The sequence below is a fragment of the Panicum hallii genome, chromosome 1 (assembly GCF_002211085.1).
Source record: "Panicum hallii strain FIL2 chromosome 1, PHallii_v3.1, whole genome shotgun sequence".
NCBI lineage: Eukaryota > Viridiplantae > Streptophyta > Magnoliopsida > Poales > Poaceae > Panicum > Panicum hallii.
Window position 1 is genome coordinate 50,678,093 of NC_038042.1, and position 65,081 is coordinate 50,743,173.

The 65,081-nt window shown below is 48.0% G+C and overlaps 11 protein-coding genes and 1 non-coding gene across 20 annotated transcripts; 4 read left to right on the forward strand and 8 right to left on the reverse strand.

The window, feature by feature from the left end:
- The first annotated feature begins 8,171 nt into the window (after positions 1–8,171).
- LOC112898230 lies at positions 8,172–11,024 on the forward strand. Its single transcript, XM_025966598.1, has 4 exons — positions 8,172–8,466; positions 8,554–8,702; positions 9,593–9,706; positions 9,782–11,024. Exons 3-4 carry the CDS (start codon positions 9,633–9,635, stop codon positions 11,022–11,024), a joined length of 1,317 nt encoding a protein of 438 aa, XP_025822383.1. The 5' UTR covers positions 8,172–8,466; positions 8,554–8,702; positions 9,593–9,632.
- Positions 11,025–15,982: 4,958 nt separating this feature from the next.
- Positions 15,983–19,725, forward strand: LOC112879644. 7 transcript variants are annotated; one of them, XM_025943992.1, is made up of 13 exons: positions 15,983–16,132; positions 16,521–16,598; positions 16,823–17,088; positions 17,160–17,234; positions 17,318–17,376; positions 17,455–17,590; positions 17,702–17,798; positions 17,890–17,956; positions 18,109–18,207; positions 18,368–18,457; positions 18,638–18,792; positions 18,949–19,050; positions 19,139–19,725. In XM_025943992.1, the coding sequence occupies exons 3-13, from the start codon at positions 16,836–16,838 to the stop codon at positions 19,269–19,271; spliced, it is 1,266 nt and encodes a 421-aa protein (XP_025799777.1). In that variant the 5' UTR covers positions 15,983–16,132; positions 16,521–16,598; positions 16,823–16,835; the 3' UTR covers positions 19,272–19,725. The 7 variants fall into 7 exon arrangements, with proteins under 7 accessions (XP_025799777.1, XP_025799786.1, XP_025799816.1 ...); XM_025944001.1 differs by having other exon boundaries at positions 15,992–16,132; positions 16,510–16,598; XM_025944031.1 differs by lacking the exon at positions 15,983–16,132 and adding an exon at positions 16,170–16,296.
- Positions 19,726–20,318: 593 nt separating this feature from the next.
- On the reverse strand, positions 20,319–23,404 carry LOC112879681 (alcohol dehydrogenase-like 6). Its single transcript, XM_025944046.1, has 10 exons — positions 23,186–23,404; positions 22,937–23,073; positions 22,720–22,766; positions 22,300–22,622; positions 22,078–22,160; positions 21,918–21,993; positions 21,783–21,844; positions 21,372–21,467; positions 21,077–21,238; positions 20,319–20,748 (listed from the first exon to the last, which is right to left on the reverse strand). Exons 1-10 carry the CDS (start codon positions 23,235–23,237, stop codon positions 20,632–20,634), a joined length of 1,155 nt encoding a protein of 384 aa, XP_025799831.1. The 5' UTR covers positions 23,238–23,404; the 3' UTR covers positions 20,319–20,631.
- Positions 23,405–24,011: 607 nt separating this feature from the next.
- On the reverse strand, positions 24,012–28,943 carry LOC112879635. The gene is made up of 10 exons (XM_025943981.1): positions 28,744–28,943; positions 27,771–28,005; positions 27,494–27,580; positions 27,224–27,393; positions 26,733–26,875; positions 26,470–26,647; positions 25,768–26,365; positions 25,407–25,519; positions 25,085–25,328; positions 24,012–24,616 (listed from the first exon to the last, which is right to left on the reverse strand). Exons 1-10 carry the CDS (start codon positions 28,941–28,943, stop codon positions 24,389–24,391), a joined length of 2,196 nt encoding a protein of 731 aa, XP_025799766.1. The 3' UTR covers positions 24,012–24,388.
- A 3,006-nt stretch (positions 28,944–31,949) lies between these two features.
- On the forward strand, positions 31,950–34,345 carry LOC112889500 (mitochondrial intermembrane space import and assembly protein 40 homolog). 2 transcript variants are annotated; one of them, XM_025956193.1, is made up of 4 exons: positions 31,950–32,491; positions 33,155–33,189; positions 33,291–33,416; positions 33,829–34,345. In XM_025956193.1, exons 1-4 carry the CDS (start codon positions 32,479–32,481, stop codon positions 34,012–34,014), a joined length of 360 nt encoding a protein of 119 aa, XP_025811978.1. In that variant the 5' UTR covers positions 31,950–32,478; the 3' UTR covers positions 34,015–34,345. The 2 variants fall into 2 exon arrangements, with proteins under 2 accessions (XP_025811978.1, XP_025811969.1); XM_025956184.1 differs by having other exon boundaries at positions 31,950–32,215.
- Positions 34,346–34,594: 249 nt separating this feature from the next.
- On the forward strand, positions 34,595–37,014 carry LOC112889487. Of its 2 annotated transcripts, none has more exons than XM_025956163.1 (6): positions 34,595–34,775; positions 34,899–34,969; positions 35,852–35,900; positions 35,979–36,085; positions 36,294–36,373; positions 36,465–37,014. In XM_025956163.1, exons 1-6 carry the CDS (start codon positions 34,727–34,729, stop codon positions 36,757–36,759), a joined length of 651 nt encoding a protein of 216 aa, XP_025811948.1. In that variant the 5' UTR covers positions 34,595–34,726; the 3' UTR covers positions 36,760–37,014. The 2 variants fall into 2 exon arrangements, with proteins under 2 accessions (XP_025811948.1, XP_025811957.1); XM_025956172.1 differs by having other exon boundaries at positions 34,633–34,775; positions 35,815–35,900.
- A 162-nt stretch (positions 37,015–37,176) lies between these two features.
- LOC112889479 lies at positions 37,177–40,171 on the reverse strand. Its single transcript, XM_025956151.1, has 6 exons — positions 40,060–40,171; positions 39,805–39,964; positions 39,066–39,441; positions 38,705–38,848; positions 38,434–38,612; positions 37,177–37,594 (listed from the first exon to the last, which is right to left on the reverse strand). Exons 1-6 carry the CDS (start codon positions 40,103–40,105, stop codon positions 37,489–37,491), a joined length of 1,011 nt encoding a protein of 336 aa, XP_025811936.1. The 5' UTR covers positions 40,106–40,171; the 3' UTR covers positions 37,177–37,488.
- A 1,067-nt stretch (positions 40,172–41,238) lies between these two features.
- On the reverse strand, positions 41,239–41,312 carry TRNAT-AGU. The gene has a single exon. It is a non-coding gene; the product is annotated as a tRNA-Thr (tRNA).
- Positions 41,313–41,856: 544 nt separating this feature from the next.
- Positions 41,857–44,078, reverse strand: LOC112874672 (uncharacterized protein At1g65710-like). The gene is made up of 2 exons (XM_025938141.1): positions 43,004–44,078; positions 41,857–42,913 (listed from the first exon to the last, which is right to left on the reverse strand). The coding sequence occupies exons 1-2, from the start codon at positions 43,985–43,987 to the stop codon at positions 42,005–42,007; spliced, it is 1,893 nt and encodes a 630-aa protein (XP_025793926.1). The 5' UTR covers positions 43,988–44,078; the 3' UTR covers positions 41,857–42,004.
- A 3,513-nt stretch (positions 44,079–47,591) lies between these two features.
- LOC112886113 (ferredoxin-thioredoxin reductase, variable chain) lies at positions 47,592–48,594 on the reverse strand. Its single transcript, XM_025951931.1, has one exon. The coding sequence runs from the start codon at positions 48,446–48,448 to the stop codon at positions 47,993–47,995; it is 456 nt and encodes a 151-aa protein (XP_025807716.1). The 5' UTR covers positions 48,449–48,594; the 3' UTR covers positions 47,592–47,992.
- A 731-nt stretch (positions 48,595–49,325) lies between these two features.
- LOC112887797 (vacuolar-sorting protein BRO1-like) lies at positions 49,326–52,477 on the reverse strand. Its single transcript, XM_025954074.1, has 2 exons — positions 51,844–52,477; positions 49,326–50,029 (listed from the first exon to the last, which is right to left on the reverse strand). The coding sequence occupies exons 1-2, from the start codon at positions 52,444–52,446 to the stop codon at positions 49,586–49,588; spliced, it is 1,047 nt and encodes a 348-aa protein (XP_025809859.1). The 5' UTR covers positions 52,447–52,477; the 3' UTR covers positions 49,326–49,585.
- A 4,469-nt stretch (positions 52,478–56,946) lies between these two features.
- LOC112887790 (ethylene-responsive transcription factor ERF054-like) lies at positions 56,947–59,208 on the reverse strand. The gene has a single exon (XM_025954064.1). It carries the CDS (start codon positions 59,021–59,023, stop codon positions 57,647–57,649), a length of 1,377 nt encoding a protein of 458 aa, XP_025809849.1. The 5' UTR covers positions 59,024–59,208; the 3' UTR covers positions 56,947–57,646.
- Between the last annotated feature and the right edge of the window lie 5,873 nt (positions 59,209–65,081).

Below are 65,081 nucleotides of genomic sequence, written 5' to 3' on the forward strand. Positions count from 1 at the left end.
TGCATCAATGAGTAGGTCATCACATGAAGTAGAAGCATTGACCTTTTCATGAGCAAATTTCTCAAGACTTGGGTCAATAACTTCATAGGCAAATTCAAGCTCTTGATACTTGTGAACCAACTCTCTATACTCTTGTTTGAGCTTTTTGTGGCTCTCTTCAACTTGCTTAGCAAGTATAAGTGACTCATTGTGTTTTTTGAGCAAGTCATTGTACTTACCGCATGAGTGCTCTCAAGAATTTTGACTTTGCCCTTTTCTCTCTTGATGACGGATGTATACTCATTAATGAGGTTAGTGAATTCATTAGGATCAAGCTCTTCATCACTATCATCTTCACTATCTACCTCACATACCTTAGTGTTACCTTTTGCCATGAGGCACATAGGAGGCGGAGGTTGAGATGGTTCTTCATTGGTGAAGGCGATGGTGACAATGTCTTCTTCATCACTTGAGTCTTCGCTTGATGAGATATCGGTCACCCACTCTTGTTTTTCCATCAAGAAACTTTTCTTGGTGTGCCCTTTCTTCTTTGGAAAGAGCTTGGTCTTCTTGTCATGGGTCTTCTTCTTCCCAAATCTCCTATTTTTGTTCATCCTCTCCTCTTCTTCTTCATCGCTCGAATCATGGCGATGCTTACTCTTGTTGTCCTTGTTTCTTTTGTCCGGCTTGGAGCAATTTGGACGGATGTGACCTTTTTCGGCACAATTGTAGCAAATCTTGTTCTTGACGTCCATTGGCCGGAACATTCCCTTTTTGGAATCAAAGTTGAAACCCTTCTTATTGATCTTCTCATTCAAGCGTGTGAACTTTCTCATCATGAGAGCAAGTTCTCCATCATATTCAACATCGGATGAGCTTTCATGACAATCATCTTCTTCATTGCTTGAGCTTGAATCTTGCTTGATCATCTTGAGCTTGCAGGATTTGTTTGTTTTGGTCTTTAAAGCACTTGATTTGCTTGAAGTTGGCTCTTCGGACATACCAAGAATGCTCATTTCATGAGCGCGAATTTCCCCCACAAGTTCTCCTACTTCCATTATGTCAAGATCCTCCTTTTGAAGCATAGCATTGATGATATTATACTTGGGCTTCGGGAGGAGCATTAGGATCTTGCGATTGATAGATGCACTGTCAATTTTGGATATTTCAAGTGCATTAATGTCCTTAACAATGACATTCAAGCGAGAATACATATCATTACAATTTTCATGAGCTAGCATTTTAAAGGAATCATACTTAGCTCTAAACAAGTGATATTTTTGCTCACGAACTTTGGTGGAACCTTCATGAATTTCAATGAGCTCCTTCCAAATATCACTTGCTAGGTCCATGCCATTTACTCTAGCAAAGACCTCCTCACTAATAGCTTCGAAAATTGCATTTCTAGCTTTAGCATTCCATTTTAATTGTTCGGGGGTGGGAGTTCCGATGAACCCGACTTTAGTTGCCGACCACACTTCGGGGGCAATCGCATCAAGGTATGCGGCCATGCGAACTTTCCAATAGGCAAAGTTCTTGCCCTCAAAGTGAGGCGGTGAACCACCCATCTTGGCCATAGCTCTAGGCGGTGAAGCCTAATGATCGAAATGAGCAACGAGGCTCTAATACCAATTGAAAAGATCGATGGACCAAGAGGGGGGGTGAATTGGGCCTTTTTCAAATTCTAAAATAAGATAAAGCAATCTTAACCTATGCAAAACTAGAAAGGCACCAATTCACCAACCGGGTAACTAAACTACCTACGCAAGCTAGGAAAGATAAAAAGAGATAAAGCCTAGCAAGGTAGAGCAAAGAATGATCCCTTTATCAAGCACATGAAAATATTGCAAGAAAGATAATGCTTGAATAAGTAAAGTGGACAAGAGACAACCGGATTTTTTCCGTGGTATCGATATGTTGGCACACACCCCTAATCCATGTTGTGACACTCACAAAGAGTATTGTCACCTCCCAAGTCACCAAGACGAGGGCGCTCACTAAGAGTCTCCGTTCACCATCCCGGTGTGGTGGAGATCAAGCCACGTACAATCTTCTTCTCCGGGCTCCCACAATTCTTGGCAAGCTCCGCGAGAATCACCTCGATCACCAAGATCGCCTAGGTGATGCCAATCACCAAGAGTAACAAGCTAAGGCCTTTCACTTGAGCAAGAACCGATCACCAAGAACGGATGCACAAAAGCTTCTCTCTACTCAAGTCCTTAATCTTGCTTCTTGAATGATTGAATGAACAAGTGTGTGAAATGATGAAGCTCAAAGTGGCTCTTGACTATAGTATGAGTGTTTGGATGTTGCCTGGTGTCAAGAGTAGCAGAATGGCCCATTGGAGGGGTATATATAGGCAGCTCACACGAATAGAGCCGTTGGAGAAAAAGCTGCCAGAAAACTGCGTAGCGCCGGTTAATCCGACGTCGCTCCAATAGTCATCGTCGGTTTAACCGGTGAATGTAAACTACCCCTTCTGAAAACTAGCCGTTACAGCTTGGGCAGTTTAACCGTCGTAGCATCGGTTTAACCGGTGAGTGTAGTCATCAATTGATCAACTGAAAAACCGAGTCTCTGGACAACTGCACCGACGTCCAATTTCAAATATCGTCGGTTTAACCGGTGTATTGACTTGTCCAGACTCTGGTGACCTCGTTTAACCGACGTATAGAAAAGTTGAGGCGTCGGTTAAACCGGTGTTAAGGATTTTCCTGATTTTGTCTTTTCTGACTTAAGTCTTGAATGTAGTCCAAATATTTTTGAGATATAAGTTGAGAACCACTTATTTGAGCTTCTAGAAACCTGAGTGACCATTGTGTGCATCCATTTTCAAATGACCATGTCCATGCTCAAGTTACTAAGCCTAAACCCCTCTTAATAGTGCGATCACTACAAAACTATAAAACCTATACTAACCTAAGTGTCCTTCTCAACCTTATGACACTTAGGACTAGAAAGATCCTTAGTCTTGACATATTATTGAGTTGAATACCGAGATCGCCTTTTTGAATAAAGTGAATTAGGGGCCTCTTTTGACATATAACCAAATGAGCGATAATGATCTATAAAGCTGCACAAACTCATTAGTCACAATAATGGTTGTCATTAATCACCGAAATATACCTTGAGGGTCTAGATGCTTACAACCTTCAGCTGGATCCAGACCAAAAGTCTCAGGCAGAGTGTCCAGACACTCAAATCGGTCAAATCAAATGTGACAATTAAGAAGAAGTGTTCTCGTTCAATTGGGAGAAGTACTCAGGATAGAAATATCTTCTCATATTGCTTTCTTTATGCAAGCAAGGTGGTGAAATGGCGAGAACTTGTAGTACATGGTTTCACACAGAGAGTGAGCAACATACTTGCATGGTATGTGTGAAAATTATATTCCCATATTCAATCGTTGTCAGATCAAATGAATTTGATAGATTCAGATATACAATGGATTTTGTTTTCTGAATCGAAATTGAAGTCAAGTCATGGGGACTTGAAAAGTTTGAGTTGATGTGGTACAACTAACCAAGTGAGTATCTTTCATACAAGGAATACTCGAATTATTATGATTGCATATGTGTTTCTATAAAGAAATTTTGAAATTAATTTTATCATCTCAACACACAAACAAGCAAGCAATCATTTTAAGATGGATTTTGAGATGAAATTTTGGTAAAACAAAACTCTACTTAAGTCTACAACTTAAGCAGGAACATCAGTTTACCAATATAGAATTGATATTGTACACCAATATGTAAATAATATTGGAAGATTATATCCATCGACACTTGTAGTCGGTAAGATGGATCATTTTTCATATGGACCGTGGGATGACATCCTTAGTGCCATCAAAGCGCTTATGTGTCCTACAAACTGCAAAAGGTCTAATAGTGCATTTGTAGATATTTTGCTATAGCTCAAGATAGCGCAACTCAATAACACTGAATAGGTGGGAGTCAAGAAGGATATCCATAGGTATCAAATGGTAGCGAAAGGTTTTGATTTATTATAAATCATGATGTGACAAGTGGGATACCAAGATACGGGCTAACTAATCCTCATATTGCCAGACTATTAATTGATGCTATCGTAGTAAAAATTTTATTGGAGTTATGAAAATAAATTGTAATGGTAACTTTACCTATCATTCTTAAGTATTACATGAATATACATAATTTCACTGAATGATTAATTGTGATTCCTTCAAATCACTTATTTTATCTACAAGGATAATACGACTTGTATTGCTTAGATGATAAAAAGTTATACAAAAGCAGTATTACTAAATATATTGCTCAACATCTTGCAAAATTAAATTATATGATAATTTTGTGAATTTCGCTCACAAAGGTATTACCAACAACTATATTCTAGAAATATAATTCTAAAATCGGTATACAAGTACTTTGATTTTTGCAAGGCTTATGGGGAGACTCTCCTTAAGTTATAACCTATTCAAACATCATATTGTACTCTTTTTCCCTATATGAGTTTTTTCTCAGAACGGTTTCTCATAAAGGTTTTAGTGAGGCAATATCAATACAATAATATATGTCATATCTCCTATTTTTCCCATCAGGGTTTCTAAAGGTGATATTCAAGACATATTGGATGTCATATCTTCTATTTTCCCTATAAGGATTTTTAAGAGGTATCAAAGATATTATTTCTCCTCATATTTTCCCATTGGATTTTGGGGAGGTTATCCGATTATGATCCACAAATCATGACTATTGATCTCCAAACTTTCTTATGATTTTCTCCTTTCAAGGTTTTCTCATATAAGTTTGCGGTGAGATAATAATCTGTCGGTACATATAGACAGGGGTACCGCCTGGTAGGGTGTCCAGGCCTTTAGCGTATCACCATATGAGATTTCTCCCCAGCCTCTTGGGTGACGTGGCATATGGCCCAGGCCTGACGGCTGGGACCATGGTCTCTGGGCCCTCCCCGAGCTCTAACCAACTGAGGTCCAGGACCTCCGCATGCCACGGAAGGCAATCCGCATGCCACGGAAGGCAAGGGAGCTCTCGGGTAGCCCACGCGGACCCGGACTCCCCAGGGAGATCCGGGGCCGCCACGTGTGATGGCCGGACCATCACGGGCCAGACCGCTCCAACCGGCCTCGGGGGCCCGGACCTCCCTCCCCCCGGGGAGGGGTCCGGTGCCGCCACGTGCCGCCCCTGCGGAGGGAGCGGAGCTGGCCCTGCCACGTGCCTGTGGCAGGAGGCCCTTCGCGGGTCTCCAGCCCACCTACCAGCATTTAATGCGGTAGTTGGGCCGGGCGTGCCCAAGTCAAAAAGTGTGGCCTGCCCCTGACACGCGGGGCAGGTAGGCTGACACCACGGTAAGCCCGCCTGTTTCCGAGGCGGCGCGTCGTATCACTGTTACAGTGCACCAGCGGCGTGCAGTCCCGTCGCAGCGCCGCGCGCGGCGTAATGATGGGCTGTAACAGGAGAGCCGAGTCGTGCGATGCAACAGTGCGCACGGAGGCAACGGAGCGGCGGGTCAGCGCTGCTCCTTCGCCTGACAGGTTCCCACCCAACAGTGGCAGCACAGCACCACTGTTGGGTAACACTGACAGCGGTCACTGTGTCTACAGGACGGCACACGACCGTATCCGGGTTGTGGATACGCACGAAATCTTCCCAACCGAGAAGGCTGCGACAGGGGGCTAGAGAAGGAGATCTCCATATCACTTAGAGTAGGACCCTGTTAGCCGGACCCACCTGTCGGGGTCCCGTACAGTGTAAACACCCCCCTTGAACTATAAAAGGGAGAGTGTACTCGTTAAAGAATAGGTCAGACAAGTTCCAGGTTGCACACACACAAGCTGAGGCTGCTTTCCATTCGGGCTCACGCAGCCAATACGACACCAAAGTGGACGTAGGGTATTACGCTCCGGCGGTCCGAACCACTCTAAATCTTCATGTCCTTCCTGCGTTCATCTGTCCACCGATCGAGCGCTCCTAAGTCTCCTCCAAACCCATCCTTAACTAGGATTAGGCGGGTGCTTTCCGCCACCCGGCTGGAGAATTCCTCCGACATAATCTATATATCCTATATCATTTTCTCCTATTTTCCCACTGGGATTTAAAGGAGTTTTAATAGCATATCAATATACAATTTGGTTTCTCCTCAGAATTTTCCCACAGGGTTGTTGGAGGAGTTTTTACCGTACAATAATGAAGGTTGATTGAATAAAGATTACATGAAGCATACAAGGAGCTAATTGATCAAGGGGGAGTGTTAGAATTAAATTTATTAGTAATCAATTAGTTTGCACATCTTTACAGAGAGACATCTCTTAGTAGATAGATATCTTTCACGAAAGGTTCTGGACCTTTCGCGAAGGGGTCTGAACCCCCAAGCTTCGTATCTTTTGGACACACCTTTTTACCATATATAAATATGCAATTACACTTTCATCCAATCAACCCTTTTCCTGTTCACTTTATTCTACTCTCTATCGAAACTTTAGGTGGTGGAAGGCAGGATCGGTTCCTGTCCTCCGGAGGCGATAAGATGAGTGGACTCGAGAAAAAGAAAAAGAGGAAGAAAATATCGGCAATGCAAAAGGATCCTAGGCAAGTCGCTCCATTAAAGCATGAGCAAAGCAGCAACAGTAGTAGCCTATTACTAGGTGTAGTACTTCCTGCAAAACTCTGCGTTAACAGCGTGGCATTTATCGCAATAAAAAAAAGGTTCTGCACTTGTGCGGGAGGCCAGGAGCATTGATGGAGGAGCAAGGACACGCACCGGTGGAGGTCAGATCAGCTGATGGAGTACGACGGCGCTCGACGCCTGGCAACGGATGGGGATGGGCGTCAGGCTCTGCGCTCCGGGAGCGGGGAACAGCGGCAACAGCCAACCCGAAAGAAGCCACGCCTTTTCAGGGCGGGCCGTGGGGGCTACCCGTGACACTGTGCGTGCTGCGCTGCGCTGTGTCTGTGTGGGCTCGCGGATCGGTCGCGCCGCGCGGCGCCACCGTCCAGATCCTGCCCGAGATCTGTCTCGTCCCTCCGGTAACCCGTCCCTCCCCAACGACCAAACATGCCTCTACAACCGCAGTGTACGCTAGAGCATGTGCCTCTACCGTAGCAGGATACATTCAGGCTGAAACTTTGTGCAGAATTGTTCATGCAGTTTGAAGGACTGCTGCAGCTGATCCTCCGAGACTGGCGGCGACCTGAAAACCCAGCTCGTTCGGTTCTTTTTTTTCTAGGACGGGAATAGGGTTCAGGAAAGGAACGTTCTATTTTCAGGACGTACAGGTAAGGTGATGAAGCAGAGGTGGGTTAGCGTACGTGACAGCGATGTGCCCGAGCGGGCAGATGTACGTGGTCCGGTCGGTACGCGAACCGATACAGCCACGCAGCCAGTCGACCGTCCTGCAAGTCTGCACCAGCTAGGCGCGTAGCGTAACCAGCTTACCAGCCCGTCCTTCTCGCAGTCGCTCTCTCGTTTGTCATCTTCAGACATCGGACTGTTCTACCTGAGCTCACGTTCTCGAAAAAGAAAGGGAGAAGATGCTTCTTCCCAGCAACTTGACAAATGCTCGTGTCTGGTTTTTTATCTTTTCCTTTTTGTTCATCGTGTTCGTGTCTCGGCGTTTGCCTGGCTCCTGCGGCTCCACACTTCCACCGTTCATACTCGTCGATCCGATCGGCCAGTACAAACACACGGGCATGGCGCGGATCCGCCGCGGATGTGCGTCGTACTTCTTGGCCAAATGACGATGGGCCCTCCACTCATTTGGGCTGCTCCGCACACCCTGTTGAGTTCAGGCCCACTTACACATTGTCATGTGAAGTAAATTGGGCCTAATAACAAACACCGACCTCTCTCAAAAAACAAATACTGACTGGTTATCCTCAAAAAAAAAAAGAAAGAAGATACAGACTGGCTGTGAGCATTAGGCTTTACGAGAAACAACGGGTGACCTAACCGATCTGTCTGAATCGACCCGTGCCATTATTACCTTAAATAATGACACTAGCCTATGGTTTATTACTCAACAAATATCCGATTTGTCCAATAATAACCCATATCAGAGATTTGCCATAGAGAATAGCTAGACTGTACTAAATAATAAGTCTCGAATGAGCGTTGCTAGGTCTACGCATTATTACAAGCCAAGCTCAATTAAAAACACTACTAAGCACTCGTATCATGAGAAAGAACCAACCATAGGTCCCCGTAGCCTCTATTCACGATTTTTAACCCTGCGCAGATTTGTATCACTTTACCCATAGTTACCCCGACCAACTTGCCACCGCATTTCCTAGATGCGACTCATGATCGAGTACTACTACTGCTATCTAATACTACTACTGCTGCTTGCTTGTCTGAAACCCAACGAGCAGGCCAACAGACACGCACACCCCTCTGCTCTGTTTACTTTTTCCCTCCTCTGCAACCTGCAGCGCTCAAGGAACCTGTACCAAATCCATGGCGATGGCTTGGGTTCTTCAGCGATTACTACCCGAGGTTTGGTCTACACAATCTCTAGTTGTTACTCATCATTTTCCCCCTTCGATTTCTCTATCTATGGTGATTAACATCTCTACTTAGCAGCTCGTGCAGGTTGGATCGCCGCCGGCGACTTTGCCCGGCCATGGTGCCGCGGCCAGCAGTCTGTGGTGCTGCACAGGACCCAGTGGGTGCTGCAGACGCAAGCCGTACTGCATCCCAGGCTCCAGCAACAACTTGACCAGTCCCTGACAGTAAGTGCTCTTTCATCCTCCTTCTTATTCAGTCTACTGTGCATTAATTCTATAGATACTACTTGAGCGCTGTACGACTTGAGCGCTGTACGTGTGAGAATTACTTGTGGTTTAAAGGGTTAGTATGTGTATTTGCAACTGATGGCCGGATACTAACTCATGCTCTGCGACACACTAGCACAACTACCTTATTAGCAAAATTCATTACTTAACTTATTTTTGACATGCTCTGCTATTACTAATGACCATTAAGCAAGGAGGTAAAATCTTAGGTAGATGTTCTGATATGCTAATAATACTGAAACAATGTTGCTTGCTTGTAAACTTCACCATAAGCCTGCTGATATCTAACTGAAATTCTTAACAATGTATGCGACGCTGATGGCAACCGTAGCGCAGCGTTTGTCTTGCATCATTGGTTTGTCTCTGTTGTGTTCCGATTCAGTCGAAACGGGGTTTCCAGGGTGCCGTCGCTCTCGTCATGCGCCTTTGCCTGCGTCGCACCACCTCCCAAGCACGCTGGTTCTACGGTCTTACTCGTAACCGGGTGTTTCCGGAGTTAACGTGGACCAGTCACCAGGGTCAATATCATGATCATTAAACTTTACTAGATTGCAAGAAATAAGGGTGTTTGTGTCCCAGAAAGGAGCCATTGATTTGTCCAAGAATGTTTAGCGCCAGGAGCCGTTTCTCATGTTGTGATGATTCTTCCCATAACATAGAATGTCGACAGTTTCAAGGGAAGATATGTGCACAAAATTGTTTCGACAGACCCAAAGTTTGAGGAAGGATTTGATGTTGGAAGGAAGGTTCTGTATTATAAGAACCCCATAATCAGCTGATGAGCGCCGAGCATACTATACACTTTCACCAGCATGTCTTCTTTTCAGCGCACACGCCAGCACGTCGCATAGTCGGGCAGGCTGATCGATGGCCAAGCAACGGCGGCAGGCCGGCTGCGACGTTCGTCGTCTGATGCACGGACCAGACCGCGACCCAGAGAGGTACAAGCATTCCGGTTCCACTACAATGTCGTCGGCACTTGGGCACTTACCTGCCATGCGTGCGCGTTCTCGTAGGAGGGACTGGACCAAGCTTCCACCGGACATTGCGGCGGAGATCGCCGGCCGGCTGCTCGGCGTCGACATGACGGAGTACATCCGCTTCCGCTCGGTGTGCAAGCCGTGGCGGCAGTCCACGGAGGACCCGCGCAGCCTGCACAGCCGCTTCATCCCCCACAACTGGGTCGTGCTCATCAACTACCTGGATTGCTTTCGCTGCAACTACGGCGAGGACGCGCGCAAGTTCCGGCTGCTCAACGTCGCCACGGGCGCCTCGCTCACCCACGTTGAGTTCCCGGAGCTCTCCGGCCACCACGCCATGGGCTACGCCGAGGGCCTGCTTGTCCTGTGGAACAAGGCGACCTCCGGCATCCGCCTCCTCAACCCGCTCACGCACGCGGTAACCGACCTCCCGGACTTCTCCTCCGTCGTGGCCGAGGCGTCCCCGGCAGCGCTGGACGGCGCGTACCACTTCAGGGGTTTCGGCGTCATCGACGGTGGCCCCGGCGCGGCGGGGGCCTCCCCGCCCACGATTGTGTTTTTCTTGGACGGGGAGGTCCCGATGATCGTCTGCATCCGGCTCGGGGAACCGCGCTGGGCTCTCGTCAACACGAGCGAGCTTGACGGCGGCACGGGCCACATCTCTTTCAGCTCCACGCTCTCGCTGCGCGGGCGCTTCTACATGGCGACGTCCACCGGCGACGTTCTTACCGTGGAGCTCGACCCGGAGCCCCGGCTAGTGTACGTGATCAGGCAGACAACCGCCGCCCCGAAGCCCACGACGACCACCGCGCCTCGGGCCACGAGGCCCTTCTTCGAGTTCTTCCTTTCCCCATCTAGCAACGACCACGCCGGGATGGTCATGGTGCGCGCCAGCAGGGACCGTGGACAGGTCGAGGTGTTCCAGGTGGACGTCGACGCAGGAAAGCTCGTTCCAACCAGCACCGTGGGCGCTGACCGCGCGGTGTTCATCGGTTCAACTCGGGCGCTGTCCATCTCCACCAGGCTGTTTCCTTCTATCGCTGCCAATGCGGTGTACTTCTGCATCGGAAGTATATCGATGGACCTTCTGTTTTACATTGTCCACCTCGACAATGGATGGGGTGAACCGGCGCGCCTGCCGTACTCCGACCAGGGGCAGGCGGTAGGGCCTTTCGTAGACCCGTGCAACCTCGACGTCTATCTGGCTTGCTGCATAGATGTTGTGCAGGTCCTAAAATGTAAACTTCCGTGTACAAGGATGAATAACATTAAGCCTTAATAAGGTACTCTATACGTTTCAAATTATAGACTATTTTTTACTTTTCTAGATATACTAGGCAAATATACCCGTGCAATGCTACGAACAAAGTTGGTATAAGTATCAGATACGAATAGTTTCTTTTCATTCGTTAATTTGTAGGAATTTATGTAATGGAGTCGTGGACGGAGGGCTAGTTCGACTTGCATACGGGATGAACTAAGATCCATTTGTCAATGACACGAGGCGGACCAACCAAAAATTTAAGTGGAAACGTTACGTGCTTTAGAAATAGATATATATAGGTGAACATTGCATTTACCTCATCCCAATATTTCATTTTCCCTTGCAAACAATAGTGAACAGCCAGGGGAAATGATACCTTTTCACCTTTTTATTATTTTTTATTGCTTGCCAATGATTTGGTAGAAATATATAGGTTGCTTTTTATTTTCCATCTTGAGGTGTGTATGCTTTGTCAGTTCAGTAATGTTGGAGAGCATTCAACAATTTCAAAACTAGTGGTTGTCATGGTTTGTTCTTTGCTTCATGCATGCAGGAGGCCTGGGGTTCTTCCTGATAAATGACTGCGGCTGGGAGTTGTGTGGTGATATGGATGCAGAGTTGGAAGAGAAGGATGTGATGGTTTTCATATCCACTACATGTTGGCTAGTTCAATTATTGGGATGATACATCTTATGGTTTTCCTGAGAATTATATCTTGTATCAATCTGGAAATCGATTGCAATTGATGAAACTGAACCTGATGTTATCAACATCATGAAACTACAGTTCCATTTTCCTGACTGAAAAAGTCACGGAATATTGTGCACAACTGATCCTGTATTTTTGCAATACTACTGTGGTTCTCCTTAAATTGTTGTATACATAAGTGGATGGCCAAATGGACATATTTCTAACCACTTTTCCTTCATGACTATGGAGTTATCCTAAAAGTGAACAGTTTTGATGTATGGACATGTTATTACCTGTGCTAATACTGTGTCAGTTCTAAAGCTATCGAAAATTCTGGGGACAATTGCTCATGCTGTTTTGGTATTTTACTCCCGAGCGCCGTGAGACATGGGTGCCTCAGTTCATGAAGCAGAGGGTCAATCACTCGGCAACCTCTCTGCAATGGAGCATAACATGCTGAAGTACGGAGAATGTGACTCATGCTTTGCAAATCAGTTGCCCTGTACTGCAAACGCAAATGATAATTTAAGTTTAATTTAATCTTTGTCATATTGACTGTCGTGCAAAATTATTGTCATGAAGATTGAATGGTAAGCAACGAGACCGGACAATGAAAAGAGATGGGCAGAAAATCAATTAAAAGAGTTTATGAAATAAGAAGAGAGTGTCCATCGTGTCTGCTTGCTTAACACCACAGCTTGTTATAGATACAAAGGCCCCGATTGATACGTGAAGAGGTTCGTTGGTTGAAGCAGGTTGAGGTGGCGGACAAGTTCTGCTTGACTGTCTGAGGCAACAGCTACCTTCAGAAACGCACGAGCATCCCTTAGAGTCTGTCTGGGTCTTTCTTATTCAGTAGATGAGAATCCCTCGGCGGATGATCTTTCGGATTGTATTATGAACTTGGTTACCGAGATTATCTAGGTTCATAGTTAATTGAATTTTTTGCTTCAACAAGAAAAAAAAAAAGAGAAACGCACAACGGCACAAGCATCTGGTCCTGTCTTGCAGTTACAGCGCCAAGGCTGCCGTTCCGATCCGATGCAGTCCTGACCCACCATGTATACGCAGGTGCGGCTTGATGGCGACGGCCTGGTGGATCACCAGCAGGCGAGAGCGCACAGCCCCGGAAGGCGTCCATTTCGTCCGTCCACGCGCTGGCGATGAGCATCGTCCACGCGCTGGAGAAGTGGGACGGATACGACTGCGGCGGCAGGGTCACCGGCATCGACAAGGCCGCGCTCGCCCACGGCTTCCGGCCGTACGACCGCTGTGCTGCTGCGCTAGCTGACGACGGAGCTGTGGGCAACATGAACCTCGCGCTGGGCCGCCGGCCGCGGCGGACACGGGCAAGGCGCTCCTCTGGAGCGGGCTGCGGGCCGAGTCGAGACGAGAGGAGATATTGGGTGGAAGTAGGCAGGCACACGGCGGCTTTGGGAGGTGCAGCACGAAGGGGGCGGCGGTAGTGGAGATCCGAAGAGGAACGGGGGAGCCGAGGATTGTACGGGGAAGTAGCAGGGATTCATTCTCCGCGCCATGGCTGCCGCCGTCACCGGCGCCGGACGGGAAGGGGAGGGTGCCCGGAGGATTGGAGGGGTGTTTTGCGTAAAATCCAAATTAAGGGGGCTTTATGTAATATGTATGGTTTTTTTTGAAATAGTCGGATCGCGATTAATAGGCGCGATCCGAGTTAGGGGGCCTTCTGTAAATATTTGGATCGAGATTAATAATCATGATCTGAATCGGAGAGGTATTTTGTATAGTGTTCTAACCCGCTTCCTCCGCTATGGCGGCTCTGTTCCGCCGCCCGTGAGCGCCGATTCCGGCGGCGGTGGTGTCCACGAAGGACCCGCGCAGCCTGCACAGCCGTTTCCTCCCCCGCTACATCATGGGCTTCGGCGTCATCGACGGCGGCGGCGGCGCCGCGCCCACAATTGTGGCCTCCTTGTACGGGCCGGCGGTCCCGATGGTCGCCTGCGCGTCAGGCATCGGGGAACCGCGCTGGGCTCTCGTCGACACGAGCGAGCTCGACGGCCGCGGGGACAGCAGCATCTCTTTCGGCTCCGTGCTCTCGCTGCGCGGGCGCTTCTGTGTGGTGACGTCCGGAGGGGACGTTCTGGGCGTGGAGTTCCACCCGGTGCCCCGGCTGGTGTACGTGGCCAGGCAGAGGCAGACGACAACCGCCGCGCTTCCAGATAACGCACCTCCCTCCTCCTTCGACTTCTTTCTCGCCCCATCCAGCGGCGACCACCACCGTGCCGGTGCCGCCCCTCATGGTGCGCGCCAGAAGAGACCGTCGGGATGTCGAGGTGCTCGAGCCTCGAGGTGGACGTGGACCTGGTTCCTGCGAGCACCGTCGGCGTCACTCGGCACTGGCCGCGCGGTGCTCATCGGGTCAACCCGGGCGCTGTCCGTCTCCGCCGGGCTGTTCCCGTCCGTCGCCGCCGACGCAGTGTACTTCTGCACCGGAAGCAGGTCGATGAGCCTGCTGCTGTTTCGCGTCCTCCGCAATCCGTATGAACAAGTCGGCGGCGAGCACGCGGTGAGGTGTGGGCGTGTGGCGCACGGGGGGGAGTTCTCCGGCCCACTAGGCTGCACGCGCGCGTGCACGATCGGCCCAGATCAAGCGGGCCTGTTTACCTTCTGGCCCAGTTAAATGCAACGAGCTGCGGCACCCTGCGCCCGCCGGCAGGCCCGAGCAGACAAAAACGGCTCCGTTCCGGCCGCTCCAAACGCCGCTATCGGGCCGGCGGCTGGACGAGTAGGAACGGACCAGGGCCACCACGCCACGTGGGGCGCTGCGGCCGCTCCGGCGGTGGTGGCTACGGTGGAGGCCCGGCGATACGGTTCCCCTCCCATGGTTCCTGGGTGACGTCGACTGCACAACAGAGACTCCATCAGCAATCCTTTTTATTTCGACTTCTTTCCAGTTCAATCCAACAAACTTCTGCATCTGCATCCGCGGGACGTGCAGTGCAGTCGTAATCTCGGTGTCGCTCGCGTGCAGGCAACTCCTGTTGCGTTCCGGGCAGGCAACGTACGTGTACTCTCGTGTGGCCGCCGCTTTGATTGATGCTGGCATGCTGCTACTATACCTGCACACGTAGTAGTGCACGTTGGTTACTTGTCTTCGTTGCTCATTTATGCTGACAGCTACCCCCTTTTTCTTGACACGTTGGCATTACGCAGGCAGGAGGATCGCGATCCGAGTCTAGCGTTCGCTAAAAGAAAAGAAAAAGATCTCGCCGGGGCCTTGCAACAATGGCCAGCTACGTTCCTCTTCGAACCAAAACTCTGATCTGACGTGATCGATGCCGACAGGGAGCTAGTATATGTTACTACTTACCATATGGCCAAGTGCCCAAGTCAAGGTCAGAGCAGAAGCAGCTTCCACAGCTGATCATTCTGCTCTCACGTCCGATCCTAATCCCATACCGTGCCAGTTAATTCAGGCAGCAAATCTGATGCGGAATTTTTGCCGGCCGAATTGGTTAGTGGGGCGAGCGCCACTCCCACCTAACCGGGGATGGACTCCGCTGTCGCGAAAGCGATTTGCGGGGCATTCTGAGCCGGTGGACGTGCCGCAGCTTTCACTCTTCCTGGACCATCCGCCCATCGAACTCCCAGCGGGCTCGGGCGGTGTCGGCCGGCATCGTGCTGCCTGCCTGCCTCTGCCTCTTTCGGCGAGAGGCCCGGCCATCGCACGGTCAAGAAAGTTGTGGTTGTCCTCTACTCCATCCCATCCAGGATCGTTTTGGGCTTACTAACAAAAAAATCAAAACGATCTGCGATTTGAAATGGAGAGAATTCATTTTTGAATGTGCAAGCGCAACCGCGCGAAGTAGAATCCGTTTCGCTGATAAAGAAGTGAAGTAGATGAGCAAGTTTTGTCCACGGACAATGTGTGCTGCCGTCCGGTGTGTCGGCTCTCGTAGTCTCAACCTGATCTTGTCCTCGGGTCTCAAATCCATAAGCACACGCACATCAAAAGAGACACTGAAGGTACAATGAAAGAGGCAATTTGCCGTCTCCATCGAACACTCAAGACCCAGAAAGGCACACGACGTAAGTGTTGGAGGGGGAAAAAATGCAGATACGAAAAAAAGGCAGGGAGGGTTTTCGTCAACATTTTTTTTTGCGAGGAATTTTTCATCAACATTAGTGAGTTAATAATGGAGTTGTCGTAAGCGTTTATTCATCTTGTCGTGCCTGGCTATTCCATTCCATCTTCCATGGCGAGACACGGACCTTTAAATAGACACGTCATGGCTAGCAAGACCCCACCAATCCCTCTCTCTCTCTCTCTCTCTCTCTCTCTCTCTCTCTCTCTCTCCCCATTCAATCGGATTCTACTTTCCCAGATCCAAACTCATCCCGTCAAAATTGTTTACTAGAAGCATCAGCATCAAATCTGATATCTTGGCAAACACAAGGTAGGCTGATCTTATCCTTCCTCTGAATTTCTTTTCCTCTAAAACCACCGTGCAAGAGTGCGGACTTCCATTGCTTCTAGACTGATTGAACTAGTAAAAGAAACGTAAGTATCAGAATCATGCTACGCATCAGATGATGCACTACTACTGTAGCAACAGTACAGGTACATGCTTGTTAAATTTTAAGATAGCCTCAACTTGCTACTAGTGATTAGTCTCTCATCTTAGTTGGCTTCCAACGGGAACCGCCAAATTGTACATAAATTTGGCCAAGTCGCTCCCTCCTTTTGATGTTGGTTGGTCTGTCACAGGATAAACAATCTTCCTTTCGTCTTTCCACTCCACTACTTGCTTGCATAAACTTGAATCAATGGCAGTTGTTTTGCAGAGAGCAAGCAGAGTTCAAGCATCAGATTTTGATCTGGGTATTGCGCATTTGAGCAAGTGGCTGAAGGACGAACCAAAGGTAAGATTCTTGTAATTACCTTTCGTGTTCTTGTTGCAGTGTCTTCTCCCTTTCTTTTTGAAAGAGCAGTGACATCTCTTCAGGCTTTACCTTGGGATAATTTTCGATTCTTCGTCCTTACTGAATCCATAGTTTCATTTCACAAGTTCCTTGCTATGAACTCCTTGTTAGCTCTTCACGACATCTTCTTGCTGATGCTTCCTGCATCTGCATGGTTCTTGCAGATTGGAAGTATTCATGGGTTGTGGGGCATCCAAATGGAGGGATCCTGGTGTACGCCAGAGAAGACTGTCGAGTGTCGGTGAGGTGGTTGTCTTCCTCCCAGGTCTCAGGGTACCAAGAAACATAGACTTCTCACAGACACTCAGTGATCACCTGGGCAAGAGCGTAGTGGAGAGGCTGACAGCTCTGAGGGCAAGGGTTGTGGTAATGGCGACGCAGGAGTCAGCAACCGCCCTGAAGCCAAGGCGAAGGGTTGCGACGCGGCATGGTGAGTCGGGTCGTTGCAGCATCTGAAAAATGTCCAGAATTTTTGTTTTGACTGTAGTCTTTGGTTTTCAGGAGGGTCCAGCACTGCTAATCTCCTCCAGGCTCTAGAAGAGTACTTGCCGGCTCTGATAGGACTGGCAAAAGAAGGTGATTACCATAGCTATATTCCTCGAACTGCTGTTAGTTAGTACCTTTGCTGATTTATTGCGGTTCATGCATAAATATTGCAGGGAGTGAGCTCAGAAACAAATTGCAGTTTGTATGGGCTAACCAAGAAGATGTGGCAGAGGTAAGGACGAGTCCCCATCTATATGCATCTATGCAATTACTTCTGAAAGTTTCAGAGTGGTGTATTACTGAGCTGCAGGAGACAACCATGGTAGATCCTTGGTACGAGGTGCTGTCCGTGCTGCATTTGATGGCCATGGTGTGCTTCGTGCAGGCTAACACCCTCCTCCTTCCCAGGTCCTATGCTGACGGTCACGGACCGAGAGTTTCTGAAGGTTGGTATAGATCAGCATAAACATACACCTGAAACAACATCAGACTGCTGTTGACCTTCATTTTATACTGTGCACTGTGATGGCAACACAAACTCATGTGATCACGAGCAGAGAGCAGGCAAGCCACTGTTGATCTCTTCTTGAAGGCAGCTGGATATTTGGAATGTGCAATTCATCATGTACTTACACAGATACCACCTGAAAGAAGGTTCGATGGCAGAGGATCCGAGATTGTGAATATCATAAGCCCCAATTGCAATACATCTACTTAATTATGCTGTGTCATGTTTTAATTTCAGAAGAGAACTTCCAGTAGATCTAGCTGAGGGCAATCTTAAAGCACTTAGCTTGCAAGGTCTTAGTCAGGTGCTGAACAAAACTCTTATCACATATACCGTTTAAGTAGACATTCCAAAGTAGCTATAATGTTTAACATAATGCTATGTATGCTTTGATTGCAAGTAAATCTGGATATTCAGGGTTCAGCTGGAGCCATTAATCATCTTAAAATTCCACAGGGGGTTGATATGCAACTTGGGCTGGCAATCGATAACCCAAAGGCAACATTAGCAGTAAAAAGACGCTTAGCTTGCGAGATGGCCAAATGCTGGAAACAGGTATCTTTCTCAGGCCTAATGTCAAAGGCCAATGGATGCATAAATCTATTCTTTCGCATCATAGTCTCCCTTTTATTTGTGCTTTTAAATAATTTATTTGTGCTTTTAAGTAATTACTTAACAAACTTGTTCACCCCTATATCTCAACTATTGTCAACAGGTAAAGGACAGCATCCCAGAACTTCCTTCGTCAGATGGATGGGGGAAAAAGCATGCACTGTTTGTAAAGTGGAAATATGTCGAAGCGAAAGTATGTAATCAAGCCCTCTTTCTTTTTCCAATTATTTTCCAAATTGCATTTATGATTGACTATTAGCAACCTGTATTGATGTTCTGAGCAGCATGAAATCATTTCTCCACTACAAAATTATCTTCAACTCATCGTCTGTGTAAATCTAAATAATTTCATTCTGATTTTTCCCGTTGCCAGGCTGCTGCTTACTACTTCCATGGATTGATTCTTGACGAGGGAGAGACTGAGAAAGCCCAAGAGATGGCCATAGCTGCTCTACAGGCATCAGAAGAGTTCCTCAATGAGAGCAAAAGAGCTTCTGAGGCCTTCCACGCTGCTCCTCCAGCGTCAAGGTCATTTAGCAGTTCCCTTCTCTTGCTTCCTATGCTTGAGCACCTAAATTTGACTCCTAGAATACTTTATTTTTTAAAAAATAATGCTCCAAATCTACTATTGTGCCCTCTATATCAGTGAAATATTTAATGTATTTCGGTTACCATACTTTGCAGAAGCCCAGCTCCTTTTGGAACAACCAAATATCTCTTGGACATGATCTCAAAAGATGTACAAAGCAAGGTCCAGAGCTACCAGGACCTGTACACACAACAAAGGTAAGAATTAGACTCAAAGAATGAGGCAAAGAAATAGCTGTCACCCAATATGCTAATTCTGTTTTTTTTCTTTGTTGCATAAATTCAGAGCGTCAAACATAGGAGTCAGCAAGATCATCGCAACACCACCTCCATTGCCAGATTTTCCATTGGCCCTGAGCCCTGAAGACTATGAGCTTCCACAATTAGATCCATTGTGGAAGGGAGCAAACCAAAGATAAAGTTCACTGCCAACCCAGGGGCGGAGCTGCGTGGTGTCGTAGGGGTCGGCTGACCCCGACGATTTCCGCGAAATCTCTTATGTCCAACAATTTTTCACCATGTTGGACCCTGGTTAAACTTTGATAAGAACCTGGCTGACCTCATGGCATTTTGTTCTAGCTTCGCCCTTGCACCAACTTCAGGGCCTGTTAGTAAGCTTCTTCTAAAAGAACGGAACTCAAGGCCTACTGATAAAACAACAAAAGTTCTGGAGCGTTCCAAAAGGCTAGTACTAACAAAACCCAGGTGATTTTGGGAAGAGGAAATTGCTCTTACACCAGTGACCAGTTCAATGAATTTGTTGTCTAGTAAAGTCCAATTGTAACCTCAGGAACATTTAGTTATAAGACCTTACCGGTAATTCAAATGCTTTCCATCATTTTGGTGCTTAACTAAATTCCAGGTTGTATTTCATTTTGCCCACTTCTGCAGCATTTTTTTCAGTAAAGATAAAGATCCATAGCCTTTTCAATTTGAAAATGCGAGAAAAGCTAAAAAAACCCTATATCTACACAAGACACAAAGAATACAGTGAAGTCCCTTATGGTCCTCCAATATACGAATTCTGAGGCCCTGTTTGGATACGGCAGGGCTAAGCCCTGTCACATTGAATGTTTAGTTACTAATTAAAAGTATTAAATATAGATTAATGATAAAACTAATTGTATAACCCCTAGGCTAATTCGCGAGATGAATCTATTAAACCTAACTAATCCATGATTAGCACATGTTTACTGTAGCATCATATGGATTAATTAGACTTAATAGATTCATCTCGCAAATTAGCCCTAGACTTCCGCAATTAATTTTCTAATTAGCTCATGTTTAGTCCTCCTAATCGGCATCGAAATATACGATGTGACAAAGCTAAATTTTAATCCTTAGGATCCAAACACCCCCGAGTGTTTCAAAAATCAAGTAATCTGTCATATCAACAATTAATTTCACTTCGATTTTGTTATAATTCAATCTTACACAATGTTACAGCCTTACTGATTCAAGGATCCTTCAAACCTCAGATCATCAAAACAAGCTCAAGCAGAGGAACAATATTGGCTTGATGGCCTATACATGTTGCATGAAAACAGTACAGCTATTACAGGTTCCATCTCAGTAAGACAGGTTACAGGTACAATTTCTGAGAATGAAAATCAATGTGATTCTCTTGAGAGTGCTGTACTTGGATTTACAACACCAAAATTTTGACAACCAAAAAAGGCCAAAAAGAGTGAGCTCTGATGTGCTGTGAATAATAGAGCCACAAAGGTGATCAAGGGGAAAATAGCAGATATGTAGCAGTTGTTCAACCATGTCAGGCTGTCACTGTGACATGTGAATCACACATCGCAGGCACTTGTTTTCTAGCATCAGTTCGAGTGCACGGTTGATGTCACCGAATGGTATATCATGCGTGACTAGGCCATCAACTTGGATTTCCTGATAAGTGATGAGATATAATAGTTAGTACAGGCTTATGCTTCCTAAATCATTTTCAGCTAAAAGCATCCAACCCCCATACAAAGATGAAATAAAAAGAGTAAATTATTTTTCTGGCATTCAATCCCAGGTGTCACAGCAATGGATAGTTTTCTACTTTTCTTAAATCAGTTGTGTACACAAGGACCATCCATTATTTGAACATGTATATTGAAGAAAATTTTTCCATTTGCCTCTCCACCTCACATCACTCTGAAGAAGTGGCGATATACTATCATTATTTTTCTCCTTTTTAAACAGTTGTTTCTTGAGAAGTTTTCATAAGTACCTTGTCTGCATACTTATCCACCAATGAAGGTAGGTCAGATTTAGGTCTCCATCCTCCAAACAAAGATCCTTTCAGTGTCCTTCCAGAGAGAAGGAATGCATAATGAGCAGACACCTCTGGCTTTGCTTTTGGTACACCAAGAGTTACAGTTACTCCCCAACCCTGGCAAGTGGGAAATGCATATGAATAGACAGGAATAGAATATGTGAACTGTGATATTATGCAAACAAATGTGAGAAGAGAAACATAAGTGAACTGTGATATGTATGCAAAGAAATGTGAGAAGGGAAATTACATCAGAACACGATTGAAGCGCAGTGGAAACTACTCCGGTATCACCTACACATTCAAAGGAGTAATCTGCCCCTCCATCAGTCATCCTTTTGATTACCTGCAAACATGAAAGAACATTATACTTAAATCATTATTTTGCATAAGCTTCAGCCTAAATGGCACATGATTCGTGAAGCACATCGCTTTTAGGTTGTGCATTTGAAAACTTTAGCTTTGAAAACAATGTGCTGTCTTGAGTCTGAATGATAGTGCCTTTAGGGAATTTCTACAACAAGTTATTTTGCCCTGATTACATTGGTAGCTCATAGTCTGATTATAACTTAGCATTTTCTTCATGTAAGCAGTCAAGAAGAACAGCATAATCCCAAAAGGAGAGTAATGAGCCGGTGCCCAATTGTGTGCTGTAAAATACCTGCTGAACAGGCTCGCTCAATTCATTCGGATTAATAAAATCTGTGACGCCAAAAGCTCTCCCTGTACCATGAACGAAATAAGTAACACGAGGAGTGCTCATAGGAGAAGTGTATAACTTGACAGTGCAACATACCCTTTTCCTGCTTCTCAGGATTAGTATCGACTCCTATGATCTTGGATGCCCCCCGAAGCTTAGCAGCTTGAGCAACCTAACCCAGCAAACATAGGTCTTGTAACTCCGGTTCTTGATGTATGCTAATGAACTTATAATGGAAGCTTATGTGGATACTCACAGAAAGTCCTACAGTTCCAAGACCGAATATAACTACGCTTGAGCCCTCAGATACATCTGCAACATTCCAAGCTGCGCCAAGTCCTAGAGAACGGATCAATGAGGGGATGATCAGATAAATATGTGAGACCATTCAAGGTAACTAAGGCACCAATTCCTCCAACCAGAAAAATGAAACACAGCTACTCTCAGATCATCTGGAGTTCTGAGCCTCAGGATTTACCTGCAGACACACCGCAGCTCAGCAGGCACACCCTGTCCATTGGCACTGTCAGGCCGACCTTCACAGCACATCCTGAATGAACAACCGTGTACTCGCTGAAGCTTGACACTGCACAGTAGTGGTACACGGGTTTCCCCTTGATAGAAAAGCGTGTCTTCTGATCGCTGTGCATGACTCCCTTCCTCTCCAGGCCGAGCTTCTGGCACATGTTGCTCTTCCCCGAGATGCAGTGCTTGCAGCTCTTGCATTCCCCGATGAAGACGGTAAGCACGTGATCTCCCACTTGGAATTCGGTCACCCCTTCACCCACACTCTCTACCAGTCTAATGATCATAGGTGTTCAAATGTCAGTTTTACAAGCAATTCGCAAGGCTCAGCAGTATGGACTATGGAAGGAGTCAGGGAGATCAGGGAGCGCACCCGGATGCCTCGTGGCCGAAGATTCTGGGGAAGAGATCAGGTTGCGCCTGAATGATGGAATCGAAACAGAAAACAAATAATGAGATAAGCACATCCACATTCACAGAGATCGTGTGTCTCAGGCTCCCAGCAGAGGAAGGAAGATTAAGAGACTGGACATTTCAATCCACCCGTAGCTAGCAAACGCAACAGAAGCTGCTGCTGCCGTGGTGCGTACCTTGGACTGCCACGCGCTGACGTCGCTGCGGCAGACGGAGGTGGAGACGACCTTGACGCGGATCTCCAGGGGCCCCGGCGGGGCCACCTCCACCTCCTCCATCACCAGCGGCTGCTCCGGCCCCCACGCCACGGCCGCTGCGCGCAAGCCATCCAATTTTACGCCGCGCTACAAGCAGCTGGTATACAGAGCAAGGGCAATTGGGCAAAAACAAGTCGCCGCGAGAAGTCGGGCTGGGTGGGCGCGTACCTCGGCAGGTGATGGCGGCCGGAGGCGACGAAGATGCAGCCTCAGCGGCCATTCCGGCAGATCCTCGGCGGGGAGCGGCTCCTCTCCTGAGCGAGGTTGGTATGCAGACGGGAGAGGAGTCAAAGCACTCGCGCTTGCCGCTTGGCCTCCGTCGCAACTCCCCCCATTCGTTTTAGTGTGAGGGTAGCGCCCGCTCGGGAGAAGGGTTAGGTAGCAGAACTGCCCCTACCTACCACTGTTGGCACCCGCCAACGCTGCAAAAAGATGAATAAAAAGATGAGCTGGAAGAGGTGTTGATGCCTTTTTCAGAAGCAGGGCCACAGCGCGCGAACGGACAGATTTCCCAAGAAGAACGAGAGAGGATGCAAGCCAATTCCAGTATTTCACTCAACTACTGACTGTTCCCTCTGTTTTCAAATACACGAGCGTGTATATCAAAATTAAATAGCTTGTCGTAAGCGTCATAGGTTTTAAAAGAGAGGATAGAGCAGGACTTCTTTCACTCCAGGGCCCATTGGGACGCCTCAGTTCTGTATAGAACAGCACTTCTTCACTTCAGTATGGGGGTGCATCAGTTCTGTGCAGAATACATCCTTACCGGGTCTAACTCTAGATGCCACTACCTTTCCAACAGGGCAGAGGTGCTTGTTAGCACGTCATACGTGCGCCCTCTACGCGCACGACGCGGGCTCCGCTCGCCGCACTCGTGCACGACGCGGGCTCCGCTCGCGTCGTGCGGCTCGCTCCCTCCAACGCTCGCTCTCCTGTAAATCAGCTAGGCAGTAGGAGGCTCCGGCCTTGTTGTTGTTGTATAAAACCCAATGCCTGAGATCAAAAGTAGACATGGTTGATCCAATTCCTCTCTACAGTGCTGAACACAGTAATATGATCAACCACCGCAGTCCAAATTGTTCAATGGAGGTTAACCAATTAATCAGAGCTCGAGAACCTTATCATGCTAACTTCACAGAATGTCTTACAATCAAGAGGGGGGGGGGGGGGGGGGGGGCTCCGAACATGCTTTTTACAACTGTACGTCCACGGCAATGCCTCTGTACGTTGGTTATCTCGGTTAATCGGTAGCAGTTTGACTATGATGATGATTCCGAGCAATCAGGATTAAAATCTGGACAGGTTAGCTGGTCAGGTTGAAACAGGAAACGGAAATTTTGTGGACTCCTTTTCCCGTTCGAGAGCCCGTGGTCACCTCTTTTTCTTCGTTTCGTTAGGTCCGATCATCTGCACAGGTGCAGCTGGAATGCGGGCCCACCACTCCTTAATTCGCCTGCGGAACTTCTCAGTGTTCTGTTTCCTTAGTGGCATCTCCCTCGTGTACAACTCCAGGGCTACCATAAGTATCAGATGCCTGGAAGGTACGACGACAAGAAATGTAGTTGCGGCAATAAGAACCGCTGCGACCACTTCAGTGGCCTGCATGGGCAAAAGATAGACATTAGCATTTGCCGAACTGGAAATCTCATGTACAGAAGACTTGCTTTATAATTCTCCGCAATAAATCATATGTAATATTGCAAAGGCAATTCATGTTGGGCTAGAGCTTCAGAACCAAAGATCTGAAAAGTTCTAAACAATGTTTCATCACCAAGTTGTCTGAGCTTGTAAAACAAATATTGGATTAGGCATGTCAAGAGATTGTTTATGGTAGGTATATATATTGATGTGCAAGGAGTTTGCTAGCTTGTGTGCCAAAATGGACTAAGGTCCTGTTTGTTTCAGGGAGTCTCGATTCTCGATTCTGGGAGTCATCCGACTTTTGGATTTTCTAAAATCGAGCCTTCAAAATTCAAAATAAGCTGAAACAAACAGGGCCTAATAACCTGGTTCCTACCAGGATATGGGAAGCCAAACATGTCAAAAAGCAAAGATCCAAAGACAAACCTTAGGAACAGAGGCAAACAAGACAGATCTGAACTTTAGAAGAGCAATATTTACAGCCTGTAGAGAATCTTCTAACTTGGATATAGCCTCCTGCAATGTCAAGATTTGCTCAACAGCATTTTTACTTGGAGGAGGTTTTACTTCAAGCACTTCCAACAGTTTTCCGTCCCCAATATACTTATGCCAAAGCATGAGAACAGCAAAAGTTAAGAAAACAAAGGGCACGACGTAACTGACAAGACCCCTGTGAAACCAAAAGCGAAAAGTTAAATTAATGTGTATAAGCATACTTGATAAGATCTGACGACCACAATGAAATTACCTTTGAATAACATACAATATAAAAGCTAAGAAAAGAAGTGATTTCAAAGGATCTTCCCACTGACTCAGAGAGTAAACAATCTTTCCTACTTGAATGAAAGGGAAGAGTAACTCCTGCAATATAATGTGATCCGTCAGAATGCAAATCATCGTTTGACAAACAGGCTTGGCAATGTGAAAAGGCAAGGAATTCCATCAAAGAACTAAGATGAAGTATAAAAGTATTTCCTCCAAATCAACATGTTTTATAATTGAATCCTCAGCAACAAAGAAGCTTACTTCCTTCCCATTGCATGTGTCGAAAATGCAAATATTAAGATGATCAAGCCAGGTAGAAATTAAAACTAATTTATAGTACACACCTGCATGACAGCAAGATTTGCATCAATGCCTTCCACCTTTACTTGGTCTACTGTAGCACGTGCTGACTCTATTCTCTCAGAGTAACAAATCGACTCTTTCAGAGCAGCCTCCAGAGATTTTGTTACACCAAAGCAAACAGCACAAAAGCTTATTTCCTTTTCAGTTTCATCTTTTCTCTTCAGCAGAAGAAACCCCATTCTAGAGAGAGCATACAAGGAAAATGGTACAGAATGGTTCTCTGACATTTTATCAACTGCAGAATCAGTTGCTAAATGGCTCAGTGAAGAGTCCAAGAGTTGGAAGTAGTTATTATACAGCGCTTCTAAGACCATGTCTCCTTTTGGAAGCTTTTCTGCCAAGCTAAAAGTAAGTGTTGTTTTGAAGTGGGAAGGAGCAATATGAAAAGCTTCTTTGACAGCAGAGTATCTCAAGATGCCCAGGATAGCTTTTGAGAGTGCTTCTGCTCTCTGAACATCTCCAAGATTGAACTTCCTGATAAATCTGTTCACCTGCAATACTTCACGGGTGATTGCTAACCAATAGTCTCTTCGCGAAGGACCTCCTAATTCAGGGAAATCAAAATAAATTGGTTCTGTCCTGTAAAATAAAGTGTTGTTAGTTTTGAAGGCAACCCACCGAATGATAACTGCAGAGTCCAAGAAAATGGGTATTGGAGAATGCTTCACCCTTTCAATACTTACAAAATGCTTGATTTGTACATCACTGCTTTATCAAAGAGGCGTACACCCAGTGGTCCAGTCAAATCACGCTTAATTACTTGATTTGAATCCGTAGCTAAGTCATATTTAACAATATTATCACCATAACCCACTCTGATACTCTGAAAATAAAGAGCATGTGTTGTGAGGACCAATCTTCCTGCCAAAGAACGAAAATATTAATGGCTCTCCAAAGTGAAGCATGCCTGTCAAGTGACAAATTGTATGGCAATTAATCAATTCACCTGGCCATGCTGATATCCCGATATGTTGCAGTACAGGATGAATAGGCTTGTCTCCATCAATAGCTAATATACACTCTCCAGCATCAAGATGAAAACTCGAAGCAAGTGGAGATTGCATGATACCTTTCACGGACCTCAGTTCCCTACAAATAACAGCGATAATGCTCTTAGTACCTCTTATTGGATCAATCATAGCATCATGCACTATTAAAGATCCACAGCCCCTAATCTCCTCTTTTGCTCTATCAAATAAATATCCTGAATTCGAGATCCAAGTGCACCCATCAGAACCTAAGCACAGTACTACAATAATGAAATGTTCTTTCGCAACTTCAGGCACAAAGAGGGTTAACTAGGTATATTTTCTTACCTGGAATCATCATTTCAATCATGAGGATTTCAGATGCTTATATATAAACACAATACATGCATTAACCAAAGACAGGTAAGACATCTTGAAATTTCAACAATTTAAGAAGTTTATTCATTACCTGTCTAAACTCCTGAGATATTTGTCATAAACAAGAAAGTGTAATCGGCCTCCAGATGAGCTTGTAAGTGCATCAAACAGATTGTGGACAGTAACCAAGTCAGCTATTATTGGGCATGAAGGTGCTATTTGTGCAAAAGCATTTAGCCCAACTGTCTTCTTGTCATCAACCTAAAAATGAACACCAGTAGATTATCATTTGTATTGCCACAGAACAAATAGTTGCGAGTACAGAAAAAAAGAGACAGATGCAGATTCAAAAAGAACTAACTTGAACAGCCAATCTTGTGGAATTTGCATAAAAAATTGATCCCTCATCCACATCTTCAATCTCAAGGGAATCACGCACAGTAGAACCCTGACCATCACAAAAGTAAGAGAGAATAAAAAAATTCATCAAGTAAATTAGAACACTGAAAACTATCTAAGGAAAACGAAGATATAATCATGAATTTATTAATTTATTTTGCTTTCAAAGGTATCCATATGATGCATAGGCACCGAAAAATGGTTGCTAACAAAAGAATGGAGCCTTGAAGATTTCTCACATTTTCTACTGATGCATCCTCAGAGCCTGGGGTTTCCCATGCAAGCATCATATCAAACATCAAGCGGCGAAGATTCTTATCAGCCAAATAGTCTGGACGTGTAGTAACTTCATGAAGAGCTTTGTGGCAGCAATACTCTAACAGCTCTCTTGCATATGTATTGGGCTCATTACAATTATGTGGGAAATCAGTCTCAAAGCTTTGCCGTAAGTTTTCAGTTGAAAGAGCAAGAATCCTGAAATAGTTAAAGTTAGGAAACTAAGCACGTCACTTCATACTGAGCTATTTGACAGGATCTGGAAAAAGAACTCGTCAACAACAACATTATGGTTAAATGTGAACTTGAGGAGATATAGGATCACACGCTGTTTTAAATATTAGTGTTAATTATTACATCCATCATAGCATATAATTTGGTTTATTAAAAGATGGATTCACCTTTAGTTGATCTAATTGTGGCTACTTTGTGTTGCTTGCTACCCCCATTTACAATATGCCCAAACTTAGTGAGATACACCGTGTAGAAGTTAAGTGTGAACTCTGGCAAAAGTATTGAAATTGAAGCGTGAAGTACACATGTGCAGCAATAGATACTGCCACTCTTATTAGATTGCTGTAAGGGCTAATTCAAAATGACTGGTTGCAACTATGTTGTGTGCTCCATTCCTTTCACTAATTCACCAGAAGAATAAACCTTGCCAGAGGAGCAATATATCAAATTAAATCCTCTAAGGAGCAAATGTCCACCAGGGTCCTATGTAGTTCTAGTACCAGTTCAAGTTTGGGGACAAAAGCAACCTCCTGCATTTGGGCGTAGTTCTAGTGCGATCCTGCGGAATTGTGGTAGCTACCCCAATCAGGATCACAAAAATCGTCCGTGCGTAGCCTTGAGTAATCAGTCGGTGGGTAGCTAAGATCAACCTTCTATCCCAACCCGTAGCGGAGTAGATTCGCCACGAGCGGATACGCGTACCTCGAGCAGCGGGAGACGACGGAGTTGGCGATGGAGGAGAGCTGCGGGATGCTTTCCTCGCCGCCCCCCTCGCCGTCGATGGCCGCGGCGGCGGCGGCGGAGGCGAGGAAAGCGGCCGCCGCCGCCCCCCGGCGCTGGGCGAGGCGGGCGAGGAAGGTGCGGATGGGCTTCTCCCGCACCCACGCCTCCACGATCCCCATGCCGGCCGCTGCTGTCGGCTCTCCTGGTCTCCCCCCTTGCTTGCTTGGACTGGAAGCCTCGCGTCCGTGCCTTCGTTTACGCTGACAAGCGCAAGAGGCAACTCGGCGTCTCCGCCTCCGCCGCGCCGTAACGGCACAGTGCACTTCGCGTGCTTGCGGCTTCGAGTCGAGCACGGGCTTCGCCGCCCTCCGGCTCCACACGGAAGCAGAACCGCCAGCAGGTGCGGTCGACGCTTGGATGGATGGCCAGTCGGATCCTGGCTTATCTCATTATCTGATGCTTCCACCGACCACCGTGCACGCTGGTCTTCCTGTAATCCTGCTGGATTAGGACGCCTTTCCACAGATAAAAAAAGTCAGTTAAAGCCTTTAAAAGTCGTGTTGCTGTTCTGATAGACATCTGATCTGACGCTGCTGCTGTCAAATAGCAGAGATACGGCCATTACGCATTAGGCTATCTCCAGCGGCGTCGGGTAAACGATTCTGTTCGCTAAAAGGAGGAGGAGCGCTGCGTCCCCTACAGACAAAGGCAGGAGCGGCGTCCTCCATCCCGCGCAGGGAGGGAGTGCTGCGGGGCGCAGGCGCGGCGGGCGGGGGAGGCGCGCGGCGGTGCGGCAGGGGAGCCGCGCGGCGGCGGGCGGGGGAGGCGCGGGGCCGGCAGGGGAGGCGCGCGGCGGCGGGCGGGGGAGGCGCGCAGCGGGCGGGGGAGGCGCGCGGCGGTGCGGCAGGGGAGGCGCGCGGCGGCGGGCGGGGGAGGCGCAGGGCGGCGGGCGGGGGAGGCGGAAGGCCGGAGGGGCGCGGAGGGGAAGGGGCGGCGGAGGCGGAAGGCCGGAGGGGCGCGGAGGGGAAGGGGCGGCGGGGCGGCGGGCCGGAGGGGAAGGGGCGGAGGGGAAGGGGCGGCGGGGGAGGCGCGGGGCGGCGTGGCAGGGGGGCGCGCGGCGGCGGGGAGGCGCGGGGCGGCGCGGCAGGGGGGGCGCGGGGCGGCAGGGGAGGCGGGGCGGCGGCGAGCAGGGGAGGCGCGGGGCCGGAGGGGAAGGGGCGACGCGGCGGCGGGGGAGGCGCGGGGCGGCGCGGCAGGGGAGGCGGGGCGGCGGTGGGCAGGGGAGGCGCGGGGCCGGAGGGGAAGGGGCGGAGGGGAAGGGGCGGCGCGGCGGCGGGGGAGGCGCGGGGCGGCAGGGGAGGCGGGGCGGCGGCGGGCAGGGGAGGCGCGGGGGCGGAGGGGAAGGGGCGGCGGAGGCGGAGGGCCGGAGGGGCGCGGAGGGGAAGGGGCGGCGGGGCGGCGGGCCGGAGGGGAAGGGCAGGGGCGGGGGCAGAAGGGCCGGCGGGGCGGCGGAGGCAGAGGGGCGCGGGAGGAGGGGCGGCTGGGAAACGGTAGTTGGAGGAAATATAGAAAAAAATTGAGATTGTGGGGTATAGAGGATGGAAATAGAGGATGTTGTTGGAGTTAAATTTGGTATAGAGTATGAAGTTGATTTGGAGGAAAAGGATAGGGGATGAGATTTAGAGGACGTCGCTGGAGATAGCTTTAGTTGCAGGATTTCAATATAATTCATATTTCTGTACGTACTAGAAAGGCGCGCGGGCGCAGAGCCCGTATTCGGTGTTGCTGAATTGCAGTTGATACATAATTTAGATCAAGCAAAGAGTAATAATTATTATATATGTAGTTGTCATAATCAGCAATCCAACTTTGTATTTGGTATATATTTTAGACTATTATCATAACGCTACTATTTAAGATCCTGTTTGGTTCTGGAGGGCTAAAGTTAAGCCCCGTCACGTCAAAAAGAATCTTCTCATTAAATAAAATATGTTTACTAATTTTTTTCACAGATGGATGCTAATTCGCGAGACGAATTTAATGAGTATAATTTATTTATAAGAATTTAAGATTTTCTTTGTAAATTTCTCTGAAAAGGTTGGACTGCGAGTTGATTCTAAGAAAAGTTGTAGACTTTTTCGTAAAATTTTCTGAGAGAGGAGGCCGAACTACCGGTAGATTTCTCTAAAGTTCGAGATTTTTTTTTGCAAAATTACTGGTACGCACGATCTGGACCGGCCGCCCGGCCGTCTGAAATTATCCGTGACGTGGCCACTCTCTCTTACACCTTTTGGTGCGGAAATCATATACAGAGATTGCAACACGAGCGTTGATGGAACATTCAAAAGAAATATGCGTACAAAGCGAAAAGAACAAAACAGATCCATATTCACTTGACCAGCTTTATGGACTGTTTTCTGTTTGGATTGTGTCCTCAAAAATTTGGTTTTCACTCCATGACCTCTTCTCGAACAGCTCCATCTTTTATATGAAGTTGTCGCCACTAATAACATGTGTTACATCTCGAGCAAGAAGAAACGAAACCGGAAATGCACAAGTACATTGAAGAAGTGGCGAGGTGCGTGTGTGTGCGTGGGCGGTGGGAGGATGAGACTCATGGGTCCAACACAGGATGAGATTTTATTCAAAACCTTCTAGTGAAAGCAGTAATTGTCGAAAAGAGATGGCTGAGTATACGTGGCTATGTATATACTTGTACGATCCATAACAGCACCCCCACCTGTACGATCAAAGGAGCCAGGGAAAATATGTGGCTATGTATATACTTGTTGCTCTGGGTGGCTGAGTGTGGGTGAATAAATACAAAAGGAAGTAAAAGATTAAAAAAATTAAAACCGAAGGAGCAAGTAAAATAGTTTAATTTGCTACCTAAAAATTAAACGAAAAAATATACTAAAGAAAACAAGATCATAAGAAAAATAAATAGTTGTGTAGCTTTTTAAAGACGAATTAGTTATACAGCTATAACGGAAAAAAGAGAAAGAAATAGGAAAACTGATTTAGGCAGCCCATCACGTTATATGGGCCGAGGGTGGATTCTAGTAGACAAAAAAAACTTAACGAGCATGCTACTTTTGTAGGCCCTGAAACGAGGTCCAACTTTCTTCCAGCCCACACGACCCGCCGCCCGCAAAGTCTCCAACTCGTCAACTCGAACGCCAAGTTCTACACGCCCCCACTCGCTAGTCGCTCCAAGACTTCCCCGTCCCCCAGCGCCTACTCCGGCACTCCGGCAGACATCTGTTCACCTTCGCCGCCTCCATCAAACGAACACCAAATTTGCAACCGGTACAGCCTCCTCACTGCCTCTCCCGCCGCATGGACCGAGACGGCAGCCGTGCTGCCACCGGAGAAGGGCCACCGGCGGCGGCAGCCGGGCCGACCCCATCTCGCCCACCGCCCTCCCCGGGCATTGAGGCATTGGCCGCAGGTGATTCTGTTTCTGTTCCTACCTCTTGTGATTCCCCACTTTCTTATCCTTTCGCTCCCGAATATGTTTACTTGTTTCCTATCCAAAGAATCAGATGCCCGGTGCATTGCGTCTCTCCTAGATTCATCATCCATAACTCCAGTTTAAATGTAATTTAGTGCGGTATGGGTATCAGGTCATTGTAGCACTGCATTGAGCCATCCCAAAATGCAATCCTTGGGGACAAGGCTATGGAACTGTGCCTTACGGCATGAGATTTGTCCATGAGCTGCCTAGGTAGCTCCTTCTACCTCTCTCACGGCTTTTCAATCCTTTGCTACATAATTGTTTGCTGATGTTTTGTTAAGAAATTCACATTATCGGTCATCAAACTTGAATACATGATACATGTAGCTTTACACTTATTCGTGGCATCTAACTAGCCTAATCACATGAACACCTAATTACATGAATGCATCAATACTTAATTTAACCGACCCCTGCTCATACTTATTCTTATGGGAGTTGTTTTGCTCCATGGATGAGCTGTGACGTATTATCCTTTAATTTTATGTGCTAGTTGAAACAGGAATTACGCATTATTACTAAAACCAATAAAACAAATAGATGGTTTATTCAGCATAGTTGTCTTATATGTTGTAACATGAGACAATTTTCAGTGAGTTCCACAGGTAGATTCACTGAAGAACAGTCAGTCCTGTGCTCAGTAGTTTGAGTTTATTTTGAGTTCTGGACTCAGGAAAAAAATCCGAGTAAGGGTAATGAAAACTGCTCAATCCCTTCATGTTCTTTTTAGATAAAGGAATAACATTATCCCGGACAATGTATCAGCCAAGGTTATCCCTTCATAATTGTGAACCTGCATAGAATATTTTACTTGGCTTGGACATTTGGAGTGTGCAATAGCATTTATAGCACTAATTCATATTTTAAATGCAGAAGCTTTGGCTTTTGATGGAGAAAGCAATGAGGAGGTAAGAACTCTTATCTTGATTTTAGGTAGATGTGCGCGCGGACATCTTTAGAAAATATGGAGACAAAACTGTATTTGAAATTGTTTCATTTGCCTTTGCAGTCAATTGATGTCACAGTGGAGAAAGCTCTGGAGTGCCCATGTTTAGATGACTTGAAAAGAGGTCCTTGTGGAAGCCAATTTATTGATGCATTTTCATGCTATCTCAAGAGTACCAAAGAAGAGAAGGTTGAATTTAGTAAATTTCAGAAACCTTTCTGACTTACACAGGGTGAAAGTCGTAGATGAAATCTTAGTAATTCTGCATTTTTAGTAAGCTGCTTGTTGTCTATACTTGTCAAAAGAATTTGTTGTTCAAGTTCTGATATCCTAGTTACTGTTGATTGATGCTACATTGCAAAAATCTTTTGAAGCTGATTCTCTTATGTGAAAGATTTCTCGATTAGTGATATTGATTTAACTTTACTGAAAGGGGAGCTTGTTGTATTTTTACTTCCATCATCTACAAAACTTGTATAATTTTATTACTAGGCTTACTCTCGGATCCAAATTGTGGATGGCTATCCACTTCTTGTTGTAGCTGTTCATTTCTGCCAGATTTCTCCTTAATAGAAACGACTTGCTTGTTCTTGCTCTGCAGGGATCAGACTGTGTCGACCCCTTCATTGCCTTACAGAACTGCATCGGAGAAAACAAAGAGGCATTCATCAAGGAGATTCTAGAAGAAGAGGAAAATGACGAAGAAGCTGAGAAGTCTAACCTCAAAGTTCTGCCTCCGGCATGGTCCAGAGAACCAAAATCAAAGACACGAGGTCATTCGAAATAGGAGGGGTACTCTTAAGCAAAGTAACATTCCCATAGTCTGAGAGACTTTTCGCCACAGTTTTTCTGCAGAAGTTCTCCAATTTGGTCAGTTTCAGGGAAACCAGAGCAAGTGATCTCGTATCATACACGGAAGAAATCGGAGCAGATTAGCCTAAATATTACACGCGTCAAATATAATGACATATTGTATTACGTCGGAATCATTGTCTGACAATCTTATATTACCCTGATGGATTGTATCATCTGAAGACCAGATGAAAATGTTTCTCCTTGAGATAATGGACCTTTTATTGAACAAGCAGATTCCTACCGTTGTGGTTTTATCACATCGACGCTACATGTTGTTGCATTTACAAATGGTTGGCGCATTAATGGTACATGCTGTTACATTAACGTTCATACTGTTGGATCGGATCAATCTGCATGTACTGAAGAATATGTGGCAATCAATCTGAACTGTGTCTTCACAATAGACGGATCGGTCCAGTTTTGGGCCTCAGGCACAGGGCCCAGTCCTCGTCAGAGCTCTTGCGCAGGTGGCCCCCCACACCGCGCGCGGGTCAAGTCAGACCACCTCTCTCTGTTCCCCTTCTCTATTATCCTCACACAGACAGCCGAAACGGGGAGTCCGGAGGCGCCCGCTTGACTAGTCTCGAAGCTTCCGCTCGGAGCCAGGGTTAGGGTTTCACCCCCGCCCGTCGTCAGAACCAGCCATGTCCGGGCGCGAGGTCCGCGAGTACACCAATCTTAGCGACCCCAAAGGTGTGCGCCTCCTCTCGCTCCCACCAATTCATCGAGTTGTCCCCCACCCCTGTGCTTTTTTTTTCCCCTTCGGATTGTCGCATCGAATTCCTGAGTGAGGTTTTGGGCCCTGTGCATGTGCAGATAGGAAGTTCGGGAAGGGGAAGGATAAGATCGACGATGAGGACATCACCTTCCAGCGCATGGTTGCCAAGGTTAGACCGAATCGTCTTGCAACCGCTGCAGCGGCATTACCGTTTTGCTGTGCAATATATCTGTATGTTCATTTTAGGATTTTCTGGCTTAAATGTAGACATGCTAAACTGCGTGGCATCATTTTTGTTAGGTGTTTAGTTTTCTATTTCTGTTGAGTGATACTCTCCTGGCAGGTTGGCTTTAGAAGTACAGGCAATTTTTGCTGTTGGTTGCTGATAACTAAGTTATGCAAGTCTCACGGTGAACAACTGAACATGCCAATTTCGTGTGTTTGTTGTGTCTTGGTGTGGACTTGGTTTTTTTACATGGATTGGTGGAGAAGTAGATAAGGCAGGACATGAGGACACCACTACATTTCCACTTGTTTTTACTGAGCCAAACTTGTATCAAATGAGGTTGTTAAAAACCTTTTTTGAATTGTAAACAGCAAATTGTAGCTTGCCAATGTAGCTGGCTTGCTGGCACCTACAATTGGAAATAAGCATAGGCCTTCAGTTTTTATATCTAGAAAATCATTGCTGTGTCTCAGTCAACCTTGTATGTATTTGAGCTGTTTGTGACTTCTGAGTGCTTTGTAGATGCTTCTGTTTTGCATCTGCATCCTCGAGATATAATTTGGTTGGCTTCTCCATTGTGAAAAAGCTAAAATTAGGGTCTTAGAGTCAGCTGCATGCATTATCTGCTCAAACCAATTCTAGTGTGTTAGTAATAACAATATACATTTCAATCATTTGTTGGTCGTGGGTACATGAGGATATCTTGCCTTTTCTTGAAATATTGATTCCATCACTATGCACTTCCAATAGGCATCAAAGTACAATGTTCTTATAACATGCCCTGACAGGGATTTTGGCTCTCTACTCGACGGTTGATACCAACAGATGCAAGAGGTTGCTGGTGAGAGAGGAGGCTATCTTCATGGGCGAGGAGGTATTTCATGCTTCTTTTATAAGAAAAAAAATGTAGGCTCATTGTTAACCTTGTTGTCCGTACCTTTGTGTTCTTCAGCATTGGATAGCGATGATCTGCTTTACCTGAAAGAGCAAATGGAAGCTGAGGAAGATGCAGAGCGTCTTCTCCGCCGTACGGAGAAGCGGGCATTTGCTGCCTTTAAGATATCCCTTATTGAATATCATAACTTCGCTTTTCCTGTTATACACTTTCAGAATATAATATGACCAACATCGTTCAATTAACTTTCTACATGAGCATGAAACTTTTTACATATTTTCAATGCAGTTTCATTTGATTGGAACACTGCAATAGAAATAACATGATGTATAAGTTTCTTTCTCTCTTTGCTTTCCTTAACTCTAACATTACAAAGCAGCAATCTTAGCTGATTCTACACCTGCTGTCCCCGTGGCCCTTCGTGTTGAACCTAAACCTAAAAGTGATATAAGGTAAACTGCCTGCAAGACGACCTCTACTTCCATCTACAAACCTTTTTGTTCTTATTATTGGATTATCATTGGATGCTTGCTTTTCGGACAGGCAACAGGACCTCTTGAAGAACATTGTTGGGATCAAACCAAAGCGGGCAAAAGTTAGCAGCCCTTCACAGCCAGCAGATAGCAATAATACGAAGCAATGTGAAGAAGATTCTGTCAGCAAGTTATCTTCAGTGCAGAATCGATTGGAACCACCTGTGGGTGAGAAGGGTTCATCTCATGGGACTGTCAATGCTGAGCACACAGTACCAAGGCCAGATGAGCTAACGGCGGAGTCTAAGCAAAATGCTGCTGGAAGCTTGCTTGGCTTAGCTTATGAGAGTTCTGATGAAGAATAGTCTCATGAAGGCCCTATTTAGGATGTGTAAAATTTCCAAGATTCCTGTGGGATCTGAACTGTTTTCCTGTGAGATTTCTGCATTCGAAACAAATCACAGAAGGAATCTCTAACGCCACCTGTAGATTGTATATTAGGTTTTTTGTACTGTTATTAGGCTACGTTTTCACCAGGATTTATTGAAAAAGCTGCTGTAATGTCGCTGCTATCCATAAAACGTTCTGTGTTTTTTTTAACAGCACAGGTGAACGCTAAATTCGCTTTACATTCATCAATGTTTTTTATCAGATTGATACCAGCTGCCCAAAGAACGCTCTTCACGTTTCCGTGTGTTACTTCCAGTATGAAATTCAAGGAAAAGAATTATTAGTGTACCTGAAATGGTACAAACTCAGCTACGGAGGCAAAAAAAAAAAAGAAAAAAATGGCAGCCCAAGCGTTCAATTGGCATGGCAAACAAGAAGTACCAGCAGCATTTGGATACCATATGAACTATGCAGTACTAACACTCCTATCTAGCTTTATCAAAGCATCATATCGGGGACTACCATCGTGTGCCATAAAAAAGAACTTTACAAATTACTCCAGTATCACAAACGCTAAAAGAGGGGGCTAAGGTTATTAATTCTGTAGCCTTCAGAAATTTTACAATTTGGTCCAGGCTTAGAAATCGATGAAGCCAAGAGGGGGGCTCCATGTATGTTAGATTGCAGCTGAAAGGATGATAGATTTACAGCTTTTTCCAGAAGTTCCTGAAGCCATAAGCAAAAGATTTCAAACTGCCAAAAAGACCTGTGCTTGTGGATTCCTCAGCATCATGCTTTGGGTTGTGTTCCCTGCATAACACAAAAAAACAATACAAAAAAAAAGTTACCATGCCATCCAACATCAAAATTTAAAAAGCGACAGGTTGTATCAAACAAACTGAGGCTACTCCGCTAAGCTTCCCTGTTATGCATCGAACAATATGAAATATATGAAGTTCTATGATCTCTGTGAAACTGAGAATAAGAAATTAAATGTCCTGTCCTAACTATGAACTGGCCAGGATGTGTTTAACTAGCCTAGAGACTTGAGCAGCGCAACAAAATAATATTAGCTGTGCGTTCAGACCCAAGGTTTTTAAAGCTATCCCAAACCTAGTTCCTGGTCACTAGCTAGTCATCTCCATGATGTTTCAGGCAGTGAAGCGCCCCTGACCCATCCAAAACCGGAAGTCTGGGTCAAGTCAATCAGAAACCAACTGCTTCAGCCTTTCTGGGACAAACTACTGACTCACAAGGTTCTCGATGATCCATAAATAACTTCTTCTCTCAAATATCAGAATGATGTGAAGCCGCAATGACTTGGAATAAATTGGTGGAACTAGTCATTGATATAAATCCATGGAATCCAGGAAATGTACAATCACCAGCTAGTTAACAATTTTTTTACCTGAGTCCAACGGAAGATTCATCTTCCATAGGCTGAATTAGCTATCTGAATGCACTAAATGACTGAAATAGTCCTCTTGCCAAGTCCAAGTAGTTGATCATACCAAAAGAACTAAACTACACAGGCATAGCATGTCCTATCCTACTAAAGCTTGGCCAATCACTTAGTGTCTCGTTGATGTGTTGGTTCTAATGCCATTATAGAAAGGAAGATCGCGTGTAATAAGCTAATAGGGCAATACCTGTCATGTATGTTTGCCTTGAGCACATTGTCACTTCCACTTTGATCTGACACACTTGATTCACTTGCCTTCAGGATTTTTTCTGTATTCTCCAGAGCTAATTTTTTAGCTTCTGTTTCCCTTTGCTGGTTTCCAGGGTCTGGTTTAGCCTCCACTCCCAAAGATATAGAAGATTTGTTCTGCACATGTATGATGATCTTGAAAGAAATGTCTACGAAAATCTTTGTTACACACAAATTCATGATCTCCAGAGGATATTTCAACTTCATACCTTTATGACCTTCATACTTTCTGTTTGATCAGATAAAGTTGGGCCAGCTGCAGTCTTAAAGGTTTCTGAAGTGTTCAAATCATGCTTACCAGCTTCTGTTTCTACATTGTGATGAGAAGAGCCCACAGATTCCCAAGTTTCAGCCTGCATAGCAACATAACATTACCATTTAAAACATAAGGCTACTGGCGACCGGGGAACATAACTAGACATATACACAACTGAACCATGCATTCAATTGTCCAATAGAATGTTTAACAAATGCCAAATGAGACTGCCAACAGAATGTTTTGAGGATAAATACAACAAAGAAGGGGTGACAGAATGTTTTGAGGATAAATACAACAAAGAAGGGGCGAACCTTTTCCACAATTCCAGTGCTTGTAACAGCATCGTTTGGAGATATTAGCACATCATCTACATCTTGAATCTCCTGACTACTTTTGGAGCTGTCACGATTGTATAGATTCTTTACACAGTCATCCTTAGTTCTTGAGTGCTCAGCAAATTCAGGTGTTCCTTTAAGTTGAGCCACCAAATCTTCATCCTTAGGCCTGGTGTGCTCAGCAACTTCAACTATTCCTTGAAGTGGAGCTGCCTTAGCATTACCCAGTGGTAATTTTGTATAATTATACTTCAATTCTTGAAGCACCTCACGCACCGTGTAGTGGGAGCCTCCAACTTGCTGACAGACATTTTTCATACTAGGAAACTTCCCATCATTTGAAGCCCTAAACCTGCACTAAACAGGCCACATAGAAACGTGTGGTTTAAGAGTTCGAGGCATAACTGAACCAGAACACAACAGAAGCTACATGGTAACTCTGCACATAATTGCTACCCTTTGATCATACTCCTACAATTCCACATGAGCTCTGCTACATTTCCCAAATTCATTTCCAAGTTTCAAGTTCCAGCTAATGAAACAATACGGAAATGTCAATCCTTAATGCACAAATAGCCAAAGTGTCCATTAGCCAGCTTAAATTTTAAACCAAGTTGAAATCAGAAATACTAATGAGCCGAGAGCTACACACTTGCTACCTTTGGACTAAAAGAAAGGCTAAAAGCAGAAACGAGAGTGAGAAAAAGTCACATACTTGTCAACAAATTCCACTATCCTGACCTTCCTCTCCTGCTTGGTAATCCTCTTCCGCCCCTTCGGTGGCGGCTCCTGCGCAGACAGCGGCACCGCATGCGCCTTCCCCCGGGAGGTCCGGTAGCACGACCGTGTGATCGAGCTAGAGATACCCGCTATCACTGGGAAAAGGGGGGGAAATCAGACCGAACTTATCATTTTCCAGCGGCTAAAACCTCAGAGCTTCGCTTGAATATGGGGGGCGCAAGTCACACACCCTTCTTGGAGGCGGCGGAGGACGAGAGGCGCGCGGACGCCAGCATCGGGCGGGCAATGGCGGATCGGGTGGGGGGGGGGGTGGTGTGGCGGGGTTGCACCTAGGGTTTTACGGCGAAGGCGGGGCCGATGGGGACGGACGGCCGCCAGGCGGAGGCTGCTGGGGGTGTTGAGGCCGTGGTCCAACCTCGTTTGTACGCTCGGCCCATCCAGCCAACTTCGGCCTCGTACGTTTAGGAAGTTGGAACCCAAGGCAGCGGCCGACAAAGAGTTGCGTGGAATGAGGAAAGGGAAATAATGGTGGATTATGAGGATGATTATCAATTTCATTCCCAAGTTTTTCTATGGATATGGTCATATGGCCATACGGGTTATAAGTTCTAAATTCTTATGCTCCGTTAGGATACACAATGGGTATAGGAAAAGGATACGATATGAGAAATATGGCTATGGATATAATCATATATGTATGCTCTGTATATGGATATGAGTTTGCTCTTTACAGAAAGAAGAGAAGAACCACATCATTTGAACTTTAGAATTTTCTAATTCTAGTACTCCTATAACCCCACCATAACCCACTCCCTGAGGAAGAAATAGTGTGAAATAAGCCTCGTATCCTTTTCTGAACCCCTCTCTTATTTTCCAAACCCTATATCCAAACATTTGATTACATTTAACTCACTCAAAAATGGTCACATTATTTTCATCTCAAAAGATTCTTTTTTCATTTATTTTGCAAAATAAAAGGAGCGGCTGCATCATTGTGCGGATTCATCATAGTATAGTGTTTAAAAAAGAAAAAACTAAAAACATTTTCTGAGTCATAACTCATTATAATGTTTCATAATTCCTTATTTTTCGTTTCCTCAACCCCAATATTTCATAATTCAATCATCACCGTATAATGTGTAGTGTAATAATTTTCCAAGTCATAACTCATTTTCCACCCCAAAATGGTGGAATACATACTTGTCATGTCCCGATCTCAATTGATCCATACCCCATTATCCAAACTAGAGAAAACTTAATCCACCACTCTCACAAAAATGGTCACATTATTTTCATCTCAAAAGATTCTTTTTTTCATTTATTTTGCAAAATAAAAGCAGCGGCTGCATCATTGTACGGATTCATCATAGTATAGTGTTTTAAAAAGAAAAAAAATACTAAAAACACATGCTTTCGTTGAGAGTCGAACTCAAGACCTCCCGCTTACTAAACGGGTGCTCTAACCAACTGAGCTACGAAAGCTGCTGTTGGTTAAATTAATTTAGCAAACTATTTCACTGGAGGTTGATTCACCCCGCACATTATTTGAATAATGATGGGCGAGAATCAGGTTTCTCAGCCTCAACACCATAACTTCAGGAACCAATTCTGAGGTTATAGCAGGGTCAGCACCCCATAGAAAATCTCAATATGGAGAAACAGCTGAAACAGCAAACCAATTAGACATGAGGTGCTAGTTTCCTCTGCCAGAGGACCTACATCGATTAGGACTTCAGGAGGGAGAGGACTATCTGTAGAATCTGTTGGCTGTTGAATTCCAAACAGCTCTGCGACTGCGAAAAGGGCATTTCCTTTCCCGTAAAGTAGCAATTGATTGAAGAAAATGATAAGCACTACGACTAATGAACCTCTGGGATGCCCCATTCCTCTATGCCTGTGTCATTAGTCTTCGGTCTGATCGATGCTGATAAAAATCAACGGTCATGAACCGGTGCACAAGAGATTTTCGGGCAGGCTTGCAGCCATAACAGAGTATACATTGCCAAAGTCACACCATGATCACAGCTGAACAATGTATCGATAGTAAAGAAAACACCAACACAACTGTGAAGCAGCAATCCATCTTGCCACAACCAGCATCTAGATAGAACATAGAACACCATCACCATGCTGCAACGACGCAGCAACATGCCTGATCTAACAAGCCTCATCCACTACGAGGCCGCCGAGACGACTCGAACACCGGACCGGCCGCTCGCCGCGCTGCTGCTGCTGCCACGATGCGCGCTGCGTCCACGGTGCAAGGTGTTACCGACGTTGCCGGAGCCGGCGCGCGACCCCCGGCCGCTGGTCTCGGGCTGCGACGGCCGCTGCTTGCTCTGCCGGGGCCTGTTCATCGGGCTGCAGCGGGCTACGTGACTGCCGGACTGCTCGACAACCTCGTCGCCGGTGCTCCACGTCCTGTCCGTCGACTCCACCGAGGGTGGCTCCCATGACGGCGTCCACTGGTGGCCGGAGACGCTGTTGCTCCCGGCTGACTCCTGAGGCTCGGTCTCCACGCGGAAGTCCCGCACCGGCTGCACCGGCTTGCGCGCGGCGCTCGGCTCGACGCTGCCGTCGCTGCCGAGCGGCGCGTTGACGGAGCCCTTGTCGTCGGCGGAGAGGACGGGCTCGTATTCGTGGGTGCAGTTCTCTGACGAGGAGGAGTTGAGGTCGGCCACGGCCTCGACGATGGAGCATGCCTTGGCGACGCAGGCCGGGAGCGAGAAGGACGGCGTCGCGGGGGTGGCGGGTACAGCAATAGAGGTGGATTGCTGGTGGTAGTTCTGGATGTCCTCGAGGAGCTGGGTGGTGTACGAGCCGGAGTTCTGGTCGAAGTCGCGCGACACCCGCCGCGACCTGCTGCTGCCTGGCTGCCCCACGGCCACGATGCTCGCCGTGCGCGTCGCGTTCGTCTTCGACGAGGGCGCTCTCGTCTCTGACGCGGCGGCAATGGTGGCTCCCTCCTCTGCGATCTCCGGCTTCTCCATCCCAGAACGGCAGCTTGCTGCAACCGTGGGCTCCTTCCCGCGCTCCATGGCTTTCTTCTTGGGCGTGGCGGCGACTGCGTTCTCGATGGATTTCTGGAGTCACGGCAAGCCTTTGAGCGAATGGTGTGACAAGAATTGCAAGAAATAAAAAAAAAATCGAGTTTTATCTGATCACATCTTTACCTTCTGCGGCTTGGCACTGTGGTTGCTGTTATTACGGAGCGAGTTCTCGTCGAGCTCGGCCATGGGGTTGCGCCTGTACGGGGACTGTTCTGCCTTCCTGGACGAGCTCCGGCTCAGCGCTGGCGTCGGCCCCACCACCGGCCCGCAGCCAGCATTCTCATTCGCCGGCACCATCCTCGCGGGAGAGCTCGACCTCGGAGACGCGCACCTCTTCCCTGACGCCGCTGCGGGCGACGGCGCGCGCCCCTTCTCCCTCGCGGGCACGGACACCATCTTCCCGGGTTGCTGCCTCGCGCGCTCCCCGCCGCCGGACGAGCCCGCCGTCGCCGCAGCGCCATCCGTGCGCCGGCCCGGCGAGCGGCTGGCCCTCCGGCTCCCGCTCCCGCCGCCGCCGCCGCTGCTCCTCTCCCGGCTCCCCGACCGCTTCCGCTGCGGCGAGCCCCGGTGCGGCGATGACCTCGACACCGCCGCCGCCCCCTGCCTCTCCCAATCCTCGTCCGCGCCCGCGCCACCACCGGACCTTGCGTCCTGGTCAAAGTCGTAGCTGCGCTTGGACCCCGAGCGCCTCCTGCGGTGTCCGCTCGCCGCCTCGCTCGACGCCGCCCTCCCGGTCCCCGACGAGCTCCTGCTGAGGCGGCCGCACTGGATCAGGATCGCGTCCACCTCCTCCTTGGTGCAGCTCGACGTGCGCACCGGCGCCGAGGGCACCACCACCACGGGCAACGGCTTCTCGGCCGCCGCCGCCTCCTGCGAGCCCGGCCGCTTCTTCCTCTCGCCCCCTCCCTCTGCAGCATCCTTGCCCCTCACGACGAGCACCGCGGCCTTGCCTGACGCAGCCGGCTCCACCGCCGCCGCCGCCGCCTTGGCCGCCCTCTTGGGCTGCTGTGCCGTCTTCTTGGCCTTGTCGTCGGCGATCTTGCCGGGCTTCTTAGCGCCACCGGCCGGCGTGGCCGGTGGCTTCTTCTTGCTGAAGCAGAGGCCCATGGCGGGGCTTCCGGCAGTGCGTGGACTGGTCGCGGGAGCAACGAACGAGCTCTCGACCTTCGATCGAGCTGGTCGGCTGGAGCTGAGGGAAAAGAGTGACTCGGGACTGTGACGTGGTGGTATTTAAGCAGCGCGTGGGGAGGCGCGATTAGCGAATTGATTACGTGTTAGCGTGCGTGGTGCTCCGTGCTAGTCCCCCCCGTACCGTGCGCCCGATGAGCAAAGCTGACGCGATGCGAGGCGGAGATTTCAAATCCCCCCCCCCCCTCTCGCGGTCGCGGATCGCGTCGAGGCTCGTGCGCGCACGCACGCACGTGGGGAGGCGTGAGGGGGCGTCGTTGGCTGGGCACGGTGCTGGTGGACCGACGGGGCAGCGGCCGCCGGAGGACCGGACGCTCTCTGGACGGGTCTACGAGGAACGGGTCCGTGGGGCTCGGGTGGCGGCTCGGTGGGGACGCTATCCGTTAGAACCTCGCGGGGGGCCTGGATCATCATCTCGCCGTCAAAATGCTCAGCGGTTTTATTTCAAAAAAAAAAATGCTCAGCGGTTGTACCAGCAGGCAGGAGCATCACAGTCTCACAGACGCGTGTGCTGGTGCCAGGTGATAACTTCATTTGGCTGGTACTACTACTGTGCTGTGCTGATCTGGACGGGAAGCGATCGCTTGCGACTTTGGGAGCAAAGCTTTGCAAGACGGAGATCGTTTTTCCAGGTCACAGCTGATCTGTCGTTTTTCCATCCATGGCCGTTGCACCTTTTTCTTCTCCTTTCCATGGCGGCTGTCCCATGGGGCCCCCAGTGTGAGGAATTAGCCCTTCTCCTGCATCTGTATGGTGAGTTGGCAACCAACCACAAACCGTGGTGATTCAAACGGCGGACGTTCGAAACGGGCGCCACCTGCGAGCAGCAGAGCCTCCACCTAACGGCCAACGGCTACTACGAGCGATCGAGTCGCAGGCTCGCAGCCCCTGAGCTGAGATGGATCCGGGATTCCTTTTGCCACGCGAGCTGCAGGCACCGGAGGCCGACCGTTGCGGATTTTCCACCCTAAAATACTCGTCTCTTTTGAACGAGAGGCGACCGTTGGAGGGTGCAGGTGCGCGTGCTGGTAAGGGCGCTGCCTCACCTGCCGATCCGCGGGCATCTCCTCGCGCGCGCCCACCTGTCGGTTGCGGCGGCGGCATCCGGCGCCCGCGCCGGAGGGGGATCGATCGGGTTCGTCCGATCTCTCACGTGACGGCGTGTGGCTGGGGGCACAGCCCGGTTCCCTGATGCCTTGGCTTGGCCGCAGAAACAACCGGACCCAATGCCGCTGCCACCAGTAAGTACTGGGCCTGATGGATGGCCCTGGTGGCGTCATGATTCCTACTACCCGGCCTTTGCGACATGGATCATCGGGCGGACGGCAGGAATTGAAGAACTGCGCATAAGCATAAATAATGGTCCCGGATCCGCAGAGACGCAGACGGGATGCAAAATCGCGACCTGAGATTCGCAGAAATGCACGCAGGCTGCTCCCTAACTAAAGTCGGAGGACATTTTGGTGCGTAGTCAGAGAACTTTGTTCCGCAAAGGCTGAGAACGTGAGACGGAAAAGGGGCCGCGCTGTTTCTCTTTTCTTTTACAGGCCAACCAGCGAGGTAAAAAAGCTGGCCCGTGCTTCGTGACCTCTCTCTCCACTGCTTCCGACGCCTCCGACGCAATTGTTGGAACCTTGGCGCGTGAACACATGGGTTTACCACGACCAACTTAAAAGGGGACCAGATCACTGGCGCACGCTATAGTATGCTTGTAAAGCTAAGCATCACAAGTGTAGATCGCGAAGAACATAAATACGTCAAGCATGATTCTGCTCTACTTCTCTGCAGACTGCAGAGAGCAGCTGAATCCACTTGTATGAGGGCGACCGCACGAGCGGATCCGGCTGGAGCTGAAACATTTCCTACCGCCAGATAGTGCACACGTACGCCATACGCTAGCAGCACAGGCCTACCGCCTAAAGAAAAAAGAAAAAAAATCAGAGAGAGGCGAAAACTGAACAAGCATGTTGCAGTGAGCTTATTATGGGCCTCACATTCAGTAGGCCCGGAAAAGCAATGCGGCCTGGGCTGGAATGCAGCACTGTTTCGATTCTCTCTAGAGGCTGGAGTATCCTTCTCGATCTGTTTGTTCTTCAATTACCGTACGCATCCGCCAGGATGCCCCAGGAACAAATGATACATACAAAACTGAAAATAATATGGCGCTGGAATATTTAAGATCATTTGCTGCCACCAGATTGGTTTCACGGTTTGGTTAAAGTTGACCGTATAAGAAATAACTTTTTTCTCGAGCATATTTTCTTTTTTGGCAAATAGTCGGAACATAATACCAGAAACCAGTAGAGCATCTACTACTTGAGCACGGGACATTTCACCCATTCCAAATCAAATCACCGCTGATCTTGGAGGAATGGCGGATCTTTTAGCACGCCCCAGTGCCCAACTGTCGCCGCTGATCTAAGAGGACAAGAACACGCGCAAGATTACGAAAGATGGCTTGTCGCCTCACCTAGTATAGTTTTTCCTGTCTTCCTGTTCAAAGAGGAGTCCCATAGTTCCTTATGTAATTTGTAGCACTTCATTTGATCTTCAGTAAAATGGAAATTAATTGAAAGAAAAGTGCTCCTGCTCATCGTATTTTGTTCCAATTCTCCATGCCATCTGATCCCATATTTCTCAACTTAAGGTCATGACAGACAGCAGCCGGTAAGTACAGCGTACTTTCTACTTAGTATTAGGTTAGAGAACAAAACAGGGTTTTCAGACGGATCACTAAAATGAAGCTCGGTAGCACACAAGAGGCATGTCATGCAGAGGCGCTATATGATAAATGGAAGCGTATCCTTATGTAAAACGTTAATAGATCAACACCAAAGCACTAAGTTTTCAGATGGATCACCGAACTTTAAGAGCTGAGTAGTGTATATTTGCCCTACAAAATTATGAAAGCACCATGTGCCCTAGAAGAGGTGATTTAAAACGGCGGCGTCAGCTAATATAAAGCAAGTTATAAAATCACACTGAAGTCACACTGTAACAATAAAGATTGTTGGAGGCTAGGAGTGTATACCAGTTGGTACTCTTGCAGGGCGGAATAATTTTTGTGGAAATTCCACTGCTTTGGGGTGAACAAAGCATAAAATGCCCAGTGTCCCTAACTACAAGGAATTCATAAAGTCTATAGATTGTTCATTCTTGCAAGTGTCCAATGAGTTGTCAGAGAACTTATTAGCACGTAATCATTTTATGATAAGATGATTTGGCAGTTTCAAGGATTCAAAGGACCAACTGATGAAGCAGGCAAGCATAGTCGTCGCAGCCTGATTTTTTTACGCTGAGCACAACAACAGGTCAGCAAAATTTGTAGGCTCTAAAACTATCAGATGATATACACTGCACTAGTCTGACACTAAGTGAAACAGAACTGAATATAAATTGTCTTATATAGCATGAGGTTCAAATGGTTCTAGCGCAAGTAGCATTGGCAATAAGTTCTGCTTGCTTAACCAAATTCCTAGCTCCTGCTAAGTAGAATATGACATCCTAAATATTAAATAACCAATGACCTGTCCAAGGATGCAATTCCCAGTTGCAATGCATAATTGCATATTGTACCAATCAGACAAACAAATTTCTTGGAACAGCCAACAAAATAACTAAGCACAAAGTATAGCCAACAAGCAGCAACAAAAATTGTCACTATTATAACTATCGATCATCATCAACATCCGAATAATTCCCCACATCTGAAAGATAGACGTCGAACCGAAGGAGGAAGAAACAGCACCGCAGCAAGCAAGCAAACAACTTGCCATGCCTTCCAAGTTCCTACCCTCTTGCATCCCTGCCACCGCACGCCGCGAACAATATACACCAGCCACCGCCACGGCCATGATTATTATTCTATAAGAACGGCGCTACCGCTTACTCGTCCACAGGCGCGAGAACCGCACCTCGAGGCCGTCACTCCTCGTCGACGAACTCGAACTCGTCCTCGCGGAGGTGGGCGAAGAAGCGGACGGGCTTGGGCTGCCCCTCGACGGCGATCTGGAACTCGACCTTGAAGGGGAGGTTGGCCGTGATGCGCTTGCCCTTCCAGACGCACACGTACTGCTTGACGACGCCCTCCATGCCCTGGATGTCCAGGTCGGGCGCCTTGACGATGTGGTGGACGCGAAGCGGCGCCGTGACGCGCACCCGCCTGCCGATCTTGGGCGCCGCCGCGGCCTCCTCGGCCGCCACGTCGTCCGAGGACACCTCGCTGGTGAGCGCGACCTGGAGGAGCAGGCGCGCGCGGCGGGGCTGCTGGCCGGGCCGGCGGCCGGAGGCGAGGGACGGGGACGGGAAGCGGCGGAGCAGGAGCACCGAGGAGGCGGTGGAGGTGGAGGGCGGCGCCACGGACGCGGTGGCGGGCGCCATTGGGAGCGGCGAGGGGGATGCGGCGGGCGGGCGGGTGGATAGGCGGACAGGTGGAGGATGGGGAGATGGATGCCTGCCTTACGTGGTTTGCTTGCGCGCTGGCCCTCGGGAAATGCTCGGAATTTGGTGAGTTCTGCGCTGCGTCAAGCGCGGAATCAGCTGGATAAGGCGGGAGCGCGCGCCTGGCTGTGGTTGCTCGCCGTGGCCGACCCAGGCAGGCGAGGGCGACCTGGCTTTCGGCCACCACGTTCACCGTCCGCGCTCGCTATGACTGGCCGCCTCTGGAGTCTGGACCCGGCTCCGTTTGGCCGCTTGCCGCCGTGGGCTTGCCCGTGTTGTCGAGTGTTGACAACGCACGCACACGTCAATCTGTTCGCCGTTTCTCCCGCGAGATCGAAACGGGCGCGCTGGTTTGTTGGCCAGCGCGGCCCGACGACAACGACGCAGGATTATCAGATATTTGCGCAGATACTACCCGGTGACCGGTCTGGAGCTCTGAATAGTGACGGGGCAGAGGTACATTGCTACGATGAAACAGACCCCTCCAAAATATAATTTATTTTAATTTTTCTAGATTTTAATTTTTATAGACATGCTATATTTAGATGCATATCAATCTAAAAATATCAAAACAATCTACGTTTAGAAATGGAGGAGGTAGCAAGAAAACAAAGCTATTTAATTATTTTTTGCCGAAGAACATAGTGCACATCATATCTTGCTTAAAACATGAACGGCATAACCAAGAACGCATATGGCAAGTCAAGGAGCACGAAGAAAAACCTCTCCCTTTGCACCAAATACTCCATAGTATTTGTTATACATTTAGATATATATTATATCAAGACATATTAGAAAAACTATATATCTAGAAAAATTAAAATAAATTATAATTTGGAGCGGAGGAAGAGAGTACTAGCTCCACAAACAACTATCATAAACGCACAAATCTTAATTGTACCTCCACATATATCACCAGTACAAAATTGTGCACCCATTTAGACAGCAAAGAATAAAATAGTAATGATAATAAACATTATCAACCCTCCAAAATTTGCAGCCGCGACAACCATTACATGCAAATGGAAAAGGTAGTGAGCGTGACCACCTATAATTTCACAACCTCAAAGCATCCATTTATGGAGATTGAGTGCCATTTTCTGTCTTTGCCTCTAAGATTTCACTCAGGGACGCTGAGCGGACAAGCGAAGCTGCTGGTAGAGGAGCCAATGATGTGGCAGCCGGGATACGGAAAAGATAGACCCGATAATTCTCTTCTTTTGCTGTCTCCAAGCTCTTGTTCATATCCTGTTCTAGTCTGGAAGCATAATCATACAGAGGTCCAGGGGCTCCTCTTGCGGTTCTCTTTGTATCCACAATTGCATTAATTCCGACCTGCAATCGAGCTATCTCCTCACCAATTTCTGTCTTCTCGTGGAGATCAATAGCGTGCCTGTAGCAAGCTTCAGCATTGAACAGAGCAGCCTTCAATTGGACCTGAGATACCCATGATCTTTCGAAGTGGTTCTGAAGTGGAGGAGCGACAAGTGCAGCATAAGCTTCTTCATAGTACAGGGCAGCCTGCATATAGCAAAACACATAATGGTTTAGCTTTTTTCAAAGGTGGATGTTTTCTAGCACAAGAAACAATATAAATATTTTGAACCCTGAGCAATGTACATATTTATGTATTCATTTTGCCACTTCAATAAAATGATAAACAGGTCATGCACAACCACTAGAAAAGGCACAACTTGAGGCGGTAGCATCATCAACATAAGGATTAGGAGTAGCTGCATCAATTTATTTCTTTCAATGTGTTATTACACTTCAAATTTCCTTTTGGATTGTTTATTCACGTAGCCTTTTATTGATGAAGCAAAACTGAATTAACTCAAAGTCTCTAGGGTTCCTCTTCCTTTCCAAGTGAGTTTTCCCCCTTATCGTAGCTGTGCACTTTCTGTTTCATTACCCTCAAACTTCTAAGGTGTTCACAGAAGAATTTATCTTTCAGTTTAGCGCTTCACTTTCACTGGTCCACAGCATCAATCATTCAAAATCAACATGTGCCTAAGGATACTATTGTTCGTATCTTGTACCATGCATATGTAATCTTAACTAATGATCAAAATCTCACTTAGCCAGCTACCCTTTCTGCTTTGCTCTGTGACGTGTTGCAGTGATTATAGAACTATACTGTATCCTAACAAGATAAAGTGAGCAGCATATAGCTAAAGGGTCAACAACAACCATCTCAGGGACACAAATAACAAGAAATCACATAGCATCCATTTTCATTCTGAACGTGTCATGAATCATTGAAATTTCGTATTAAATCTTCCTATTTGATTAGCTGATTACTTGGTTTTGAACTTTAATTCTTAAACTAGTATTAAAAATGGACCATGGAGACACAAAAGTAATTTTCATGACAGTGTGTTCTAATTTTACAGTGTATCTTTGGAGCAGCTTGTGAACTTTCCTCGTCAACTATGTTTTTGGAAATTCATTTGTATTTCGTAAAATTTGTCAAGTTCCAACAAAATTAGTAACAATAACTCTTGGGTATCTCACTATACTAGTATAGTGCCCTGCATTCCTTGCATGAAGCAAAAATCCGAAGAAATATACTAATCAATGATCGATGTGACATGGGAGATGAAAAATGGTCGGATGGTGTATAGAAATGCTAGAGAAATTATTACAGGCTATACTTAATTACCACGATTCAATAAAAATAAAGTAATTTAATTAATTACTAATTTGGTGGAGGTATTATCCAAAATTTACATTTTTCTATACATATGTCATAAATCATTGGTGGAAGGAGTTCAGAATCCCAATTGCTTCACAACCACCAGAAATGGAACTCAAGCAGTCAGGTCTTGTTTCTATAGATACATATCGGGGACTGTAATTTGGACACTGCAGTTGGCACAAACTCAAAATTAATGGCTTGTTCAAAAATCAATTTTAAACCCTCTATCACCCTAGAATGCACATGGTTCACTTAAAACACAAAATATATATTTCGAATTGAGATTGCTTGACCTCCTTCACGAACCTTACATTTGGAAGGCATTCCTACCTTTTGATTTCTCCTCACTCATACATTTGGAAACTTTTGCTTACTCTTTCAAACTCTGGCCTTTCATAATAGCATATGCATATTATAACAACAAAGAATTTCCTTCTTTTGACTGAATACCGAGATAATTTTCATGAAACTACGACATGGGATAGCACTTAATAGACTATGTGAAGCGCATTTTCACATTCTGCAGAAGTTTCGATTTACGCAGGTGGGCTAACCGCAGTGCAGTCAAAGCCCAACAGGGACATAACGATCGCGATGCATCTATGAAAGATATGGGAGGGTAGTCAGTAAATCTCACCTGCCTGGCCACCTTGGAGCATACCGCCGGCGACTTCCCCCCTGCGAGAGCGCGCTCGAAACAGCACTCCTGCGCCTGCGCGAGCATAAGCCGCTCCAGCATCGCCGAGGCCTGCGAGCTCATATCCACAGTCGTCGCCGCCTCCTCTTCCATCATCTCTCCTACCGCACGGAACGCCCCTGCGGCCCGCTGGAACTCCCCGCACGCCGCCCTTACCCCTTCCTCCGTGGCCCGGCTGTGGGCCGCCGCGATCCTCGAGGCGGCCGCACCGACGTTGAACACGAGGGCGGCCTTCTCCAAGCGGAGGGACGAGGCGGCGTGCTTCAGATGGGGCCGGAAGGCGTCGTGCCAGGTGAAGGAGAGCGTCTCGTCGAAGGCGCAGGGATCATCGCGCGCGGAGAAGAGGAGGCGGTGGTAGCGGAGGATCAGGGCGCGGCGGGAGGCGGGGGGCTGGGCCTGCGGGTTCGGGACGGCGACGGCGGCGCGGGCGTCGCGGATGTCGGAGAAGGCGGCGGCGCTGAAGAAGTGGCGGTCGCGGAAGAGCTCGGCGGCGGCGGTCTTCTTCTCCGGGACGGAGAGCATCGGGGGCGGTGGCCGCGACATGATTGGCCACGCAACGAACGGGTTGGACTCGTCAAGGTAGTAGACTAGTTCAGTTAAGATTCGCCGAAGTATGTGTATTACCGGGCCGAATTGAGCTTTTTGACGAACACTGCTTCCTTCCAATCCGGCCCAATGTCCTGCATATTTGGGCCCAAATTCAGACGCTCTGAATCTGCTGAAGTCCTGATGCAACTTTTTATTGTTGCATTTTCTTTTTGAGAGGAAGATAGAGAGTTTTTATTCATGATTCATGAAAAAAAAAAATATTGTTACATGCTCTCAGCATCACTTAAAGGTGGACATGATGCGTTCGTTGATAGGGACAAAAGAGCACTTCAACAATTCTTAAGCAACTGCAAATTCATCAAACATGAAACTGACACTACGTAAAAATACTTTGGCTGATGACTTACAAATTCCAAATCAAGACACACAAACTGAAATGAGGCGGAGCCGGACCACGAGGCTTTATGCAAATACTAGAAACCCTGGCGCAGCTTTGCCCTCCCATCCTTTTATGGTCTTGGCTTGTCATCATGAACTTTTATTTGTTTGGTTGGTAAAGCTCTATCATTGTAGAAAGCATGTCATAAATTGATCGAGTTATCCTGCAGTGCAAACTTCAGTCCTCAAGCATATATTTCATATACTTCTAATGCATAGCAAGCTTACATGTTGTTTAGGTGTTTATCCATATGTCGCATATCGCTTGCATAGAAAACATGTTAGATCTTGCCGTTTATTTGATTTGCATATAGAACCGAAATGAGTATATTAAGAATATACAGGCAACAAAGCCATCCTTGATAGTTGCTCAGTAAGAGTTTCTGAAAAGCCTCTACATAAAAGAAATAAACCACGACATGCTTAAATCGAGGACTAATGCTAATAATATTGTAATTTAATTTTGTCAATACAAAGAAGCACTGTTCTCTACAAAAATTAAATGATAAAGACTCCATTGATACAAATCACCAGCCAACGTGGTTAGCTTTATGCGATCATCATGGACACTGACCTGGTGACCTGTGGCGTCAATTGGAACTGTGGAAATAAGAGGCATACATGTAAAAACAAGCAGTTTTGTGGAGAATTAAACCAACCTCACCTGATTTGAAGTAGAAAACAAGCTGCACCCATACGGTACAAGCTCTTTCACTTCAATTCTATGACTAAAATAGCCGATGTTCCTTTTCCTCTGGTGGACAATTTCAACCTCAGTCGCTGGTTTTTTCCACATGGATTGGAACTTAAATGTGATTCAGGACATGTGCTGAAGATCTCAAGGTATTTGGAAAAGCAATTCTTCAGGCTAAAGTTCAATATTGGGCTGACAAGTCAATACCTATTTCAGATTGATGGATGCAAGGACCAAAACAGCACCTGTATCAGAGCATTGTATCTATCGCTCTCACTCTTGGCTATGCAAAGTGCTAGTAACAAAACAAGATGATTGTAGAATCTGTGTGGCGCTTCTTAAGTAAGCATGTAAAGCATGATCTGCACAACCCTCTGCAATATAATTGACTCTTTAAAGTGAGCAAAGTGCACAACAGAAGTTTAAATTCAGAGAGACAGTTATTTTATTACCGCAACAGTAGCCCTGTTAGTAAAGGTACTAAGGAGAAGAGGGGCAGTGAAAGGCAGTACCCAAAAGGAAATTTTGAATGGCCATGCTGAGTGCAAAGTTAAAACATCAGACTTCGAAAAATATCTACTATTATTTGAGCAGAATTGGCAAATGTAGAACTATCAGACATAATATTCTCTTCTCAGAACAAAATTGTAACATTATAAGTGATATTCTGATAATAAGTTACACGGTCACATGGTTTCCTTTCCTAAACAGTTTGAAGGAACTGATGAGCTCAAATATCTTACAGCTTTTTTAATCAAGCATATCCCTCTTTTATGATGTGTTTTCATTACAAAGCACACACACACACACAAAATGAATTCAGCATCAGTAGCCCATCAGTATGTATTTTCTGGTGTCATATTCAAACTTCTAGATTCCTCAGGTTCTTATGATCACATTGTGATTTATTGGAGCATTAGAATATAAAAAGAAATTCTGGGCTACAAAGATGAATAGTAGTAGCCCTCAATCGATTGATCATTGCTAGGTTGTAATATTGTAGTCCACTTGTTATTGAGCTAGTTACAGTTACTCAGGCATTTAAGTTACTGATAGGATTTTTTTCAGAGATGTAAAAACAAATTTGTAACTGAAAGGATTTTTGCAGAGATGTAAAAACAAATTTGATTGCAATGACAAAGATTCGTTGCCGTGTAACATAGAAGAATTGGATTTCTCAAAATGTGAGCTTGCTGCTTGCCTGGTCAACAATTGAGTGCAGTAAGGGTGTTTGTAATAAATAAAATATATGTGAAGATGATACTCTTGAGCCTTGACTGTTTCATGGCTGGAGGTGTCAGCATCACAAACTATATAAAAAAGAAGGTTCTAAATGGCTTACCTGCATGAATTGCCTTTTGGCTGTGGGCACCGGTCATTGTTCAAGAAATTAGACTTTTAAGTCCCGGTGCACTATAAATCCGAGGAAACACCAATAACAGATATACACACTGTGAATTGACATTCTAAACTAATCTAAAATGGCAAAACCTGCGAATAGACCACGAAGCAGTAGGTATATGTGTGATCAGATGGGAAACATGAATCGAGACTCGAGTTAGTAAGTAGTATGCAACGAGATTGTAAGCTATGATGTATATGATCGAGTATTAAGCACCCAAATTTGAGCTCTGAAGCTATGATATCAGTAAAATTTCTCCTGATGGAGTTTCCGTAAAGTCATTCGTTGTTGGTTGATATTTGTGTATGCGTGATGTATATCTCCTTGTATCCAGTCGTATGCCGTTAGGATACCCTGGGCCTATGGCCTATATGTACTCATGCAACACCGTGACATCAATACAGTTATTATTCTCCCTAATCTAGTTTACATTCATGTCCCTCCCATAGTGCCCGGAGAAAGCAAATTAACCAGAGATTAGAGTGAGAAGAAGTATTAGATACCTTGAAATGGCGAGGAAGAGTAGATAAACGTAACTCTGGGCCAGTTGCAGGAGAAGTCGATGGAGAAGGAGCGGGTGTGGGTTGAGAGAGGGGCCATCGCATTGCGCGGCGCTCTGCTCATGGCGTGCGAGTGGCGTCGCATCGCACGGGGTTGGCCCTCTACGGCCATGGGGCCTGGGGCCACCCCTCTCCCCGCCCCGCAGCTCCGTCTACGGCCCCCACGAGCAGGGCGTCCCCGGGAAGCGCCAGAGGCCCCGACGCGCAAAGCGAAGAACCGCCGCCTCGCCAAGCTCCCTCAACGAAAATCATAGCGATGGTGGCGAGGCAGGCGGAGCGCAGAGGTAGGTGGGCAGCGCTTCAGGCAGGGAGGCACGAGCAGCGTGGGCAGGCGGAGGGCGAAGGCCAGCGGGCCACTCGGAAGGCGGAGGGCGGCGTGGGCGCTGGCCTGAGCTGGTGGACGGCGGTGATATTTTACAAAAGGACCCCCAGTTTGGATGGCGATTAATAATCGCGACCCGAACCAGGGGTGTTTGTGTAAATGTTTTGTCCGGATATTACATTTAAGACCCTGGATTGGATCGCGACGCGATCCGAATAAGGGGGTTACTTGAAAATTCTCAATCCCAAAATTTATAAAATGACCCCTGATTCGGATCGCGATTATTAATCGCGATCCGATCCAGGGGGTGTTCTGCAAATATCCCGAGCCGGCGCCGGAGAAGCCGACGAGCGGAGCCAGCTGCCGCCGGCGAGCTCCGCTCGCGCGGCCGCGATGAATACCGCGCTAGTCTCCTGATCCCACACGTCTATCCGCTCCCTCCGCCTCCGCTCCTATCCGCTGCTGCCGGCGAGCTCCGCTCACGGTCCGACCTACCCCTCCGCGCGGTTCGGCCGTCGCGGCAGCATCTAGGCGCATTGGCCTGCCGCCCTTCGCTGGTGGTGATGATATGCCCTGTCATGAGACCGTGGCGGTAACTGAAATCAATTTCGGGACGCAAATGGGCGCTCGGTCGCCGCCTGTTGCTCGTCACAGCCAATGGCAATAGGCAATGGCCAATTGGCCACCACCTCGCCTCGCCATGTCCCGTGCGCCTGCCCTTTCTTTCTCGCACCTCTTGCCTCTTGTTGCTTGCTTTTCCCTTTCTTCCACCCGTATCAGGTAGCCATTCATTCCCTACAGATTCTGAATCCAATCTCAGGCTTGCATTACGATCTCTCAAAAGATTTGCCGATGAAAGGATCCTGAAGCTGCATATTGCTGCTCAAATTCATTCCAACAATTCCAACCTTTCATCAGTTACGGCTTCCGTGAGACGGCTACCTCTGCACCAGTTTGAAACATCATCGTCAAGCTAATTCCATCATACCCAGCCATCACTTCCAAAGGAAATGCTCAAATGCATGCCACAATCGGAGTTATGGGCACAAGCACCCCCCCATTTCAGACGCTCTGAATCTCAAGTTTCCTGATGCAACCTATTATTACACATTGCTCTCAGCAGGGAGCTGCTCATGTGATCACTTAAAACTGGTGGACATGACGCGCGTTTGGTGATATGGAGAAAAGAGCACTTCAACAATTCTTAAGCAACTGCAAATTCATGAAACTGACACTACATAAAAGTACTTTGGCTGATGACTTACATATTCCAAATGAAGGCACACAAACACTGATCCTCATACAAGTACTAGTACTATGCAGTACGTGCAGAAAACACAGACCTCAACTAAAGAGCAGAGGAGAGCATAAAACTCGTCTCCTCCTTCCATGCCTTTAGGAATCCCCAAAGGCAGAAACACTACTTCATGCAGCTATGCAACTACAAATCCTGCAGCAAGCGAGCAAGCTAGAAATACCTAAAGATCATGTGCGAATCATGAATCGTCATGGAAATATCAACAAGGGTGGCGATTGAAATAGAGGCCACCCTTGTCCCGGCCTCAAAAATGCAGCCGGGATTCCCTGTGGTGTTTCAGGAGAGGAAAGTGGTCAGAGAGAAAGGTCCAGATAAAAATGGTGGTCCTTCAGATGCTCCTGCTTTGTGAATGGTGATTGTGATCGTGCTGCGCGATGCCACAAGCTGTCTCTTAAAACCTGCAGCCTGTGCGCATCCCGCGTCCTGGTTAATTGCTGTGTGTGAGGATCGTGTGCGATGATCAGTCCTTCCACATGTAGGCTGGACTGCGGGGAGGGGGAGGAGGAGGAGGAAAAGAAATGGAGGCAGCAGAGGCCATGGCAGTCCCTGCCGCCGGTGTAGCCGGGACATCCGGCGCGCTGGCCGCGTAGTCCATGCTGGTCGCCTCACTGGCGAAGCGAGACTGGAGGAAGAGGCCGTGGGCGTTGTCCATGTCGTAGTCCCAGACGGAGCTGCCCGGGCCCCAGGCGCTGAACCACGCCTCGTCGGCCGGAACCCACACGCCGCCGGAAGTCGCCGACGGCTGGAACACGGCCGCGTTGCCGTCACCGCCCTGATGATCGGTCGGTTGGAGCTGAGGATTTGGTTCGGGTTCCGAGTTCTTCGCCTGCTCTGTTTCGGGGAGCAGAGGCTTCCCTTCGCTGTTGGACGGTGGCTGTTCTCCGTGATGCTGCTGAGCTTGCTTCGCGTTCGTCTCGTCCGGCGTCGGCGGGGCGGAGGACGAGGAGGAGGAGCACGACGCCGCCGCGCTGGCGCTGGTGCGGCCGCTCCCGCCGACGCGGCCCTTGCCGAGGAACAGGTCGGGGAAGTTGAGCTTGGCGTTCTCGCCGCGGAGCTTGAAGGCCTCGCGGTCGTACGCCATGGCGGCGTCCTCGGCGGTGTCGAAGGTGCCGAGCCACAGCCGCGTGCGGTTCCGGGGGAGGCGGATCTCCGCTACCCACTTCCCCCAGTGGCGCTGCCGCACGCCGCGGTAGAGCTTGGGCGGCCCCGCCGAGCGCAGCAGCTGCTGGTACAGCGCCGGCGGCACGGCGCCGCCGCGGAACCCGCGCGGGCTCAGGTTCAGCGCCTCGCTCCAGTAGCGTAGCAGCATTTGCGGCTGCACCTCCGGCGCCACGAGCTGCGGCGGGAATAGAGGGCTCGCCGCCGCCCCGAACTGCGGCGGCGGCGGCTGCTGCTGCTGCTGGCTGCCGCCGAAGGAAATCATCTGCTGGTGCTGCAAAGGCTGCTGCTGTGGCTGCTGGTATACGCTGGAGTACTGCAGCAGCGGCGGGACACTTGGTGCGGACGCCGCCGGGGCCGTATCGTACGCGAACGGAAATACGTGTCGCGTCGACGGCAACGGCGTGGCCGGCGGCGACACGGGGTTGGAAACAGAGGACGAGTCGGGGGAAGCGGGAGCCGGCGACGAGAGCGTGGACAGGGAGCGGTGGAAGCGGCGGTCGGGGCTGCGGATCTTCTTCAGGGGCCGGAGCAATGCGGCCGCCGGCGTGTCTTCTAAAACTGGCGCCAGCTGCCTCCCCGCGGCGGGGCCGCCCGAGGTCACGGCCTTCCCCTTCCATCCCCTCCCGCGCCCGAGCCCGAGCCCACGGCCTCCTCCGCCCCTGTCCGCCGGCTCCATCCCAACGCGGCGAGCTGCGAGCAAACTAGGTTGCGTGTTGTGTGGGTGTCCCGGCCGCCCGCTGCAGGGAGCCGCCGCGCGTGGAAAACGGGGAGAGCGGGGCTCTGCCAGTGCCAAGGAAGCGGGGCTCGGCGGGCGACCGGTGTGCGCGGCGCGGGCCAATGGGGCGCGCGGTTCTGATTCGGAGGGGGCCGTCCCCGTGCGAGGCGCGCGCTTATAAAGGTCGGGCGCGCCAAAAAGGCGGCCCGATTTTTTGCCGCTCGCCGGGGGCGTTCCACGCGGGGGAGGAGGAGATCAGGAGGAAAAAGGAGGTGGTGTCGCTGTGTGGCCGGAACGGGATCGTGGTCGGTGGGCCGGGCCCCACGCGCATTGACCCGACCAGCCCCCCCACCCCCACCCCCCTCCCCGGCGCCGCCGCGCGCCTCGCGCCTCGCGCCACGCGCTACGCCGGACGCCGCGATGCGTGCCGCGGGCCGAAGAGGCGCCGCCGCACGGATCGCCAGGCGTGCGCTGGGCCGGGCCAGGGTCCCGGCCTGCGGGGTTGCTTTCGGTTGCTGTCACTCGCGCCGCGGCTACATGGTTTTTTCTTTTTTGAGAAAAACCGCGGCTACATGGTTGGACGGCACCGATCGAGAAAGAACCCGTGGAGTCACCCCCACTGCGCTCGCGTTCGTCCTCCGAAGTCGCATCCGGTTTTGTTCCGTGCTACGTGCTGAGTAGACTAACGGAAATGCAATAATTTGACGGTATGACCAGGATGTATATATATATTTTGATCATTGGATCGATTTAAAAGGTTAATAAAATAAACGAGAATGGTATTCTGCGTAAATAATTTAGGAGGAGAAATAAATTAGACTGGCATGCCATCATAATTAATTAGCTAACAAAAAATATTATTGGATACCTACTTGCATCTTAAATGTGACCGATTCAATCAACGCGGGATGTTACCGGTGCGTGACCGATGAGAAGCCAGCAGTTGTTTAGCTCGACGGATTGCTGCATTTGTTTTTTTTTTTTGTGTGAGGGGGGGCGGGGGTTGTTCAGTGTGTGCATGATTTGGGTTTATCTATGAGCTGCATGCCGAAAGGGGAGTGATCGGCAGCTTGATCAGGTTATCAACTGAATTGTTTACGGAAAGCTGTGCCTCTAATTGGCATTTGGAAGGCTCAACCTGCTTGTAAGTTTCTACCCGCCAGTAGTTTAGGACCTTCTGTCCTACTTGTACTATTGACCGATTGATTGGCCCTGCATACGTGATGCCCCTTGGTTCATCTCCTTCTTTTTTCCTTCTCCTTCCTGCACATTTTTGCTGGTTGGAGTGCAACGCATCCGGACTCCGGAGGTTGTGATGACTTAGTTCGTGGGGTTTGTGTAAGCCCATGCGTAATCCTTCGAACCGAACAAAAATAAACGAATCAGCTTTAACTTACTGCAGCGAGTGCTCCTCCTAAGGAACCAAAGGATGGATAACTATGAGCTGCACTGATAATTACGGTTCGCTAGATTATGAACAATTAACTGACCATTTCCTCGTCTCCTTGCGGATCCAAACATGAGGCCGAGGTGCGTCCCTTGAACCGTCGAACAACTCGCGCAGAATAATGCGCTGGACCGCGAGTTGGACCACTCATAAGCTCCATCCAGTTAGCTTTTTGGCTCGGCATGATCTGCCGCATCCCTTCAACGAAAGTGCCGGTACTGTTTCTTATTCCATCGCCTCCAACAAAAATCCTAGGTTGCTCGTGCCGTCCTTGTAGCTGGACAGCTACCTTTGAATTTCCCTTAGAATCACGAAGGATCTGAAGAGCACGGCACTACTGTTGATGAGCTACCTAAAGCGACGATGACGCTACATGAGCATCCATTGTTCCTGTGGTTGATTTTCCGGGTGGTCGAGACACGCTACTGCATGAGCTTAGCTTGATGGCTACCGGCGGCATGCAGCGGGCCAGATGATGAAGGTGCGGCCGGGGACGCAACGCCAAGAAATTAGAATCCCAGCAGATCCGCCGCAACCTTACGCACGCGCACAGCGTACCTTCGCGAAATCTCCATATTCTTTTATATGCACACACTGAAAAGGACTCCACAATGGCACACAAAATGTACCAAACTGCACAAAAAATTAGCGCCAGTACTATATGGATGAGGGTATTCCATGTGAACGCAGATCCAACATGTTTTTTTACGGGTGAGACCTTTATCCTTTAACTCAATTTTTTTGCACAAGAATCTAAATCAAATGCCGGCTGGCCTAACAAGCAAATTAAAGAGAGCACAGTAACAAGTACTACTTCATTCATTACGAATTATACGACTTTTCTAAATTTACAACTTTTTCTACATACCTAAATATACAATATATTTAGATATATAGTAAAAATTATACACCTAGAAAAATTGTAAAGATCTGTAGTTTGAAATTGCGGGAGTAGAAAATGTACACCGAAATGCAAGTCCCCCACCGTTAAACATGTTTCCCGGAAATACGACACAAACAGTTCGCCACTGCTCCTCCACGGCCCTTTCTGCACACCATCAATGCGCGCGGCCGGCGGCACGCCTGGTGACAAAAATATCCCGGGCAGGGCCCTCGGTCGTCCGTCCCGGCACGCCCCCGATGGCTCGACCCCGCGCGCACCTCACTTTCGGCACGCACGATCCGGGAACCGGCACCGCGCGCCATGCATTTATTCTTCTAGCCCCCGCAAGTCCACGCCAGCAGGCCCGCCACCGCCGCCCGGCGACCACCACGTGACGGAGGACCGCCGCCCAGCCCCACCCACCACCGAACCCCTCCAAACTCCCCCCGATCGCGACGAGCCGGCGAGGCGTGGGGATCGCGTGCGGCTGCCGCGCGGGGGACGGGGTCCTCAGTTGGTTCTCGGCCGCGTGGCGCGGGACGGCCGGGTCGCGCTCGCGCGAACGGAGCCGGGCTGACTTCCGCGGCGGAGGCTTTTGGCGGACGTCAAGCCCACGGGCGCGCGCGCGGCGGGTGCCGTGCCAATCGGCATCGGCACGCAAGTGTTTTCAAACCCTAGGAGGAGGAGTACGCAGTTTCAGAGGCTTGCTGCGCCGCAGCGGTGGCGAACTGGCTGGCACCATCCGGTGAAAAAGGCGAGGAACTGGAGTGCTCCATCCCGTCCTTGATGGATGCCTGGATGGCTACGGGCCAGCTGCTAGTGCGCGAACTATCCGGGTTCCAGAAAGTTCCGTGCCGATGGCCGAAAGGGACGCGAAATAACCTCATCGCTGGGCCTATCCATTGTTCCCCTAAACTATTTTGGTCAAAAGTTACGGGATTCATATCTCGGGACGTGTTGGTGCGCCCAGTATAGCAATTAAGCAAAGCCATGGATGCACGCACCATTAAAATTCGCTGAGCTGAGCCAAGTCATCAGTCACCGCTGCAAAGTCGATCACTCGATTCAAAAGAAAAAACAAGATTACTTTTATTTTTTTTGAAAAAAGTCAAACTTTTGCATATTTTCACTAACGCTTAATGATCGGTTGATAATATGTTTCATGTAGAAAACTAATACAGCTAGATTCACATCTTAGATCCATTTCGCACTGTGTTGGTTTCAAAGCTGCTGGCGAGGGGCTGTACTGCTATTTCGACTTGCAACGATCTCTGTGGAGTGACATGTCGAAGGTGTCAACCCAGCATATATACATTTTTATTTTATTTGGCGAAGAGCATACATAAACTAAGATACTACACAGACACAGACACGATAAAAAAAAAAGGAATGCTTCGCTTGCCGGCGGACCTATCACACCTTTCCAAGACACTGGCAAACACACCAATAATCACAACGAGTAGTTGGGGAAGCTTACTCTCTCCATCACGGGCAGACTATTGAACATAGTTTAATCGGGGCATCCTGATCGAACAATCCAGATTACGCAACGCATAATCATGATTATGCCCACACCAGTAGCGGCGATAAGTCAGACTCCCGCACGGTCTGCAATACCACCACTACGAGAGCACGCAATGATTATGCGCTAAGTGTGCCGCTTTCCGCTGTTTAGAGTGGCACCTTAATCCTGCATCACGGCACACAACGAGCCTTATCAGCAAGCTACTAGCGCAGGTGCGCTGGCTTGTTTATTTAATTGTTCAGCCGAGCTCACTGACAGGGAAGATCAGCTCGAACTAGTAGGATATTTTTTCCGGCTTCAGAACACACAGGACGAAGCCCCGCATCTATCAGGGGAGGAAGGTCGCTGGCCGGACCGAACGGATTAGCATCGGGGCGCTTTGTTTAGTGCGGGGGTGCTCTGGCCTGATAGAGCCATCGCGTTTCAGCTCGCGTCGTTTGTTGCTACGCAAGTCAACCCTAGTTCGTTGGTCTCCTTTTCATATACACAAATAACTTAGTGCTTGGGGTGGCAGAGATGGCATCACTAGGTTTGTAAGGACTTGCTCGACTTCTTTTCTCAAGCAAAGACAACATACACACAGTCCCGCAAAACAGCTGCTCGCACGTCGTGCCCGCTCGTAGATATTTAGCGTCGCAATTCGGAACCTGTCACGCGGTCGCTAGCTAGTCGTCAGGCCCAGGCGTGCTGACTGGGCTGAAAATATCCGCGGATCTGCCAGCGAGTCCCGGGGAACGGACAAGGGATGGCCGGCAACGGCACCGGCAACTCGGCACGCTTTTACAAATCGCTCCGATTTTCGAACAGTACAATGCTGGATGACACCTGACCTAACCACACTGGCGACATTTGAAATCTTGAATGGTTCGGTATTAGGAGGCGGGGTGACGCGGCCGGCGGAGACGAAAAGAACTCTGGAGGGGAGATATTTTACCCAGCACAGCCTCTCTTCAGGTTCAGCGTTCAGGTTGTAGCAGCCCCTTGCAGTTTTTATATTCGATCGTGTTGCGCATCTTCGTATTTAAATCAAACGGATTAGTATGGCTCGGTGGTCGTCTTTGATTATCACGGAGTGTCGCGGGCATTTTGCGTGCAGGAATGTATAATATAAGCTGTCTCTTTATTAGCTTTTGTCCGTGAGCACCCAACACCGGGAACGTGTGATGATCTGCTGCACCGCTGGTGCCTAGCTCAAGAGACCAAGACTGCGGGTGGCAGCGGATCACGATTCCAGTGGTTTCTTCGATCCGATTCCAGTGGTTTCTTCACAATCTAACTTGATTCTTATATATTTTAACTGTATAAGATTAGAGATCGATACATTTTAGCATCCGGTTTTTAGATTATCTAAACTAAATTTTAAATTTTAAGACCCTTTACAATCCCCTCATCAGGAAGGATCCATTCAGTTTCATTTCAGCACTGCGTTTGGGCCGTGCAAACGTCTGCACATTCTTAGCGGGCTTCACTTGCCGCAGACGGCATCACGCCACCGCGGGATTTGACTGTAAGGCCTTGTCTGACCCCAGCGGGGGCGGGGGGGGGGGGGGGGGGTTCGGTTTTTAATTCCTCCAGTTCTGTGTCCTATGAATTTCGTGCAGCTGGGCAGCATCCATTTCATTCAGTTGCGAGGTTTCATGGAGAACGAAAATATGCAACGTTGATAATTGATCACTCAATGGAAACTTATTCAGACATTAATCATGGTCAGAAACCATTGGCACCAGAACCTCTGAAAATTGTCTAGTAGCATCAGAATGGCAAAAGGCCGACAGTTGGAACAACAAGCACACAACACTGTTTCAGCACTCGTGTGTTCAATTACTTTAGGCCCAGGCCCGTTACGATTTGGCCCGTTACTCGTGTGTTCAACACTGTTTCTTTGCTTTTCAAGCTTTATCCTGTTTGGACCAAGTGTTATTATGGTGATCACATTTGGTATAAGGATCCTAGCGTTTGCAAACCATTTTTGAACCCCTCTCTTTCGCAGTGATCTTGCCATTCTGTAGCGGAGCGCGCGCCGAGCGCATCGGACGCCACCGCTACTTTCAGAGATCCGGACAGCACATTTGTATTTTAGAAATCATTCATGCGCGTGCAAGGTCAAGAACCCAACTCCACGATTCGACTGCCACTATATCAATGTGTGCGCTCATGAATTCAG

What these genes read in the sequence shown, in the direction of transcription:
- LOC112898230 (XM_025966598.1), top strand. Translation starts at nt 9,633, where the DNA reads ATGGCCAAGCAACGGCGGCAGGCCGGCTGCGACGTTCGTCGTCTGATG. An exon ending in CCAGACCGCGACCCAGAGAG is followed by an intron (nt 9,707 to 9,781) that starts GTACAAGCATTC and finishes GCGTTCTCGTAG; the next exon opens with GAGGGACTGGACCAAGCTTC.
- LOC112879644 (XM_025943992.1), top strand. Translation starts at nt 16,836, where the DNA reads ATGGGTTGTGGGGCATCCAAATGGAGGGATCCTGGTGTACGCCAGAGA. An exon ending in GATAGGACTGGCAAAAGAAG is followed by an intron (nt 17,235 to 17,317) that starts GTGATTACCATA and finishes TAAATATTGCAG; the next exon opens with GGAGTGAGCTCAGAAACAAA. An exon ending in GGAAATATGTCGAAGCGAAA is followed by an intron (nt 18,458 to 18,637) that starts GTATGTAATCAA and finishes TCCCGTTGCCAG; the next exon opens with GCTGCTGCTTACTACTTCCA.
- LOC112879681 (XM_025944046.1), bottom strand. Translation starts at nt 23,237, where the DNA reads ATGGCCGCTGAGGCTGCATCTTCGTCGCCTCCGGCCGCCATCACCTGC. An exon ending in GAGCTGCGGTGTGTCTGCAG is followed by an intron (nt 22,161 to 22,299) that starts GTAAATCCTGAG and finishes TCCGTTCTCTAG; the next exon opens with GACTTGGCGCAGCTTGGAAT. An exon ending in TGGATAAGTATGCAGACAAG is followed by an intron (nt 20,749 to 21,076) that starts GTACTTATGAAA and finishes ATCACTTATCAG; the next exon opens with GAAATCCAAGTTGATGGCCT.
- LOC112879635 (XM_025943981.1), bottom strand. Translation starts at nt 28,943, where the DNA reads ATGGGGATCGTGGAGGCGTGGGTGCGGGAGAAGCCCATCCGCACCTTC. An exon ending in CCACAAGATTGGCTGTTCAA is followed by an intron (nt 27,394 to 27,493) that starts GTTAGTTCTTTT and finishes GTTCATTTTTAG; the next exon opens with GTTGATGACAAGAAGACAGT. An exon ending in ATGTACAAATCAAGCATTTT is followed by an intron (nt 26,366 to 26,469) that starts GTAAGTATTGAA and finishes TTTATTTTACAG; the next exon opens with GACAGAACCAATTTATTTTG.
- LOC112889500 (XM_025956184.1), top strand. Translation starts at nt 32,104, where the DNA reads ATGGACCGAGACGGCAGCCGTGCTGCCACCGGAGAAGGGCCACCGGCG. An exon ending in CATTGAGGCATTGGCCGCAG is followed by an intron (nt 32,216 to 33,154) that starts GTGATTCTGTTT and finishes TTTTAAATGCAG; the next exon opens with AAGCTTTGGCTTTTGATGGA. An exon ending in ATGGAGAAAGCAATGAGGAG is followed by an intron (nt 33,190 to 33,290) that starts GTAAGAACTCTT and finishes TTGCCTTTGCAG; the next exon opens with TCAATTGATGTCACAGTGGA.
- LOC112889487 (XM_025956163.1), top strand. Translation starts at nt 34,727, where the DNA reads ATGTCCGGGCGCGAGGTCCGCGAGTACACCAATCTTAGCGACCCCAAA. An exon ending in CAATCTTAGCGACCCCAAAG is followed by an intron (nt 34,776 to 34,898) that starts GTGTGCGCCTCC and finishes GTGCATGTGCAG; the next exon opens with ATAGGAAGTTCGGGAAGGGG. An exon ending in CTATCTTCATGGGCGAGGAG is followed by an intron (nt 35,901 to 35,978) that starts GTATTTCATGCT and finishes TGTGTTCTTCAG; the next exon opens with CATTGGATAGCGATGATCTG.
- LOC112889479 (XM_025956151.1), bottom strand. Translation starts at nt 40,105, where the DNA reads ATGCTGGCGTCCGCGCGCCTCTCGTCCTCCGCCGCCTCCAAGAAGG. An exon ending in CTCCGCCGCCTCCAAGAAGG is followed by an intron (nt 39,965 to 40,059) that starts GTGTGTGACTTG and finishes CCCTTTTCCCAG; the next exon opens with TGATAGCGGGTATCTCTAGC. An exon ending in AAGGCAAACATACATGACAG is followed by an intron (nt 37,595 to 38,433) that starts GTATTGCCCTAT and finishes TGTGTTATGCAG; the next exon opens with GGAACACAACCCAAAGCATG.
- LOC112874672 (XM_025938141.1), bottom strand. Translation starts at nt 43,987, where the DNA reads ATGGGCCTCTGCTTCAGCAAGAAGAAGCCACCGGCCACGCCGGCCGGT. An exon ending in ACAGTGCCAAGCCGCAGAAG is followed by an intron (nt 42,914 to 43,003) that starts GTAAAGATGTGA and finishes CCGTGACTCCAG; the next exon opens with AAATCCATCGAGAACGCAGT.
- LOC112886113 (XM_025951931.1), bottom strand. Translation starts at nt 48,448, where the DNA reads ATGGCGCCCGCCACCGCGTCCGTGGCGCCGCCCTCCACCTCCACCGCC.
- LOC112887797 (XM_025954074.1), bottom strand. Translation starts at nt 52,446, where the DNA reads ATGTCGCGGCCACCGCCCCCGATGCTCTCCGTCCCGGAGAAGAAGACC. An exon ending in GCTCCAAGGTGGCCAGGCAG is followed by an intron (nt 50,030 to 51,843) that starts GTGAGATTTACT and finishes TGCTATATGCAG; the next exon opens with GCTGCCCTGTACTATGAAGA.
- LOC112887790 (XM_025954064.1), bottom strand. Translation starts at nt 59,023, where the DNA reads ATGGAGCCGGCGGACAGGGGCGGAGGAGGCCGTGGGCTCGGGCTCGGG.